Raw genomic sequence first — 65367 nt, 5'->3', positions numbered from 1 at the left:
AAATGAAGACATTGAAGGACATTTCATTTTTTCTGAAAAAAAAAATACAAATTAGACTTATTGGAGAGATTTATTTATTTTATTTAGAAATAAACAAATTCATTTAAACGAAACAAGCATATTCGGTGTGAGACATTGAAGAAGATATCATTTTTTTGAATAAAAAAATAAAATACAAATTAGACTTATTGGAGAGATTTATTTATTTTTTTTAGAAATAAATAAATTTAGTTAAACGAAACAAACATCTTCTGTGTGGGATTTCTGAAAACAGCTCCACCGTAGCGGCGGAGGGTGGAAGCATGCCATGAACCTTAAACGTCAATTCTCCATCTTTCAGTGGAGTTGTTTTTCAGAATTCTCACACCAAAGGAGCTTGTTACATTTAAATCTATTTGTTTAATTCTAAACAAATAAGAAAATCTATTGGAAATGTTAAGGAGAGGAGGGTTCTCATGGTATCAGATTGACATTCAGAGGTGGAACTAGACAATAGAGATTGAGGGAGTTTAAAAGTCAATATTGTAATTTTATTTTATAAAGAGAGCTAAAAAGTATTAATGTATAAGAAGATTACAAAATCTAATGGACCAAATTACAAATTTTTAATTTACAGTAGGGCTTAGCACCCTTTTTTTTCATCACTATGTTCCGTCTCTGTTGATATTTGTGCAGTATTCGATCTAAGCCGTTTGGTTCGTGTTGAAATTCATACAAATAATTTAGATATACACGGCAGTTACTCGCACAAATCTCAATACAAATCAGACGACTTAGATCGAACATCGGAATGAAAAATCCACTCCTGTAGATATTATTGCTTCTCATTATTTTTTGAGAAATTTAATAAGGATTTAGCACTTTTTTTCATTAACCATGCTCGGTTACAAAGGTTGAGTTTATAAAAAGAACCCGGGTAATTGTTTCTCATAATTAAAAAATGAATAACATTTTTTCATCTCCACTTTTTTTTTTTTTAAAACAGCCCTCGACAGAGCTTGCAGGAGAGAAGAAACTTAATTATTTTATTTTAAGAATACAGATATGCTGTTTTTAACTTTTGGGATACAATGAGATTTCTTGTTTCTAGTTTTATTTTGCTGCTTGCATCAAGAAAAGTAACTAAGAGACGGAAAAAAATTATACGTCTTTTCTATTTCTGGATATTCGTTTTGTCTATTGACAACAAATTAACTTGTCGATAATAATTCGTAAAAGAATTGTAAATAACTTTTTTTATCTTAATCGAAATTAATGTCAGGTTCACTGACCTTCAAAAAAAAAAATCGTAAAAAATATGATAAATCATGTATATCATACACATAAAAATTGTTAGAGTTTGATGCAAGTTTATTGCTTATTAAATAACTTCAATATTTAACTACACTTGATGAAATATCAAATAATATTTCAATCATGTCAAAATTGATACGCAACCAATTTATAACCAAACAACATATCAACAACTTTCTTTTATGTTTTTTGAAGTAATTTAAGAAAGTATTATTGAAGTTATCAAAATTAATCAGTTGGTTATTGATCCCCATCATTTTAATAATTATAAAAAAAATCACTTAAAATTTTACAATCTACTTTGCATGCATGCAAAAAGAGGTACATCAATCACACACGCACAACAATTGCACTATGCTTTATTTTTCATTTTTCATTTTTACCTTTTTATCATTAATTTTCAAAATAGTAGATTCAGTAGAGAACCGAGGAAATTTCAAAAGGAGATTTTCATACACTCCCTTCTTTTTATGACAACTGAAATTGCATTAATTAAAGAAAACACACACATCATGAATATATTGACACCTGCATTACTGTAATCTATTAAGATTTAATGAAAAAGATGTTTTTAACCTTTTCGTCATTTAAAGAGACAACCCTATAAAAAGGGTAATCGTTGTTGTTAGAGCCTTAGAGGCCTTGTAACGCTACAAATCGTCGAGACGTCGTCCTCCAGTTGGAAGTTAGCAAATCACTGTGTGAACAATATTGAAGGATTTAAAACAAGGATATATCATTTTTTTTTTTTTTACTTCGGGAGCTTGTTCATTAAATAAATTTGAATACGATTCAAATTTACCATAAGAAAAGTTAAATGTTTAATTTTGTACATAGTGGATGTGTGGTGTGTTTCTAATGGTGAATGAGTTGATAGTTTATCTTGTAGCTGGGATATTGTTCACACATAACAAAATTTGAATTGAGATTGGGAACTGAAAAATTCAGTCTATTGTAATTTAATTTTTATAAAGAAAGCTAAAAAAAATGCATACAAAAAACACAAAAATTATTAAACACAATTGTATATTTTCAATTTATAGGGGGGATTTAACCTATTTTTACTATCATCCGCCCCTGATGAGAATAAAAAATATACATATTGACACATCTATAGACCTAATGGAAAAATTAACATATTGGTGCTGAAAGGAGCTGATTGAACCAGTGTTGTAAAAAAGATCCGTTTAGGCTGATTAATCGGCCTATTAGTTATTGGCGGTGACCAAACCGTCATGGATTTTTTCGACTAATTGACCAATTATTTCCGATTATGGACGATTATTTCCAATTAATCGCTTGGCGGTACCCTGTTCGTCCGACGATCACATATCGTTATTTACAACACTGGCAAAATTTCAGAGACTAATTAGAACAACAACAAAAATTTTAGTTCCTAGGATAAATTAGAAATAAAATCCAACTGAAATCACAAAGTCAAAACAGATAATAATATAATAGTAACAACAACAACAATAGTAATAATAGTACCAATAATAATAATAATAGTAATACTAGTATTGACTAGATTATGCCTATACTACATATTATGAGAATTGAAGTTCTAAATCCTACATTATTGAACTCGAATTAAAAAATAATTTAAGGTCAACAAACAATTTTTTTTTCGCAAAAGTGAAAAAAAAAGTGTTCCCGTGCTTATCTTCTTCGGCTTTTCATGAAAAAGAAATAAATTGACCTACAAAAATTCTTGGCTTTAAATTGATTTACGTAACAATGAGTGCCTATCCTATATATATATATATATATTTTTTTTTTTTTCTGTTCTCTACTTGTCATGAATTTACCATAATAATAAATAATACACTACAATTTCCTTATGAAGTAGAACATTATATATTTGGATTTTTCAAGGAGGTTGTAGTCAGGGGCGGATTCAAATCTGCTCCTTTTCTTAAGAAAAGGAGTACCCTCTTATTCTTTTATCTGAACTGTTTAAAATTGATCACGCGGCTTTAATTACATCTGATTCATTTTAATAGATTATATTGATATAAAAGAAAAAAGTAATTGAAGTCGTGTGATCAATTTTGAACGGTCCGAATGGAAGAATAGGAGAAGATTTGGATCCGTCAGGGGCGGATCTAAGGCTTAGTCAAAGGTGGCTAAGCCACCCTATAATTTGAAAATTTTAATTATACGTATAGGAATTTAATTAAATTCTTTTTTTTTCTTTTTATATAGTTCAACCACCCTCAATAATTGATAAATGTTTAGTTGTAGCCTAATGGTTAAAGCTTTATTTTGTGATTGAGATGTCTTGAATTCAAATTTCACTCACTATAATTGTGCATTTTAATTTTGTAGTTGAGAGGTCTTACAATTTTTTTTCTAAAAGCTTCGCATAAGCTGTCAAGTCGTGAGTAGAGCTGTAACTCTAGACCTTTCAGTAATCAGGCATAAGACATTTTCGTCTAGTTAACTATGTTACCGCCCATTTCCAATTTATACAGTTTAAATTGACAAATAAATCTACAATTAACATTTTCTTCTAGTTAACTATGTTACCGTCCATCTCCAATTTATACAGTTTAAATTAACAAATAAACCTACAATTAAAATTGTAGAGTAAAAAAAGAGGATAACAATTAAATTGCACACTGCATTTGTACCGATAACAATCCGGTCTGTCTCAGAGGATGCCGTATATACAAGGAAAGTGTAATAGAGACAACTCACTACAAAATCCACATGATTGACAAATACTCATTCCTTGCTCTCACTCTCTCTCTCTCTCTCTCTCTATCTTGGATCAGGATGTTAGAATCCTTCAATCCTTCAACATATCTAGAGTGTTTTAAAGATCCGTATCCTCCCAGGTACCTGACTTAACACAATTGAAATGGACGGCTCAGATTTACTCTCAGTCGGTTGGGATTCAGGATGACAGAAGGGGCAGGATTATTTGTGCTTTGAGATGCATGCCAATTCATTTTCGGACCGTCCGATTCAATTCTACTCAGGCAGTTAACCTGAGGGATACGAATTCGTGTTTTAAGGCTCTAACAAGCGGAACCGAATTCTCTGCCCCCCTGGGAGCAGGAAATGTCACTGTGTGTGGGTCCGAGATGGACCCCCAGTTCAAAAATTAAAAGTGACATGCTCCTTTAACAGTGACCGGCCCCACACGCAGTGACTGAGGGGACAGAGGATTCAGAGTCCTAACGAGCCTTTGATTAATGTCAGAACGTGTCGAGTCAAGTTTGACTTTAGACGAGCCAATAACGATCCAAGCCTCAGTTTTAATACTTTAATATTCAGTCTACGTACTTTATTATTTAGTTTAAATGTTTTAGTGTTTAGTATACGTCCTTCAATTTAATGCTTTAGTATTTAATTTATGTATAATTTTAATTTTAAAAAGAATTAAAAAAAAAAGTATGATTCTTATTAAAAATATTAAACAAGTATCTTGATATCATAAAATTTATAGTATTATTTTTTTACGATAATGAGTATTAAAATATGTTAAATTATTTTCAGTATAAATATTGAATTTTAAACTTATAATGTTCCATATAAAAGATAATATTCTACTTAAAAGACGTAATTCTCGGAAGTTTATGTTGTTAATCCTTTATTTTAAACGGAATAGTTGGGATTAATAGATTGAGGGCACGCGGCATGATTGGTTCAAGGATATATCCACGAATAAAAATACATGTTACCTAAAATTGTGTAATACTTATCCTTTTATGTACACTTGTACAGATTATCCCACATAACAAACAGATTTATAATAAAGTACCCAGTTGTAGAGTATGGTCGTAAGAGGCCGAAATTTTTATTTATAGAAGAAAAAAGGAAATACTGTGGGAAATTAAAAAATAAAAAAGTAGGAAGGAGCATGACATCCTGCAGGGACGTCATAGCATATCTCAAATTAGAAAAAAAAAATGAAAAAAGAAAAAAAAAATCATGGGATGCCATGGTCCATCCAAATTGAAAAAAAGGGGAAAAAAATGAGCTGCCATGACCCATTTCAACCAAAAAAAATAAATGTTTTTTTCCAGGAAAAGTACTTCTACTGATAATTTTATCTATTAGTAATGCATCTAGGGTCATGACGTCTCACAAATATTATTATTATTTTGTATTTTTTTCTAGTTTGAATGGGTCATGACGCCTCACGAATATTATTATTATTTTTCGCTTTTGTCCTGGTTTGAGATGCCTTGTGGTGTCCGGTAGAGACGCCATAAGTCCTAGTCGCCTTATTTTTAAAATTTTCATACAACATTTCCTATTTATAATTTTAATTTTTTCCATTTTCCTATGAATAAAAATTTAAGGGGTGACAAAGGTTTTGATGGATTGCCATTTGCGATAAACACTTCGCAATACAACTTACAAAAACAGCAAAGCCACTATGGAAACATCAGTGTAATTTTTGCACGGATTGTAGTTGGAACTTGGACACACAGCACAAAGCACACAATCGCCATTAGGTCTAAATTCTAAAATAACTATATAAGCTGTACTCAGAGAAATGTCTCCAACCCTAGTAAAAAACAAAAAAGAAAAGCTAAAATACATCTATGACAATGTTCTTTATTCCTCATCAACCAAACTAATTTATCTGAGCCGCAAATGCAAAAACTGCATTTTTTTTTTTAGTATAGGCCTTAGCAAATAATCTAATAAGTAGTTGACGAACTTAGCGAATCAATATACAGCTACAGCCACATTCCCTTGAGCAACGGAAACCTACAGCAACACATAAGAAAGAGTAAAACCCACCAAATTCAGTAAACCAATGAGAAAAATTCCAATTAAAGTATTAGGAACAAGAGAGAAAAAAAGAATAAGAGTGCTTACTCAATTCAAAGTGAAATTTCACCACCCTCTAGCAAATTATTATTTACAATCTGAGTCGCTAATCTAATGTGCCTTCTCTATTGGTCTAACTAGACACATGAATAACTCTAATCACCAAGCTAATTACTGCAACAAAAGTATGTGAATAGGTTATTTAGAATTAAAGCAAATTATCATATGCCTAATTGAAAAAAAAATAGAGGTAACTAAGAGTAATTACCATAACAAGAATAGAAAAAGAAAGAAAATTACTGTATGTCTCTAATCAAGGTATACCTATTAATTGAAGTCGCCATTCGATCTTATTGCCCGGGTACAGCTGATTTTAACCTTGTATTTCGTGCATTTCTCTTAAGCAAAGGGTTCTCAATGGCATACACCATCAAGCAGCCGTCCTTTGTTCCTGCCAAGAAGCACTCCTCTGGAGTAACACATAATGATGTAATTACCTTTCCACCCCCCTCGTACCGGTAAATCACATCAAGTGAATGCATGGATCGCAAAATAAGTTGCCCGTGGTCCCCAGCACAAACCAAGAACTCCCCACAGCAGCTGAGTTCCATACAAGTGAGTCGCCCATTTGATTCTGATGAAGCTATATGCTTCCCATTTATTGAATACATGTGCAAGGAAAGGTCGTTTTCAGAATAGAAAACTATTCTCCCATGTTGCGATACGACTAGCTTTGATATAGAACTCCCAGTTGGGTGCCGAATGGACCGGACGTAGATCCCTTCCCGTAATGTGTGGAAGATGCAAGTCCCATCCTTAGAGCCACTGATGACAATATCGAGATCTGTGCTGACAAAGAGGCATGTGATGATGTCATCATGACCGCAGAGGATGTGGAAGGGGCTTTGAATGATGATGTGATCTTTTGTGGATGGGTCAGTAGGGCCACGCGATTTTTTGTCCATCAGGCGGCCTTTGTAGGTATGCCACACCATCACTGTTGTGTCATGACTACCCGTTGCCAAAACAGTGGCATCTGATGAAACTGTATTAAAAATTTAAAGGGATGTAAGCAGGTTCTTCCATAACAGAAAACAATTTGCAGCCATTTTGTTCCATGCATGAATGCCTCCAACAGGCAAAAGTTTTTCTATGGGACCCACACCAACATGCAGGAATCAAGACATAGGGGCTGTTATGTCAAAAACGGCACCAGTATAACAGCAGGATACTAGTTGTGGCCAATTCCATCAGATTGATCTACTTGTGATTTTATATAGCATTAGCCTGTAAATATCTTCGTGCAACTATCTCATGAAAACAAATTTTCTAATGAGATGCCCACATTGCACGGTCCTGAGCCCTTTTTTTTGTGAAATTTGATATACCAATAGTTTTGAATTTTAACTCAGCAAACTTTTACAGATAATATTACCTGCTACACAACTGACAACATCTTTATGTTGGCGAATGCTCTGTACAATTCTGCCCCCATCACTTAGAGAAATAACCTGGAAGCTATTCTCCCAGTTGCCACCTGAAATCAAATAATTGTCGTTGTGGATTTGCATCGTGGTGAGGCACTGTCGGCCAAACTCTATATTCTCAGCCAGATGGGTGCCAATCTTTCGTGGGGACAATACATCAGAACCAACACCAAACAAAGGATCCTGCGACAGAAATACAACAATTAGTACATTCTATGAAGGCATATTTCTATTGAAATACTTGACATGCCTATAAATTACAGCGAAGAAATATTAGGTCGCACAGCTAAACAGTTTGGTTGTAAAGATGTACCACTACCAGTTAAATCAGGTATTAAAATATATCAGTCAATAACACACAAACATGGCTTTCATTCCTGACAAGATCCTGAACTATGTTTCTATTGGTGTTGGTTCTCATCTTGCTTGGTAATTTATAGAGTGAGGTAACCGAAAAAACAAGTTCAGCCACATGCAGTTAGTTTCTCTTGCAATGGTCTAAATTGGTGCTAGAAATTGTAAGTCCCAGTTACGTTCGCCTTTTTCCTTCATTTACATGGGTGGAGATGGGGAACTTCCATGATTTGGGAATTATTTGACTTAAAACCTGCAAAAATATTACAGACAGTTGACTCTGTCGATCACAAGGTTGCAATATTTCCTTTAGAATATTACCAGGTTCCCAGAAAATGTGAGGCTCCCATTGGACTGCAGAGAGGACGATAGCCAGATCTTGACCGACAATGTGAGGTCCTGGTTGACCAGAATTATGTCTGAATAGACCAAACCAACAAACAACAATGCGGAGGTAGCATTGACTGCATTGTTGACACACAATGTAAGTGCGATAGAGGCTGGTGCAAAATATAGGGGATGCACAATAGGAATTGGTGGGCCCCGCCTTGGATGCTTCTTTCTGAAGATCTGAATCGGCGTCTGACCAAAGTTCGCAATTTGGTCCTCAATTGCTGATTTCTGTAGCATGTCATCCATGTTTTCTAGATCTACTGCTCCCTCATACGTCAGGTAGTAGAATATGTTTGCAGCCTGTAAGAAAGTAAAGTGAGATGCTGCAATTGAGTGTGTAGTGGCACATCAGTTCATTTTGACATTCTATTTAGCCAATTTTTTTAAAAGCATACTTCTACAGCAGGCTTGCCACGTTGCTTATAACCAAATACGAGGTCGATCCAGTGATGGAGATTTGAGCTCACATACTCACTTTCTAGGGCTTCTCGGTTCAATCGTATGAATTCCTCAGTAGAATCCTACGACAAATATTTTCTTAGTCACAGAATTAGCACCCTTCCCGGGGAAAAGATAAATAACTAAACATCCATGCAGGATAAATAGTTGCTGTCAACCAACCCATACAAAAACTAATCAAATTTTTGCCCAAGGGGGAAGCATTTACACACCTTTGCCCAAGGGGGAAGAATAACATTGCTTAAGGGTTCACCGTCTTGTTTAACACCAAGGTGGTATGAATTCAAGTTCAAGAGAAATTCAGGCATGTAGAAAAATTCTGGTATGAGCTCCTTCACATCACTTGTATTTGTCAAGCAATTTTTGTAAGTGTTCTCTATGCTTTGGAAGAGCCGGTCAGCATGGTCGAACTTACCACCCTGACATCACAAACAGCTTATGAAACAGAGTTCAAATTAACCAAACTCCGTATTCCCAGAAATCTCTTAAAATATTCATTCAATAGAGAGAATGGAAGTCAGATGGTACAGAAATGCATAGAAATTATGGTAAGCTACCTGTAAATTACGATGAAGAGCTGTAAAAGGCTCGAGCCTCAGCAAATAATAAAGGACTATACCCATGCTTGAATAGTGGGATCCATAATAAAAACTGAGGAAAAGGAAAGAATTACCAAAAAGACCATATTTAAAAAATAACCAAAACTTCAATGAAAAAATAGTTAGCGAGATACTGAATTTTTTTGTATAAAAGTGAAAAATGACAACCTTGGAATATCAGGATCGTTGAAGTTATGATAACGGTCCTCAAAAACCTACAGAGCCCAGAATCATCAACAGATGTGATCTTTGCACAAAACATCTTAAAGCATACCAATTGGCAAAATAGAACTTCTCGAAGTGGTAGATTTTTGGTCCAGTATACTTAATTAGTAGAATATATTTTGGTCCAGTATACCTTGTTTATCTAACTTACATCTTAACTTTGCTAGATCTTTTCTTAACTTGTGGTATACCCTCCAGAGGTTATGGTGCATCTTTTGGGGAGCATCAAGCCTATTCATTATAAAATGGGATGGAGCGCCTGTGCACATGTGCATGCAACTAATTCAAGTCAAGACACCTACCTTGAATCGTTTTTCATCTAGAGCACCGACTGGCTTAGAAAGATCCCTAAAAGAGGATGCCTTGTTTATGTCGAGCTTCTCTGACGTGTAATCAGCCAAAACCCATGGAAATATTGGGTACTGGGTTAAATCATTGTATGATCGACCTGCTAAGGTATTTAAGACCATGAGATACTCAAAGTTACTGATCTCTCTCCTCCTCCAGCTCTCTCTTGCAGTCTCAGCCATCTCAGCTGCCACCTGTCGATCAACAAATGAAAGAATTCCGCTTTTATCCCTCGAGCTCCCCCTGGGAAACAAGCACTCATTCCTAAGAGAGACAATCAAAGAGCCAGTTTGTTTTGCTTCCTTTTGAGACGCGAAATTTAGAAATATGGGTGGGGTAGAGTTGTTGAAAAATATCTCTACTGCTGTGTATTGAAGCAGATATCGGGTCAAGTGTACACCTTTTATCTGATGGTACAGAAAAAAAAAAAATTTGTCAAACAAATCAAGAAAAAATAATCTAAAATACTGATCAGATTCTTATTTTCACTGTCGTACCTCTGATACCAGTGAAAATGCATACATATTTATTCTAGAGTTAATTATTTTCAATAATGGTGGCATCATTATTCTACAATGTCTCTCAGTTTTATTCACCAGTTCATCAAAGATAGTTTTTTTTTTTTTAATTAACATAAAAAGTAGTTAAATTGCAGGAGGGTCGTACACTACCAAACAGCAGATTGTAGATCCACTTGTTAGAACCTCTCACCCATTCTATACGTCACACTCCAATACTAATTAACATTCAAACATAAAACTTCCGTAAAAAAGTCTAAGAAAAACATACCGTTACTAAGTTCCATCTCCTGTGGCGTTTGATCTTGTTAGATTGATTGTTATTTGTCAGATAATCAGAATTTTCATTCCCAATCTTGTCCTTTGATTCGTTCTTTAAATCGTTGCTCTTGTGATCTTGGAAGCTGTTGAACACTGATGATCCACCAGTGCCTTCCACCAGAAACTCGCTAGAAAAATGCAAAACATTCCTCCTTGTGGTTAAATGCCCACCAAGCTTCCATTTAGTTGTCACTAGCACACAAGGAAGTGTTGATACCACCTATGGAGAAGGAGAGAGAAAAATTATAAGTATCCCAATCACTAGCTCATTTTTACAATAGCATATAATTACCTGAGATTATAGGCAGTAGCACTAGATCAATTTTACATAAATCCTTTTATTTCTTTAAAGGTATCAAGATGCGACCATAAGGTTCAAGCTTCATAGAAAACAGGTGTATAGTGGTACGAGTACATCTAGCAGAAAATATTAACAGACAGATTTCTTCTTTACCTCACTGGAATCAATCTCCATGGGAGTATAAACAGACTCCTTCTTTTCATGCACATCATTCAGATACTCTGTTGAACTGATTATGTTGTTTGCATCCTCTGGACTATTGCTTAGAACCTCATTTTGTGAATTGTTTACATCACTGCCAGCAGCATCCTCAGTCTGTTCCAAGCTCTCCTCAGTTATTCCTTTAACCCCTTTCAAGAGAAATCGCTTCATCTTATCAGGAAGGCTGGGCCCCAAGCTGGATTCTAACTCACTTAAATTTTCACTAGTTTCATCACTAGACTTAATGGCTGGCGGGTGACACAGACACTCATCAAACTTGTAATTTCTCTTCAGCTTCTGTCTACGGCGCCACTTGTCCTCGGTTCTATCGAGCTTCCAGTGTGTTACCATTTTGTTTGGAAATGGTTTGGTGGACCATGGACCCCGCTCATCAGTTAGCGCGCGGTAGATGTGCACCCATTTATCCTGTATAAAAAGGAAATGCATGTAATGATGTGGTATCAGCAATATTTTCAAGCTGAAAATGAAAAAAAAAAAAACAATTTATATTGGTACAAAAGGGGCATGGTGGTGGTAACACTGGGGTGGCATCTGCTAGGGATTTGACATCATTATCAATATGCTAGCTGGACTTGGTTCTTTACTAAACCAAAGAGATAGTGTCCTTTGATTGGCTGTTTACCTTGACAATCTGCATGTCTTCCTCATAAGCAAGCTGAAAAGCTGCCTTCCTGGCATCATCTGATGAGAGAATTGTGGCCTTGCTTGATTGCATCTCCTCTTCAAACCCGTGTAGTTGGTTTTGAACTTCTAGAAGTTGCTCACTCAGCTTATTACGAAGCTCCTCAATTTGCTTAAGTCGGTCTGATTTAGCAACCTTCATGTACTTCACCTCATCAGATGCCTGAAATTAGTTAGATTGATCAGGTGTAAAGGTTGATGCAGATAAGCTACTCCTAAAGAAAGCTCAAATTGCAATTCAGAGACTGAGAAAGTTTGACTTCTTTGGTGAGTTCTGACTTCTATTTACAAGATTAATCTCAAAATTTGTTATCATTGGATCAGATTCCAACATGAAAGTAGTTTCATCCAAAACTTGAAGGTTGTTAATGACCCAACAAATGATCAAAGCTCCACCCAATTAAAAATTCTTGGTCAAAAGTATACTATGCCATACAAAAATATACTACATCAAAAGACTTAAATAGCCAAGACAAAATATGCAGAATCAAACTGCTAGAGTGAAAAATGGTAGCATGCTGGTGGTTTTGCAGGGGCTCATTTAAGAATCCCAAAATAGCTTTTAGCATACTAACGAATAAAAAAACTAAGAGGAGAGAACATACAGCAGAGAGCACACGTTCCTTTTGAAGTAGGTTAAGGATGAAGCTTTCTTCCTTGTTGTTATTTCCTGTGTCAACTGTTTCATAGCCAAGCATACTAGTTGCGAGCATTGATTTCCCAATTATGACCGTCTCTAGTAACAAGTGAGAGATGATGTGGTAGCGGGCCCCGTCATCTAGCCCCCCGTATTCTGATCTTACCTTCAATAATGACCTGTTTCATAGCACCTCATGTATTAATTTAAATATCTAATATTGCCAAAAGAAACTTAAACTGGCATCAGTGCATAAATAGTCCTAATAACAACTGCACCTACAAAACTGCCAATGGGTGACAACTCGTTCAAAAAATGGAGGGAAAGATCAATGGAGAGATGGAGAGAGATTATTTTTCTCTTTTGGGGGCAGGGGAGGGACAGTACCAGATGAAATGATGGAGTTTGTTCTTGGTCTGGTCATCATCTTGGCCAAGAATGGCAGGGAGAAGGGAGATGAACTGCTGCACTCGCCGAGAGGCACTCTCCAAATCAGCCTTGCAAAGGTACATGATGATGATGTGGAATAATATCCTGGCGCACTTTTCTGCTCGCAACAACATAGCTTTGTCAATGTTCTTGTTTGGCTTTCCTCCCCCCAGTGCTGACCCAATACTTGTTATTGTTGCACCTGTTTAAGAAGCAAATGAAGATAAAATGGAAAATAGTGCTTAATCAAGGCATTCATTTAAATTGAGCACAATTTGATGGTTAATCAAGGTTAATCGCAAGACTGATAGATGAAGTTAATAGTAGAGTAAATAAATATTAGATTATTAGGTAAACTATCAAAGTATAATGAAAGTTATGGTGAGCCTAAGTTCTTTTTTTTTTAAAGGTTAGCAGGTGAATTGGTCCACTAACAATTTGTATTAATGAAGGAGAAATTTACAATTTAGCTAACCCTAAAGTTAATTCATTTTCACTGCTTCATATTGGCACATTTGATCATTAATGACAAATTTTGAAATAAGTTGACAGCTTAGGGAACCAACACAATTAGAGGTGATTTCATGACTGAGCATCAAGTGCTGCTTAGTTGGGCTATAAAAACCAATCAAGGGAAAGGGACAATGCCATGTCAATCACCATTTCAATGTATAACATGCAAAACATTTTTCTTCCTATGAGAGTAAAACATACCTCCAGCAACAACTACAGCTGCCACCTCAGCAGCTGGTATATTCAAGGACTCAACCAGATCTCGCGCTCTCTGACCGAAAGATGGGGCAGGAGCCACATTTGGGATTTTGTTTGGTTGGTGAACCCTGTGAGGCCCCCTCCCATTAATAGCAGATATTAGGATCCATGTCTTGTCATATAAGCTCCACCATATGTGAGAGAAAGAGCCAAGACTCCAAAATAACCTTAAGGTTAACAGAATTTTTAAAAATAATAATGTAGATATGTATTTATAAGGCTACATACAGGCTAGATATAACTTCTGTAGCATTAGATCATCAGAGCAAAATAAAAAATAAAAAGAAAAAGGAAATATACCTTTGAAGTTGGTCACCGCTTTCAGCATTAAAAATTGCCATGACAGCAGAGCTCATGTCATTGTTGCTTGCTTTTGGTGTATTTTCTGATGAATGTTCTGTTAGTACCTCCTCACCAGACAGCTTGAATACAGAAATAATCAAGGAACTATCAGCATAGGTTGTATATGAATTTCGGTGGGAAACAATAAATTATTTCAGTGTAGTTGAAGTTACAACCCCAAAATCACCAATTAAAACCATGAAAGAATTCAATGAAGACAACCACCAGAATCTACTGACAGTGCACAAACTCAAGAGTATGAACTCTGGAACTGACATATTTTAACATAAGACGACATAATGGCAAATTCAACAATGCCGACCTTGATCATGATTTTATACCCAGCAATAACAGCTCACTGCTGACCCTGACAAATATTTACAAAGTACTCGCATTCTGTATAAAAAGATCAGACACAAGATAAATCAAAAGATCATCTTTTACCAATAGTTTGATGCCGCTTTCACTGACGAGCAAATCATCAATGAGTTTAAGAAGATATAGGGTGTTGTCACGACATGGCTGCAGCAAGAAGATGTTCTCATCTGGAGATATTTCAATAAGGCTTCCAGAAAGATCTTCAAAAATGTCTTTCAGCAAGTCTGACAACTTGTCCTGACAACGACAAAAATGTCTTCATTTAAAAGCTAAGTATATCAATTACATATTCATTTTTTATCATGGCATTTCAGGGTATGGCACATTTGACCAGCCCATAGATTCAACAATTGGTTGAGATTTGAAGATAAACTCTCAATAACAGAAAAGCCAATCCATCTTAAAGTCATCAGCATAAATAGATTTAAATATTTACCGGATCAATATTCAAGATTAGGAAATTAATGGTCTCTTCCAGCTGGTTCCATCCACCTTTTACCGAATACATATAGTGTGTCAGGACTATCGTGTACAAGTTTCTGACGAGCAATAATTCAGCCATTTCTGATCTTTCTTCTTCGTCATTTTGTACTGGTTTATATTCCTTAAGTACGTCAAGAGATACTGAGGTCTCTAGCCATGAGCTCCAACCATGCTCCTAATAAGAGAATTAAAATAAAAATTTGCAGTTTATTTGACATACTACAAGGGGGAGAACCATTATATGAAATAGGCAGCATTTTAGGGGTATGTGTATATGCAATCCAAAAATACGAAAGTTATTAAGGCTTTTACCATGAGAGCTTCAATATTTGATGGATTTGAAACTAAGAGGCTCAGAAGATCCTCTAATATCTTTACACGAACTGAAGAATCCTTGCAACATTGCAAAAACTTGAAAATACACCCCAAAATTTGAGGAAGCACAAAATGGGAGGAGAAAGATGGTCCAATATAGTTTTTGTTCTTGGCAGCATCACTTTGCGATTGTTTCTGTAAGACCTGAATATTATTGGGGAAAATAAAAGAACATGCATTAGACCTGAATGCAACAATAATAGAGTTAGCTTAGGGTAATGTTGACCAGTCAAAAAGATCTTTGACTTAGTCAACATTACCCAAAGCTAGCTCTATTAAACAAGGATGATTTGGTTCCAGTACGTCCTTTTGAACCAGGAATGTTTTTCACTGAACCGTAAACTTCGTTACAGCATTGCTGTCAATTCTATCACAATATATGCTATTTTTTTTTATTTGATTCTGTTTCAGACATCTCAGGTCCAATACCATTGTACTGGCAGGTTCTGTTCATACAACGAAGGTAAACTACATATATCAAATCACAGTCATTTCATTTCAGTTATTATTTATCCTGTTTCATTATTATCATCTTCTGGCTTTTAAGTACCACCAAAGTCTTAGCAGTAATTAATTACTATAACTCCTATAGCCTTGCTATTATAACTACAATTGCCACGTCAGGTCACAACAAACCCTTGGTTGTAATATACATCAACATAACAACATCATAACACCTGTTTAGGGCTAGCTCCCCCAAGAAGAACATCAAACAGTGTTGCTCGAAGATTGTCTGACAAAGGAAACTTGAAAATTCGCTCAGAAATTGCCGAGAAAATAAGATTTGGCACTGGACTGGTCCCTTTTCTTGAAATTTCAGAGAGGTATTTAGATCTTCCTGAAGCAAGTGCAAAAAACTTGGCACCTTTCTTCTCAGATGAAAGCCCAACCAAAAGCTTTCCTAACAGTTGTAGCCCGATAAGCCTGATTGGTTCAACTTCCCTATTACATTAAAATAGAAGAAATACCATTAATCTGGTATGGTCGCTGTACAAATTGAGAAGAAAATACACTGCAACGGTAACCTGGTGAATTTTCTGAGCCATGATGTAAATAAATACTCATTTTCAAATGCCACCGAAAGGATGAAAAAACACTCTTGTATAATCATATATGTAGTATGCCCTTTCTGTACCGTAAATCCTTTTTGTTATAAGCAGTTCCCCTTTTATATGAAGTAAATTTTCTTTAGTGGATAGGCAGAATATCATGGCAATCATTTTCAAGCCTCGAATAAAGAACCAACACATTCTTTTTTTGAAGTAATCATTTTTATTTTGCTGAGTAATCCTGAAAGAACCCGGATCTCTTTTCCATCAAATTTCACTCCGATAACGATGGTATGCTAACACAGCCTGGAATATCATTACAGTCTATAACTTGGCAGAAAGGCTACTGACCTCTGAAGAAGGTTGACAAAAAGATGACAACCACCGAGGGAATTGACTTGCTCAAGAAATGAGTTCAGCAAGGAGTTTTGAGAAAGGGCTCGGTTAATCATGTGCAATGCATCCTCTATGAATGCCATATCCTGACTTCTCTCGAAAATTGATATAAGAGCCTTTACATCAGGTGCTGTTATCTTTTGCCTAAAAAAAAAAAAAAATGTAATAGTACCAAAGTTTAGATTTAGATTTAGAGAAAAATACAACCAAAGTGAGTCCTGAGCTCTTATACAAAGATTAATAAACCTAAATTCCATGAAACTAAAGATTTTCAGCAAAATATGAATTGTGTCATTCCTTTGTTCTTTTGGGCCTATATAGGCGTCACAATTACATCCGTAACCCTACGGTTCTCTATAATTGATTTCTTACCAATATAACCCTATAGTTACTATTAATGCAATAAACATACATAAATCTCAACACTCCCCCTCAAGATGGGCAAAAGATATCAATCAAGCCCATCTTGTCACAAAACCTCTCTAAATCTATTGAGCTAAGTCCTTTGGTGAGACAGTCAGCTACTTGATCTCCAGTAGCTATATGACTTAGCTCCAATAGTCCACTTTCTAGCTTTTCCTTTATGAAGAACCTATCGATCTCCACATGCTTGGTTCTGTCATGCTGCACAGGATTGTTAGCAATGCTGATCGCTGACTTGCTATCGCACCACAATTTCATTTGAGCTCCGTGATTTACCTTGAGCTCTTCCAACAACCTCTTCAGCCACACCATCTCAGCAACTCCCAATGCCATAGCCCTGTACTCGGCTTCTGCTGTTGATCTCGCAACAACTGGCTGCTTCTTGCTCTTCCAAGAGACCAAGTTGCCCCCTACGAACATGCAATAGCCAGCTGTGGACCTCCTGTCATCTTGGCAACTAGCCCAGTCAGAGTCACAGTAGCCCTCAATGTTCATATGTCCATTCTGCTTGAAAATCAAGCCCTTCCCTGGTGCACTCTTCAGGTACCTCAGAATGTGATACACTGCGTCCATATGACCCTTCCTAGGGTCATGCATGTAGCGGCTCACCACGCTCACTGCAAATGAGATATCAGGACGTGTATGTGTCAAATAGATCAATCTGCCTACCAATCTCTGGTACCTCTCACGATCAACTTGTTCTTCTGCCTCTGCACTAATCTTGGCCTTCACATCAATTGGAGAAACTGCAGGCTTGCACCCCAACATGCCTGTCTCAGTGAGCAAGTCTAGGACATACTTCCTTTGAGATAGAACAATCCCCTCTGCTCCACGAGCCACCTCAATCCCAAGAAAGTACCTAAGCTGTCCCAGATCCTTCACCTCGAATTCTTTCCCCAATCTTGCCTTCAACTGTGCAATCTCCCCCTCATCATCCCCGGTAATGATCATATCATCGACATACACAGCCAGCATAGTAATGTGACCACCATGTTGTCTAGTAAACACCGTGTGATCAGCATTGATCTGCTGATAGCCCATGCCTACCATAGCCTTCCTGAACCTATCAAACCAGGCCCGGGGAGATTGCTTCAACCCATAAAGCGACTTCTTGAACCTGCACACCTTACCCACTGTCTGGTTCATGCCAAACCCTGATGGAATCTCCATATACACCTCCTCTAACAGGTCACCATGAAGAAACACATTCTTCACGTCGAGTTGGTGTAACTTCCATCCTCCATTCGCTGCCATGGAAACCAGTGTCCTCACTGTGCTCATCTTTGCCACGGGTGCAAAGGTCTCATCATAATCGATGTCATAGGTCTGACTGTACCCCTTCGCTACCAACCTAGCCTTGTAGCGCTCAACCAGACCCTCTGGATTCTGTTTCACTGTAAAGACCCACTTGCACCCAACAGCCTTCTTACCTGGTGGTAGTGACACAAGCTCCCAGGTTCTGTTCTTCTCGAGGGCCTCGAGTTCTTCTTGCATGGCTGCTTTCCATTTCGGATCTCCTTTAGCAACCTGCCAACACTTAGGAATAGAGACAGTGTCTAATGATGCAATGAACGCTCTATGTACCGGTGATATGTGTGAGTAAGAGACAAACTGGGCAATCTCATGCGGAAAACCATATCGGTCAGGAGGAATGCCCGCATTCTCGCGAGGAGTCATTCTTACTGATAGGGGAGTGGGAGGAGTAGACAGAGGAATCATAGCACCTGTGTATTTTGAGTCTGAGGTGGATGGTGTAAGTGTCTCAGGAATCGAATTAGGCAGGGACAAGGGACTTGGCACAGGTGGCACTGTAGGCACGGCTCCCTCACTTTGCTTATTTCTTCTCACATACACCTCACGGTATCTCGACTCCCCCTGAGGTTGAGTCCTACCACCTTCGGGCCCATTTCTCTCAACTTCTGGCTCACCCACCGAATCCTCCCTTTGCGGCTCAACTCTGGCCGAATCCTTACTTTGCGGCTCAACCCTAGCCGAATCCTCATTTTCCGGCTCAATCCTAGTCGAATCCACCAGTGGACAAGGAATACCACCCACACTCACCATCCTCCTCTCACCATCACTACTACTCTCCCCCTCTTGCCTCATACCTCCTGTATCGAGCGAGTCTCCAAAGGGTGATGTAGTCTCTAAGGAGTAGTAAGGTTCGAGCTCGCGGAATGTAACATCCATACTCACAAACAATCTCCTCTCTACCGGACTCCAGCACACATAACCCTTTTGAGTAGTTGAGTACCCCACAAAGATACACCTCACAGCCCTCGGATCCAATTTTCCAACATTTGGTCTGTTGTCTTTCACAAAGCACACACAACCAAATACCTTTGGACGAAGAATACCCTCATTATCTCCTTTGAACATCACACATGGAGTATGCCAGTCCAACACTCTAGATGGCATTCTGTTGATTAATTGTGCGGCTGTCAGAACTGCTTGTCCCCACAAATATTTCGGAACATTCATCGAAATCATCATACTCCGAGTTACCTCAAGGAGATGCCTATTCTTCCGTTCTGCTACCCCATTCTGCTCTGGTGTGTATGGACACGTGGTTTGATGATGTATTCCATGAGATGACAAGTACTCCCCAAACGCCTTATTGGTGTACTCTGTTCCATTATCAGACCTCAATACCTTCACAACTGCACCGTATTTAGTTTGAACCCCTTTGTGAAAGTCCTTGAAGCAAGCAAACACATCACTCTTGTTCTTCATCAGATAAATCCAAGTCACACGAGAAAAACAATCGATGAAGGAGACAAAATATCTGAACCCATTCACAGTAGTCGTAGGACAAGGCCCCCATACGTCTGAATGAACCAGATCAAAGGCATAAGAACTTCTACTTCCTGAGCTTACATACGAACTCCTTGTATGCTTTCCAAACTCACATCCATCACACACAAGTTTTTGTTTGTCAGCTTTCTCATACTCTGATGGATACAAACGTTCCAGTAGGCTAAAGGAAGAGTGCCCCATCCGCCGATGAATTAGAAGCAACTCATCCTCTACACTCATCCCAGATCCTCCTGCACCCATTCTATCGACCACAGATGCCAGCGCTGTGTCCATCCCTTTTCGATCCATGTACCACAACCCGTCACGCCATGTCCCAGTCCCTAGTATCCAACCTGTCCCCTTCTCCTGAAAGACCATCCTCGGAATATCAAAGGTCACAATGCATTTTTGCTCACGAATAATAGCACTAATGGATACCAGGTTTACCGGAAAGGAAGGAGCATGCAACACATTGGTCAGAGTCACTGAATTGGTACATCTCACAGTACCCTTACCAACTACGGGCTGAGTCGTACCATCTGCGATCTGAACGTTCTCTGGGACTGCTAGGCGAGTATAGGAAGAAAACTCCCCAACAGTACCAGTCACATGGCGAGACGCACCAGAGTCAACTATCCAATCTGGTGATCTCGTGGTGGGTATAGAGGCTAGAGCAAGGGTATCATGAATACCTGTAGCTATGTGGGCAATTGAAGCAAAGTTACACCTGAATGAAGTAGAGGTTGATGCATAATCTCTCACGCTCTTCACATCACCCATCAGCTTCTGCCTATCCCTGAGTCCCTGAGAATAGGCCTCCACGAGTGCCTGATCCTTCTCTGTAAGGTCCCCACCAGCTTCTTCTTCCTCTACAACCATCAGATGTGTCCGATTGCCTTCTCTTCCACCTCTCCGACCTCCACGGCCGCGACCATGACTCCCAGACTGCCCCCTCCCACCTGTATCTCTCCTTTGGTGGCTTAGGGCAAGCCTGCTTCAGGTGACCTACCTCACCGCATCTGTAACACCGTCGAGGCTCGCCTCTGAACCTTGTGTTACCTGTGTGACCTGAGTTGGAGACCTCTAGTGCTGACTTTACCCCTGAAAGTCCTGTTGCTCCAGCATGTATCCTAGTCCGACTCTCCTCCTCAGTCAAGTACGTAGCTTGTCCTTCGAGTCTCATGTCGATAGGTGGCAGCTTCTCAATAGCTTCCTCAAACAGATCCTTCTCCTTTTTCTTTCCCGACATCGATCGGACTTAGATGTACGCCTCACGTATCAACCCTAGTCCGAATCGCTCGTAAAAAACCCAATCTTGATCTCTCAAGATGAGATCTACATTATCTCCCCCTTTCTTTCTCTTCCTCTTTACCCGATCTTGATTTAATGCATCAAGATTCGAGTTCAAACCCAATCGAAACCCCCCTACTCGGGTATCGTGGGGTAAAGGCCCCCCACGCCGGCCAAAACAAGCACAAGTCGCCTACTTTGTTGGCTGACCGGTTTAGAGAAAAAGAAAAAACGGGATTGGGAAGAAAAAGAAGGTTCTGTCTTAGCTGGAGAGGAGGGCGGAGCTACAGTGCTCGGAGGTGGCGCTGGTCCAGTCAGGCGGAGGCGGCGCTGCTCAAGTCAGGCTGAGGCGAAATGGAGCTAGGGCTGGGCGGATCTAGCTCAAAACAGTCATCTGAGCTCAGAGGCGGCTGAGATCTGATCCGATCTGACCTGATCAGAGTCGATGGTTGCAAACCCTAGGCGGAGGCGACCCCAGCAGAGGCGGCGACGGCGGCCAGAGTCGCTGGGGCGGCAACGGAGCTGGTGGTAGCTGCTCTCTGCTACAGTGCGATCGGCTACTGTAGCGCTACAGTGCGCGAAAAAATGGAAAAAAACTGGAAATTTTTTTTTATTTTTTTTTTATTTTTTTTTTATTTTTTTTTTAGGATTTCAGCTCTGATACCATAAAGATTTTCAGCAAAATATGAATTGTGTCATTCCTTTGTTCTTTTGGGCCTATATAGGCGTCACAATTACATCCGTAACCCTACGGTTCTCTATAATTGATTTCTTACCAATATAACCCTATAGTTACTATTAATGCAATAAACATACATAAATCTCAACAGAAACCAATCATATAAACCAGCCTGTTATATTCACACTAGCAACATCTTATTATTCATTAACCTACAATAAGCTCTCATTGCACCCAGAACCCAGAAAAAAATAACCAGGCAACTCGGGAGGCATACAACCACAAAAAACTATAAATATCAGTAATTATAATAAGTATAAATTCAAAGAGATGGCATATGTACCTTATAGCCATTTCAGCAAGACTCAAAAGGAGAAGTCGAATCTTACAAATCTCCTCCCTAGACGGCCTCTCTCCCATTACTTGTTTCGTCACTGGGTGTAGAAGTGGTTTGGTACCAAACGCCGACCTGGTGTCGGCTTTATCCCAGTAGAACTGACGGATCACATCCAAAATCCTAGGTAAGCCACATAATTCTGGCAACCAACTCGAGTAACTCTCAAAATACTCGATAAGAAACATATGGAGTTCTCTTTGCACTTCATAATTTACGTACATCCATATATATGGATTCAGGTAGATTCGTAGCAGAGCTTCTTTTGTTAGTTCTTCTGACATGCCTAACAAAAAAGGATTGGGAGTGTTAAATGTTGCTTCTACATTACCAAAGGTTCGTGAGTAGTTATTTCTATTTATGATATGTTTCCACTTTCCTGATGTTTTCCCTCCAGCACTCTTAGCATCAGATTTCATATACAGGTGCACTTTTTTATATATAAACATTATCAGGATTATCTTAACCAATAAGTTTTGTCTTGATTGTTTAAACCTCTGTTTGTTGGGTTTGGCTTACTAACACAGGCATAGTATCAGTAAAAATACAACTCAGCAACTCAAGTTATTTTGCGCAAGAAAGCAACAAATAATAAGAAAGAAAAATTCAGAGTCAAATGTATATCTGGCGACCAGTTCTCTGCGGTTTCACAACAGTTTGTGCAAAGAACAACAATGCAACAAAAGCAAACTGAATATAAAAGAGATCTTTTGCATTAATTGGTCTAGTATACATACCACAGCCCTTTAGCACACTGAACATATACTTCAAAGACTTGAGAGTCTCCATGTTTAACTGACAAGGTGTGACTGACTGAAACAGAAATCCCAAAATTGCGAACCCAGACAGGAGATGCATTTGTTGTTGGTTGGAAGCATTTCCATCCAAAACTGATGCAACAAGGTCTATAACATCGGCTGCTAGTCTATCATCACTTGGTACAGAAGCATTTGTTGATAGTTTATCAAACCGTGTCAGAAGAGGGAAAAAGACCGAAACACCACCCACACAGTATATGATCTCCTTTAAAAGGCGCCGTGAGCATAGCTTGGTACCATCCATCACTTTTGCTTCAATTTTTGTCTTGTCAGAACCTTCTGGTGCAAATGAGACGCTGAACAGCGTTCTCTTATGACTTGCCTGAAAAACAAACAGAAACAGATTGAAATTAAATTGTATGTAGATGAGAGAGAAAAATCAGTGTAAAGTTTACAAAATATCTGCCAAAAATAGTGAAATACTAATAATGAATTCAGAAGAGACATTGCAGCATCAGTTTACTAATGAACCATTTCTTTCTAATCCTAATTCAACCATGCCTAAAAGATTATGAGAAAAAGAGCTGATGCTGGTGCAAAAACATTAGAGATCTCTTACTAATACCAGAGCTCTCTTACTAAATGCAGTTTCTCCCACTTTTTTGGACATGTGAAGGCATCCCCATCAGAGATGTCAGATGCTATGATACACATTGGAGATAGTGATGAGGAGTCTACGAATGAAGATCAACTTGGTGGTTGATGATGGATGGTCTTGATCTAGGGGGTTGTTTTGTTGACTGTTTTGTTATTTGCCCACAGTTTCGGCCTTTTGCTCTATGTTTTTACAGACTTGTTTAGTTCTGCTCACTTTAGGGAAGTGATTTCTTTTCTTTTAAAAGAAGGGGAGGAGGTTGTAAATATTGGTCATCCTTTTTTCCTTTTCTTTTTGCTTGTACCAGACCTTTATTTGCTAGAGTTTCCGAAATGAAATGGAACAGGTTACAATTATCACTACTACTCCAAGAACTATGAACACATCTTTCTTAGCTTCAAACAGCCATATCCGATTTTGGATTCTTGTGACTAATTTCACCTGGATAAAAAGAACCAAAAATACAAATCCATCAAAGCATCTAACCTGCGCATTTAAACCAAAAATAATCTTTGAAGAGAGCCCCTCTCGTGTGCTTAGTATCCCATTAAGCAACAAATCATCGGTAGAGAGGAGGCTCTGGTCACCGACAAAAGAGTACATGTAACTCGGCCCAAGGCTATATATACCCTTTATTTGCTCAGGAGTGAGGGTGTCAGAAAAGGCATAAACAGGCCCCATCTGGCCAGTGAACGGATAAGTACTTTGAAAACCAAGCATTCCTGGCTCGTCACTAATTGGCATCAGTTCAGCCCCCACTGTACACCGGGTCATTATGTCAGTGACCTTTGTGTACCTGGAAATAGCAGAAATATTAATAACAAAAGTGCTGGTGCTTAAGTTGATTTGGGCCTTTGATGTATAGACCAGGAACACAATTTATTTTACTCTGTTCTATGTTATGAGAACATAAATGATACTCTGTGTTAGCAGTGCTTCAGAGTTAGATGGATCAGTAAAATACTCTCCTAAACTAAATTCAAACTCTTCAAGGTTGTCATCCATTATTGGTAATAAAGCGCTGCATCGTCTTTGCCATGATTTCATACCAGCACTTAGCCTGACTTGCTGGGTACTAGATTGGCTCAAATGAAAAACCAGGTTTTGATGTCAACATGAAGGGGCCAGGTACTTGATGCCAAAAGGTATGGCACCATTCATTGAAAATGAAAGTCATATTGTACCGGCATTTCTCAGAAGAAATGAGGTTGCCATCCAGATAGCAACGGAGCTGGCTGCCAGCAGAGAAGGCCCTTCCTATGCTGTGTGTAACAGACACAAAATGCCATTGTTTTGCCATCATGTTCAAAGGTAACATCACGCACTGCCTTTTTTGACTGATTGACTGAAATTGTCAGGAAAGAAAAGAAATTAAGCAAGCAAAAAATTGTGCATTAGCTTGTATGCCATGCAAAAGTAGCAATAACCTCTCAGTAAGAACTTTTCACCAAAATGGTTCATTGATACTTGGTACCACACCACCCAGCGGTATCTACTAACAGCAATCCTCAGTGGTTCCACAAGAAACCAGTTAAAATCTGAAGGTTTCGGTCTCAGTGGAATTTTTTCTGGGAGTAGAAAGCTAACAAGATATTATCATATCAGCAGGATTGTACCTGCACCTCCCTCGTAGGTTTGGTAACAACCAGTGCGGTGCCAAAGAAGTCTTCCAGTCAGATTATGTCATTCTTTTTTTTTTACTCAATTCGCCCAACTACACGTATTAAAGCCTCATCTCAGAAGGCCACCCACATAAGCACTGACCAAACCATACTGGGTTGTCTTTAGTACTAACTTGACAGAGGCCAGAGGAGTTACCTCAAAAATGAGAGTCCCTTTAGCAAGCATCGCTAGACAACCCTTTCCATTTTCGGTGAAGAAAGAAAAAAGACCCATTATTCCCCTGTCTGGAAAGTTCTCTACCCTTAGCCAACATGAGAAGGAGAAACCTCTGTTATATGGCCACTGGATTGGTGTTCTTATCTGAATCCCCTGAAAACAAACATAACAGATGTAGATAAAATCATAAAAGTGATGGATAAATAGTTAACTAAAATTTCATTAAGAGGAAATACTTGAGCAGGATGAACCATCAACTAATAGTACATATATTGTGCCTATTAAAAAGTTCAAATTTGAAATCAAATATTATAAGCATGATCTCTATAGTGCATATATTATGACAAGATTTGGAGCATGTTTTCAAATTTGAAATCATAAAAGGCTAGGAGTTTGTTATTGGTTGAAAATATCTCAAGAATGTGGGGTTGGATCTTAGTTGCAGCTTTCAAATATTAAAAATGTGGGATGCTATTTTGTAATTCAGAAAAAAAAAATTATGTGTGAATATTTGTGAGAGAATATTTAGAGAGAGAGCCTTACAGAATCATGGCCACTAAACTCAAAGAATGCCTCAGGCCCCTTTTCCTTGAGCATATAGCCAACACTTGACAACAGCAGTGAACTGTGCCTCTGCTTTGAGCCAACTTTGTCTCCTCTTAGAAGGGCAAATATCTTTCTGATATCCTTCCCGGATATGCTGTGGCCACCTATAATCTGAATGAGCTGTGCAATTTTCACAGTCACATCATCTCTTTCTTCAACAGAGAACCAGTCGAGGAGAAAGCTGAGGGCACCAGCTTTGAAACAAGAAGTTCGATTCGTGATTGAATCTTTTATTAACGATTGGAGGATGTCTAGCCCATGATGTTGTGTCCCAGTGCTGCTCTGCCAACAGAAACATTTTTGGTTTTATAAAATGGATCGTTTTGCCTCTGCCCCTAAAAACTTTAAAATATGATTCCCTGCAGAACCAGAATATCTCCCATGCTCCACTTGTGTCTTTTCATTCCTAAATTCATAGAATGGACTATATTCTTTTGAAGTAGGGGTAGTCTGGGACACCTTTCGATTTAATTGGACATGATAGGCAGTAGTTCTAATTTTCACAAATGAGCATGTCTTATTTTCATTATTCCTATGTTCTGTAAAGACATGCTCATATTTTTGCAAGAGATAGACAAGTGGAGAGAGAGAGGGAGAAGGCAGCCACTGCCAAGTTTTTCAAGAGAGAGAGAGAACCTATCCTAGGCAGCCACTGCCAAGTATTTAAAAAGAGAGAGAGAAGGAGAGAGAGAGAGAGAGAGAGCTAACCTTGTGCAGGACATTTAGGAAAAGCACAATCACATCTTCATTCTATAAGAAACAAAATGATAATTAGTTATAAGCATGGTGTACTGCAGCTGAACTGCTTTGGTCCAGGAAGATAGCATGGAGGCGGATAATATATATTTTTGAAAGTTAAAACAAAGATCCGAGGGTTATATTTCTTTCTGAACAAGTAAGATTCCCGCGCCATTCAAAACCTCAGTAGCTGAATTATCAGCATCTGACTTCTGAAAGTTAGAACCAATGTTTGTGTGTTGTTATGTTTTATCTGTGAATCCAAAAATTTAAGTAGATGAATTATCAGCACCGCACAAAAAAATCTGCGTGAAATCAAGGGTCCATAATTGATACCTTTATCACAGTTTTATCATTCAATTCAAATTTGCCATCAACAAGCATGTCAAGTAGAGGACCGAGGAGTCGCTCACTTGGTAGCCATTTACAGAAGTCCATCAGTAGGCTTTGCAGTGTCTGATACCCCGGGCCTACAAGTGATCTAAAGGCAACCTACAATCACCAAACTAGAGTAAAAACCACCATTTTAAGAGAATGAAATGCACAAGCTTGATAAAAATGAGTCGGTTGCTTACCAGGCTGATACTTTTAGCACCATATAAAGCACATAGACAGTATGTACCGAGTGCTATTCAAGCGAAAACTACATTAATGAACTGCATTTTTCAGAGCTATATTTCTTAATTGCAAAATGAATAATTGCTCCCAAGATTCTGGAACCCAACTAATCTGAAGTGACATGTATTATAAGCTTGAGTTAAAATATCAATACTAGTCTCATAACAGCACATACCACACTGGAGAAATATGTTGAAGGGTCATATTTCTGTTTAATTATACAACTCCATTTCTCATATTCTTCATTATTTCCCTTTGCCTTGCAATATTGTTTTTGTTCTGTTATACAAGGGACTTCATATATGATAAAATGCTTAGCAGGAAACAACAGGTATTTCTATAAGAGAAAAGAAAATGCCTTGGAATCATCATTTCCAGTCAGGAGAAGAGTTAAGGTTTGAAGAATGTTAAACACCAGTTGTTCTCCAATCGTTTCATCCACCGACCCATTCAACAACGACACAACGTGAAGAAAGCACTCCCCCTTACAGAACAGATCTTGATAGTACTGCACAAAGACCACAACAAAAGTACATAAGAACTCAAGTCAGCAACAGGTTATACAATAGGCCTGAAAGAAAGTCCCCCAAAAACTGCATCCGCTAATTGTACGAGGATGCAAGATGGTATATTCTGTACAGAAACAAAACCATCATGCAGATGTATGAAGCAAATAGGAAATAAAACATGATTGGTATATATGATTTGTAGACAAAATGGTAGGGTTAGGCAATTGCTTGTCTATAACCAAAATTGAGTGCCCCACCTTGGGAAGTCCGTGCACAGACATTTCAGTGACTAATAAAAGGCTTTGTCAAACGTAGGTTATATAAATTCAATGGTCAAACTTGTGTGGGCTAGCCACTAAAAGGTTCTAAAAAAGACCTAATAGAAAAGGCATGCTAGAGCAAGGGGCATGTACCGGTTGATCCAGCATGATGATCTCTCTCATGTAAGCCAAGAGAATAATTGAAAGATCAGCAAAAGACGTGTCCTTCTCCCTAGCACGAGTGAAAGTTTCCAAGTACTTTGAGCACAAGTGCATTTTTCCTGTATGGTCCCGAGTTGTTGCCTTTGGCAGCTGGAGACAATCAGTGAGATAAATCTTAACATCCATTTTCTAAGCATTAGTTCATGAGCTGGCCATTCTAATTCTTTTAGCTAGCACAATATAAGTTGCTCTAGTCAAGTCAGTTTTGGTCACTAAGATAGTCCAGAATATCAATATTAATATAAAATTTGATTAGAGAGCACCAAGTAAACACCGAATGCTTCTGGGTTTATTCAACTCATTCTTGGCTCTGGTACGAAGAACTCTTGTCAAAGTACAAAAAATTAATGGGGATTTGAGTATTACCCTGAATAACTCAAATATCTGATCAAGGACATGTCTTCTGAGACTCTCAACCCAAAATAACTCGAACAAGGAATCAATACAACTAGCACTGTGCAAGACCAAGATCCTCCCATTCTCAGCCATCGTCAGGTAGGCCTCAAAGAGGTCAAAAGCCGACTCAATGCATGCCACTAAATTGGTAGCTACTCCTTCCCGTGGCTCTTCTTCACAGATACTCAACTTCTTCAACTGCTGAGCCTCAGTGCACGCAACTTGAAGCACACGCGAGATGCAATTGAGGGCCTTGAAGGATGAGATAGTTTGCTCGGTTGCCAACTGGAGAACTCTTTGGAGGCTTTTTAAAAGGAAAGAGGATACCCTGGGATTTAGAATGGATTGTTCCAGCGTGGATAGTAGAAAAGAGCACTCGGGCTGCAAGAATTAAAGAAGTGCATCAGTTGCTATTGATTTTCATTGAGTGTAAGTGGGTTTTAGTGTCAGTATTGATGTTTAGTGTCCAGAACTTTTCACCTGTACGATGCTGTTTTGCATATTTTATGCCATTCTCAGTACAGACCTAACATCAGTACAATACATATCAAACCTTTATGAATCACCATTTGCATTTGTTGAATGACCAACCGGAGTACTTAAATTTTATTTTAAGCCCAGGGAATAGTGCAATTAAATTTTCATACAATCTGCAACTGAAAGTAGAGAGAATATTAAGAGAAACGACGCTAATCATATATCAGGACGTCAGTTTTAACCAATAACATACTAATACCTAATATGATGCTATCAGCAATTGTTTCATTCGCCTCTTAAGAATACAAATTTTAAACCAAACATAACTACTCAGATCCTTCATTATCAAATGAGGGGGCTGATAGACATCTCCACAATTTGCACTCTATGGCACTGAAGGAGACTGAACACTAAAAATTAAAATTGTGCATAAATTTATCTATGCTGCTCTCTGTAATTAAAGATTCTTAGAAACCAGCTATTTGCTGCCTTAAAAGAAGAAAATGGGAAAAAATATTACCAAGTTATTCGTATTTCCATTGTGAGTCGCTGCAAATTCCAAGAAGGAAATAGCCTCCACTTGGAATTCATCCATGTCTGTTTGAGATAGCATGGTGGGGCTGATTCTATCTTTCTCTTTGTTGTAATCCACAATATTTGTTCTTTCAAGAGACAACCCAAAATAGAAAAACTTTTCTGAGAACACGAGTTCCCACACACCCTCCTCTCGAAAGACTTTGAGAAGAGCTGGTGAAGAAACCAGGACTTTACGGAATGCACAAAGGATGTAGTGCTGCAATGTATTGCCCAAAATCCTGTAAAAGAAGTACAATCTTCAATAAACCATATTGTTTGCATAGTTCACCTCGGGAGAGTGGGAAAGAAGATGAGTGATACAGCTTTGATTTACAGAAATTTTTTACCTTGTACCATGAACAAAGAAGTTCTGCAATTATATAGATTCTTTCCACAAAAACCAAACAAAAGCTGTACAAAGGGAACATATACCTTGTACCTATAATACTAATCCATAAACATATTGGTGTAATCTTCAACATAAGTTTCACTCTAAACCATGTTATGCATGTATCTTGTAATCTTGAATATTTTGTGATGAACCAAGTTTACAATACATTTTGGGATGAACTAAGCTAACATGTCTGATCTTGTATACAGTTTACATGAACTAAGTGTCTTAGGGTTTATATATTTTGGGATCAAGTTTATGTGTGTCTATATTGAAAAAAAATATTTCTGCTTTCCGCAGCAATTATTTTCAACTGTATTAATATCTGGAGACGAAAAAAGAGAAGTTCAAACCTTATGTGGTTAGGTAACCCGCTGTCATTTACACAAGCCTTGATCAATGGAAACACTGTAAGCAACACTTTTATTATCCACCTAACAGCAAGCTCCCAATATGCCAATGACACTGTCTGAGAACTTTGACCTTGACTTCTAACAGGGCTGACATCACCATCGTGAAATCTGATATCTTCGTGGGGAAGTAGGAAGGAGCAGAGAGCTATGCACAGCTCTACTGAGTACTCATTCCACTCAGTTAAGCTGGGAATGTTGGCTTGAGTTTCACCAGAAACTGAGTCGAAATCAGAATCAGAAACGGGAATCATAACAGGGACGCTTGTTCTTTGTCTTTGAAATTCCTGAAGAACAAATACCGGCCAGCAAATGCTATTTGCAAACTTCTGTACGCGCCCGTTTTCACAAAGAAATTGGAGGTTGCTTGTATTACCGAATCTGAAAAACCCTAGTTAAGGCAGCACTATTGATATCATGGCTGTTGTGATATCATATTCTGGTATAATTAGGCAGTTATTAAGCTTTAGATATCATTTAGAAGTACATAATCAACACCCCTAATTTCCTCTCAGGATGCATGTGGCTACATGTGTGCATTACAGCGGGCCTATGTAAATTTTATGTAAACTACGGAAATAAATGCGTAAACAGATAGGATACATGGACTCCCTCAGAACTTCCAAACACAGAGTCTGGAGCTGAAATATTTCACTTCTGAAAAAGAAACTTGCATTAGTACAACAAGAACAATGAAATTGGTCTACAATTTTAGTACCATTTCTGCTTATCCAGCAGCAGCATGTCAGCCAAACTTTAATTAGGGTCAGTTGCATGCTGCTTAAAAACTTCAATGATTGATGTTACTATTCGCTTTTGATGTCTAAATATCAAGGCATGGCAAATTATTTCCACAAAAAATATCTATGGTACACTTCCATAACTATATGTCAAGGACAATAAATGAAAATGGACAGGAACTAAAAAAAAAAGTAAAAAACCTATACCTATCATCCCCTGAGTTAATTTGACTTTTAGAGAATGAAAATCTACTGGTGGGTAGACCGAGGCCATCCAGAAGAACTTCGAGACCACCAATGCTTCTAAAATGGTTCTGGGCTCTGACATTCTGATATAAGGTTGATCTGAGAGTACGTAAGGTTACAAAATGGAGAGACAAATCTGTCCATTGCTCCTTCATATTCAGCCTCCTAATCACACGCAACAATTCTGCAAGAAAATCGTCGTTCATAAGACCAGCTGAAGAATATGGGAAGCAGAATATTTGGACAACCAGATTTGCATAAAAAGGCTTATTGAGCAGTTGTAAGTACTCTCTAGTCTCCACAGCAAACTTGCACAGTGCGGTACCTGTATGCATTGAGCGGTATACCACCTAGTTGGTATCTCTTTATGATTGCACATAAATACTGAGTTGTAACATTGCAATGATTGACAGAAGACACACACACTCACAGAGGGAGGGAGAACCTTGGCAGCCACTGTCAAGTTTTCGAAAAAAAATAGAGAAAGAGATAGAGAGGAAGGCTATACCAACAAGCCAATTAACACCACCAGCTTCCATCACTAAAACAATGGCTTTCTGTTGCCACCGCAGCATCAAATCAGGTACAGTTCCTTTTGTACCAGTCGGGCTTGTGGTATCGCCGGCACAAGCACTACTAGAAGATTGTTCCTTGGTGTTATTATTTACAGTGTGTGTGGCATTGATAGGAGAAGAGTCGAAATCCATAAATAATGAAATAATGTTTATGACATATACAAGTATAGATTGCAAGGTACGAGTTTTCTCTGCACCAGCACTGGACAGCTGTTCATCTGCAGCAAGGGTACTAGCCAACCCTTTCAGCTGTATAACCGCCGCTGGAATGCAATTTAAGGTGTTAAATAGTATTACAAAAGAATGAATATTGATAACTGAACAATGTTTAGCCAGTCTTCCCATTTAGAAACCTTTAGATAGGCTTGTTTTTACATGTACCCATAACAAGTGTCTAAAATAGTTGTTGCCTGTTGGCTAACATTCTCAGTATAAAACCTGACAGGTGTCATATCAAGATCCAGCATAAATAATGCACCTTTCAGAACGGCAGTTGCTTTCTGTACGCCTCCATAGTATGTAAATACACGGCAGTTATGCATAGAGCGTGCCATGATCATTAGGCACTTCAAAACATACAGCCCCTCTGTGTTTAATCCTAAGCTTGTTGATTGCTCAGATAGGTCATCTGATCCACTGTTCCCAACTATAGAGAAATAGTTAAACAGATACATTAGATTTAAGAATAAAGACATAACACATTTGCATATGCAGCGGTATTCTTACGCCTCTATTTTTGTAATTTTTCAGAAAATGACTTTGATCATCAATCAAACTGCTTCTTCCTTGTGTTGTTCTTATATGTAACATATCACTTATTGAATGATGCCATTTTATGTATTAAAAAAAAAATTCTATAGTTTGCTATATTTGTATAAAACATAACATTTTAGTGTTGTATACCACTTTTATATACAAATATTCTTGAAGATGTTAGGAAACTAGCATTTTTATAATCAAAACCTTTTTACTTCCTTTCCATGAAAATATGCTCATGCCTAGGCTTACTAAAAAAATTACTCAAAAGTAAAGAAATTTTTGACTTACTGTCACTAACAAGCGAAGTTATACGAGTGAGCTCCTGTACAAGAATAAGCATCACCTCTGAAGGGTGACCGAAGGAGCAACCAGCAATAGAATCTTCAGTTCCTATTTCTCGTTCGGTTAATATCCCATGATTCCTTGGCTCCCAGTTATTGTATGTTTGTATGAAGTGCAAAAGAAATATTTGTAAGCATTTCTTCTTCTCTATCTATAGAAAACAAAAAGGAAAAGTGAGAACTGACAGAATTGCATAAAAGTTCTTATGAGATGGACAAATGCATAAAGGAGAATATTCAAAATACCCAACAGAAGAGCACTAATAGAAACAATTTCCTGATAAACGCAATAAAAATCTTGGTATTTCTGGAAATCATTAGAAGAGAAACTTCCCCCATTTCCTCTCTTCAAAATGTACCCAAACTGCCAATACATTATCTTTATATCTTAGAATGTTCTTTTCACTACTTATTTCGGAAAATAAGTGTGTAAAAGGGCACAACTGGAATTTTTGAAAAAAAGTCTATGCGAAGGGGCAGTGATAATCTATCATGTTTTCAGAAAGATACTTGAGAGGACAGTCAATTACTTGTATTGAGCATAGTAATACATACCTAACTGTGCCCAGTACATGTACCTTGGTAATGCAGATTAATAGTGGAATATTTCAATGTTAAAACCCAACTGGTATCAATTTAACCTAGGTTATTTGTAAGTACTAAGTACCTTGTCCATAGTATGATCATATCTCTGCCATAGAGTACTCAGAACACCCTCCTCACCAGTGTCCCTGGCAGATGAACAAAAATGACAATCAAAGCTTAATAATGAGTTACATACCTATATTTTAAACACAGATTTATTAAGTAAGGTAGAGATTACTATTTCAACCCATAAGCCCAAAGTCAGCTGGTACTTTAACAGCATCCCCATGTTTGCAGTTTGCAGCATTAGGCATCACTTATCATTTTTGTATCAACCAAGACTTGAATCGCTCAACTAGGCCAGTAAACAGTATACTATTAATCAAACTGGCACTAGTAAAAGCCTGCCACTGGAAAATACTGGAACCATACCAGAGTGCAGTATATAGTATCATGATAAGAGGACTTACTCGAACTGAATCCTAGGAGAAGGAGCTGATAGCCTATCAGGTGGGCCCGACTGAGTGCCCTCGCCTGGTTGACCGGTTGATGACCTCCTGATGAGGTCAGCAACCCCCTTCACTATATTCATAATTTTACCTCAGTGTATTTACACTGTAAAAAAATTACATCAGGTCATTGCCATTTCTCGTTTTAACTTTTTGCCCCATTTCCTCTAGCACATTTTCACACCGATATAACTCGAGTTCTACCTGACCAAAAATAAGAGAAGCAAAATCAGCTGTGAGCATAAATGCCATACACTGATTTATTTAAAGAAACAAAAAAGGTTACGTTCGATCTGTAGTTACCACTTACCAGATTCGCTTCCCTAGAGACGCTTGAATCGAGGCGGGGGTGGACCACCGGCTGGTTGGCTGATTCCTCCGACTCACCGTCTGAGTTTCGCCGATTCCTCAATTTGTTACCGATTGATTCTCCGGATTTTCTCTTCTTTTTTTTAATTGAAGGCAAAGGTGGATGGGATTGATGATCGGAATCGGAAGAGAGATTTGGGTTGCGTCAACTATGTTTCGTTAATTAATTAAAAAGGAGGAGATGGGTCTGTCGGTGGGGCCCGATCGTTAAGAGTTTTTGGTCGGACAAGTTTTTTTCTCTATGTGCTATATGAATTAAGATATGTATTTTTAGGGTGTTTGTAATACTCCTACTTTTTATATTTTATATTTTTATTTTTAAAGTTCAAATTATCGATCCGAAGTGCTTAATATGATATTCGTACTAAAATATAAAATTTCATTGTCAAACATAATATTTATACTAAAATATATTTGAAGATGAAATTTTATAATTTTTGGAATTTATTTAATACTATCTTAATAGGTACAAAATCATTATTTATAAACATTTAAAAAGGAGTGATTTTGTACCAATCTTAAAAAATATAAACATTTCTAAAAAATATAAAATTTCTAAAGGAGTGATTTTAGTATGGATAATTTGAACTTTGAAAATATAAAATATAAAGTATGATGAGATAAGGTATGAAAACATAGGATTCAAATCTGTACTATTCTTCCATTCAAACCGTTCAAAATCGATCAAACGGCTTCAATTACTCTTTTTTTATATCAATATAATATATTAAAACGAATCAGGTGTAATTGAAACCGTGTGATCGATTTTAAACGATTCGAATGAAAGAATAGAAGGGTGCTCATTTTCTTAAGAAAAAGAGCAGATTTGAATCCAAAAACATGAGACATTTGAACCTTCCTTGTGTATTTTTATGATTTGAAATAGAAGTATTAGTTTGGAAAATAATTATGTGTGTGTGTTTTTAGAAGTAAATGAAGGAAAAGCATAACTAAAACGTCATGATTTTATCAAAGCATGTCACAGTACGTGATTAATTTTTTTTGTAATTGTGATTAAGATAATAAATGACAATTATATCAAATGAATAGTCAAATAACATGAGGTTGATCAAATATAACCTAACTTGTAACTTGTCATGCTTAATTAATCTTTCAGATTTTAAATTAGTTAATAGAACACAACAAAAAAGGTGCCAAAAATTATAAAATTTTGCAAAATAAATTAAAATAAAAACCATGTCAGAAAAAATTAATCACATAACGTGGTATGACATGACCGAGTAAGTTTGTGCGACACATCATTTTGATTGAATAAGGAAATTAATTTATATTATAAAATTTCGCCTATCAAAAGCTATTGGTAATTGTTAACTTTTTTATATTATCAATACTGACCTATCCTAAAATACGTGCTCGACATTACTTTATTTGTGTTTTCAACAATATTATTTAATCTATCCCTTTTTTAGCACAAAAGCAAAAGTATTCTGAAAGAAAATTCTTGAGTTTCTAATATGACTCGGTCAATTCTCACCAAGTTGTCCGATTCTAATATTATAGGAAACATTTTGCTATTTTAAATTTGATCCCAAGTTTTATAATCATACTATTGACTCGAGAATGCTTTTTCTATAGTAAATAATAAAATGGAAAAGAGATATAAAAAGAGCCGATTTTTTTATTTTTATCCAAAATTTAAATTAAATTTCAAAAATTAACCGGTTTGGCTGTGAAATTTTAAATCTACCCAAACCGGTTAACCGTTAACCGGACCAAATTTCCGGTTAATAGTTAACCGGACCCTGGGTTCGGTTAACGGTTTAGCGGACCAATGGGTTCGGTTAACGGTTTAGCGGACCAATGGGTTCGGTTAACCGTTTAGGGGACCAAGGGTTCGGTTAACCGTTTAGCGGACCAACACAATGGGTTCGGTTAACGGTTTAGCGGACCAACACAATGGGTTCGGTTAACGGTTTAGCGGACCAAGGGTTCGGTTAACGGTTTTAAAGATTGATGGACGGTTCGGTTAATTTTTGAAATTAAATTTAATTTTTGGATATAAATAAAAAAATCAGTATAATTCTTCAAACCCACATTTCAGTAAAATATTTTTTATTTTCTGGCGGCTACAGGCTACTTAATCATTTCAGTAAATACTACAGGCTACTTAATCACAAAACAAACATAGAGTATATGAAAAATTGTTGTTCTTGTTTTTTTTTTACAAATTAGTGAATTACAATTAAACTATAATGATAATTTTTATATTTTATGTTAGATATTGAAGAAGTCTTCATCATTTTCTCCCATGGATGAGCTTTCTAAAAAGACTTACAAGCAGTGGTGAAACCACATTGAATCAAAAGTCGACAACTGTTTATTTTTTAATTGTAAAAACTGAATATAGATATATCATATATGTATAATCGGACTGTTGCTTACTTCTAAATAAAATTTTATATATTTTTGGACAACCCATAGTCTGAATTGATTAATTTACGACAATCAGCAACCCGCTTATCTTATTAGTAATTTTTTTGACCTATCCCTGATAAAAATCCTGACTATAAATAATTTTATATGCAACGCATCGTAAGTAAAATACATTAATTTTATCTCTCATGACAAAAGTTAACTCGCCTTGATGAACTAATTTTATATTATATTTCTTTAATTACAAATTTTTTAATTATACAGTTTTCACTTATTTAATATAAAGAAATTAATCACGCACTCCCTTATCTCCGATTTTTTTATTTATATCCAAAAATTAACCGAACCGTCCATCAATCTTTAAAACCGTTAACCGTTAACCGAACCCATTGTGTTGGTCCGCTAAACGGTTAACCGAACCCTTGGTCCGCTAAACGGTTAACCGAACCCATTGGTCCGCTAAACCGTTAACCGAACCCATTGGTCCGCTAAACCGTTAACCGAACCCAGGGTTCGGTTAACGGTTAACCGGTTTGGGTAGATTTAAAATTTCACAGCCAAACCGGTTAATTTTTTAAATTTAATTTAAATTTTGGATAAAAATAAAAAAATCGGCAAAAAGAGCATGTGTCTTTTAGATTAATAGTAAGATCGGTATAAATTCTATCGATCTGAATAATTTAAAATTAGAATTGGTAGAGATCCTAAGGTTTTTTTTTTCTTTTTAACCTGATACATAAATGCAAAAAATTCTTCTATTACATCTTTATTAAAATATTAAAAATAAATAAAAATAGATGGAATTCTTCCGTCGGAATATTACATCTTTGTAAATGTTAAAAAAGTAGATTATATTTTCGGAGCAAAGTTAAGGTGTGATGTATTTATCAAGAAAATTTAATGAGCACAACTCCAAAAATTTATTGAACTGACTTCAAACGATGAATTCAAACTTTAAACAAATTTATAGGCATTGTACATTCCGAATTGGAGAAAACACAAAACACAAAAATTATAGATCTCGTTGTCAGCTTTCTATTGAATTTTATCTCACCTCAATCAGACTTCGCATGACAAAGTTATGATAAGTTACGTACAGCGGTCAGGCCGAGAGGAAGCTATAGAGATCAAGAAGTTAAAAATTCACCGATTTTTTTATTAATAGAAAATAAATAAATAAAATATCAAAAAAAGGGATGGTATATCCCGTCCAGCTGCAGTGTTCTAGACGGGATAAACCATCCCATCCAGATTAGTGCTCCACTAAATGCACTTAGCAGAAAAAAAAAATTCTTGGACAGGATAGATTATCTTGTTCAGTCATGTAGGGTTTTTTTTTTTTTTTTTGGTTTTTGGTTTCATCTTAGAGAATGAAAAAAAAAAATTTAATGCTACAGTACCGGACAGGATAATCTATCCCGTCCAAGAATTTTTTTTTCTACTAAGCAAAATTAGTGAAGCACTAATTTTGACATAATTGTTTATCCTGTCCATAACACTGTAGTTGGACGGGATAAACCGTCCTGATCTACCTATATATCGATAAAACTCAAAAGCCATCATCTTTTTCGATATTTTATTTATTTATTTTCTATTAATAAAAAAATTCGGTAAAAATCCAACTTTATGATATGTCTAAAAATTAAATTTAGACCGAAAAAAGGAATATTTCAGCATATAACATGTGCTAAGACTAGCCAAGGCCCAAAACTAATAATTACGAGCCGAAAATTCTGAAAATTGCAATTATGATTTTATGTCTATAAATAGCTTATTGAGCAACTTCTCCACGAATCCGTTTTCTCTCAGGTATTGCTGAGGATCATCCTTACTTTACGGTTTGAGATTAAATCTCAACCGGTTTGAAATTCGGATCACTATAGGAGGCAGTATTTTTGGGATTTGAGATTCATGCCAAGTTAAAAAGAACGGTCCAGATCTAGCAATTATAAAAGATTCCCTTATCAAGTATTGGAGAGAACGTGTCCGGTGCCTATTCGGGGGTAGCGCAGGGTGCCAATATTATTTGAGCTTCGAAATTCGTGCAAAACGTATTTAAACGGTTCAGATTTTTCAAAAAGTCATGCAAAATATGAGATATCTCAGAGGATTCGAATTCTATTGGAGAGGATGTGAATTCCTTCTCCACTCCATCTCCAAACTTCTCGAAAACTTCCTGACACGTCCAAAAATAATTTGTTTGATAGCAATACTCAGATCATCCAACTGACCATACTAAATGATACTTACTAGTGTTTATGTTCGCTTAGGTAGAATAGAGAAATTGAGCAGAATTAAGGTTCTATTCCAGTCTAACAAAACTTAAAACAACTGGAAAAGGAAGAGCCAAAATATATCACTTTTTCATTTTTCTCAATTTTAGTAGGAAGTTGGAATTGAGAATTAAGCTGGGGCAGGAATAGAAATAACTACTTTTATCTATATCTTGGCAGTCTCATTGTAATTTAATACTCTCGTAATATTTTCCCACGAATTTATTTATTTATAAATAAAATAATATTTAATACTAGCAAGAAAGGATTGGAGTGAATTTTTGAGAAAAAAGAGAGAACTAGAGCAAATATTCGGTGTAGGAGTCTACACTGTAACAAAATTTTATTGTAATATTTTTTCACATCCAATTTCAAAAAAGCTACACCGAACTTTTACTACGGTATAAGCTCCTTGTACCAGATATTTGCTCCGGTTCTCTTTTTCGAAAATTCACCTCAATCCTTTCCATTCCAACATTAAATATTATTTTCTCTAAATAAAATTCTTTTCCGTGCATACTTCAAAAGTTTTTGTTATATTTACTCTGATCAGAATTTCCTATTCTTATACTATTGTACCTATTGCCGAAGATGATCAATAAGATCTAAAGTCCCGAAATTTTTATTGATAGGAAAATTGAAAAATAAAATATTAAAAACGAGAATGGATTCGTAAAATTTTGAAAAACAAGAAGGCGTATGTGGTCCATAGTGTCTTTGAGAGACGCCATGCCAAACTCCTGTCCGACGAAAAAAAAAACAAATTATTATGCCATGGTTGTAGTCCATGGGATGCCATGTCCCAACTTAGGTCCGTTTAATAAAAACAGATTTCGATTTTCTGCCAGTTAGATTTAATAATATTTTGGCCCATGGGACGCCATGACCGGTAACACACAAATCTTCCACTTTCAGTATGACTTAATTTGTTATATATTACAAGAACATCCAACCACCTGCCCGAGTAATATCAACAAAGTTCATTGAAATCGACACTGCCAAGTCAACATAGTGAAATTATTCAAGGAAGCACTTCAAAAATATAAAATAGTATTAAGTTTGATAAATGTAACTTTCGTGTTATCTATAAAATATCAGAATTAACTTCTTGGTCTGGTTCTCCTGTGGAATATCTCCAATTTTATATTTGAACTAATTTAATGGTGCTAATTGTTGGATTTATTGCCAACCTTGTTGGATTTAATGCCAACATTGAGCATATATGTAATCTAATTATGCATTGTTTACTGTCATATATAATTGTCAATTAAAGTGATCAAATAAGGAAATAGACAATCAATATATTCATTAGGATGTGGTCCACAAATGTGTAGAACAATTTAGGCAAAAATCAAATCATTGATGGACTGATTCTGAAATTTGCAATTAAGGAAACCAAATTTTCAGCTGCTGTGGGAAAAAGAAAAAAAGAAAATGGCGGCGGAAACCCTAGGCGATCCAAAAGGCGATTTCAAAGAAGACAAAGGAGACAAAGGAGAAGAAGGAAAAACGACAACAAGAAACACATCAATCATTGAGACGAAGATCAACCAGGCGATCTGGGGAGAGCCAGAGGCAGGACATGAACTACAAGATTTTCTCATGATAGGACAATACCCGATTCTTCGTATAGTCCAGACGGGCCATCAAGTGGAATCTAAGACAACGGAGGTACATCGGTCTAAATCAAAAGATTTTCAGGAAATGAATCAAGATGGACAGCGTCAAGAAAGAGATGATGAAGGTTGGACTCTAGTCACAAGAAGGAAAAATAGAACAATTAACAAGCCATCAAGAGCATGGAAAAACCAACAGGCGCCACTTCAAATTCATGCATCTAAATTAAGACGTCAACAAAAATGCTTCAGATGCCTATTGAAAGGTCACATTCAATCGACTTGTAGAAATCCAAGGAGATGCCTTTATTGCACAAATGAAGGCCACATTATTCGAGACTGCCCAGCAAGGATTCAAAGAATGCCAAAGGTCATCAGGAGAGATCAGGATGCCTATAAATCCAACACTCATCTTCAAGCCAAACTCACGCCTCCTAAGGAAACAAACACTTCTTCTCAACCTCAAAATCCTGTTAAACATACTCCCAAAACAGGAAATAGCATGGCTGTTCCAAGAGACTGGACCACTATGCCTATGAATGATCCAGGATTGATATGGCATCACAGGCCTTCCTCTCTTGATGTTTATCTGGCGCCAAGAGGAGAACTTAGTCCAGCCAACAAATTCTTGGAAAGATCAGCCTTTGTTTTTGCAGGTCCTGGACGAAATGATCCCTACTTGAAGAGAAGAATTGCAGAAAGCATGGGAAGACAATTTCACTGTGATTCGACTGAGTTTGTGGTGTTCACCATTCATGAAGATTTTGGGGATCTCCTAATCATCTTCCCCAATGAGGACATGGCTCGTGCTAACTTCTACATCGGTAATAACATTGAAATAGCACTTCATCCTTATTCTCCTCAATTGCAGATGGCCTTTGACCCACTTGGGGGAAGGGCTAGAATTCATTTGTATGGATCACCTCTTCAACATTGGAATAGGATTGACATGCATGCACTAGTCTCTGGTTTTGGGTATCCATTGAGAGTGGCACCTTATTTTAACAATGGAAATTATGAATACCTAACAATGTTGGTGGCATGTAAGAAACCGGAAAAGGTGCCTTTTCATCTGAAGCTAAGAGTTAATCCCTACAAGAAGAAAATCAGAGTCCATATGGATGGATGGCTAGACAACCAACAAGCACCATCTCCACCACCACCAAGAGGAGGTCATGATGATGATAGGTCTGGGGGAGAACAAGGTGGCAAGCAACAAAGAAGGGCACATGGACATCCTGAAGGATCACCGGAGGTAAGAAGAGTCAGAAGAGGAGAGTGCAGCAGGGGACCCAGGCATCAAAGGACCCCTTCCAGCTCTGATTCTAATTGGAACATGACAGCATCTCCATGGGTTCAAAACTTACGAATGAAGCTCCTGGAGGCAGGAGTGTTGAAGGAAGATGGTACTACAGTCCATCAAGAACCAGAACTAGGTGAAGGGCTGAACAATGCTGGTACTCTCAATGGCAATGAGGAAACGATTGAAGATAAATGGAAGCTGATTCAACATACAGGTTATAATAGTCTGTTTATGATTTCTGAAATGATTAGTACTATAATGGGAAGGAAACAAGCTCTGGAAGAGGATAGTCTGAAAAGGCTATTACAATTTAGAAAGGAGAATTATGAGGAAGCTTTTAATCCATCCGCTGGAAAGGGAGGGGTGATAATTGAGGAACTGGAAGAAGAGATAGGACTGAAAAATGTGCTGGTAGCTGTGCAGGGAGGAAATGAACAATCTCAGGAAACAGAGAAAGAGAATCAGGCAGTGATTACTATTGAAGAAGAGGAATTACTGGAGGGTCCACCTCCAGGATTTGAACATGTGATACCAGCAAATGAGGCATCGGAAGCAAGGGCACAGGATAATCTGGGACTGGAACTGGTGGGACCTGACAGGATTAAAAGGAGTGCGAGGCTCAGAGCAAAGAAGGATAAAGTGAAGTACAGTGCTGGTAAGAGATCCTACAAAAAGAAGGCCAATAAACCGAAGGGGGCTAAGCTATCATATCTGCAATCTTTTAATCCTCTAAGCATAGAGCAAGCAAATCTGGTGGTGCAGTTGGCAGGAGTGGAAATTGAAAAGTCAGTTGAAGAAGTGGTGGCCGAGATGGTCAATACTTGATAAATCAAGTGCAGAAGCTTCATGAAAGAGTTTCTTTTAGGGAAAGTTTATATTTTGTTTAGTAAGAAGAGTTATTTATTATGTTTAAGTATATGTTAATTGCAATAGAGCCTATGGGTTGTTCTGGTAGGCAACTGGTTTTTTGTGGTAATAGTAAGGGTCTTTTAAGAAGGAAAGGTATGTTTAGAGTTCTGGTCATAACCGTCATGTCTATAAGACGGTTTTTTGAGTTATCATTCTGGAGGGAAGAAGTAAGAAAAGGAGGTGCAAGTATTTTGAAGAAAGAAGTTTGGTCAAGTTTTTGTATCAAAGGGATTATACTTATAAGTCCCTATGCCTTGAATATTAAGATGATTTTGTTTAGCTATGGATTGTGTCTCTAAGCTTAAAATAATTTCCTGGAATGTGAGAGGTCTAAACGATAAAGAAAAGAGAATTGCAATAAGGCAGACGATTTTGCTTGAAAAACCAGACATAATATGCTTTCAAGAGACTAAAATAGATGGCATGAACAGCACATTAGTCACACAAACATGTGGAAGAAGGCTAAGAGACTTTGTAAGCCTTGATGCAATAGGAACTAAGGGAGGTATTCTGGTAGCCTGGAATGGTAGAAAATTTGACCTGCTACAAAGTTCACAAGGAACATTCCATGTCACAGTGACATTACAGTATAACGGAGATAAATTTCAGGTAACATCAGTATATGGACCTTCATGTGTGCAGCTTAGAAGAGAGTTCTTTCAGGAACTATCCCAAATTAGACCAACAGACAATACACCATGGATTATTGGAGGAGATTTTAATGTGACATTATTGCAACATGATCGAAACAATCTCAATACTGCAAACTGGAGAGAGTCTGTAAAATTTGCAGATTTCATAATGGAATTGGGGTTAATAGATTTACCTATGAGAGGTAAAAGATTCACTTGGTCTAACACAAGAGAACAACCCACTCTGGCAAGATTGGATAGATTTTTAATATCCAACTCATGGAGCACCATTTTCCCTAATTCAAAACAGGAAGCATTACCAAACACATCCTCAGATCATACCCCACTTATCTACACTGCCTCAACCAAATTTAAAAAATCCTTATTTTTTAGATTTGAGAACTTCTGGTTACAGTCGCATTCTTTCAAGGAGTTTGTCAGGGCAATTTGGCAAGAAACAGAGACAGCAGCAACAGTGCCAGATTTACAAATAAAGCTCTCCAGGGTACAAAAAGCAATCAAAGACTGGACAAATGGAAAAATAGGGAGCATCAAAAACCAAATAATGATTTGCAGAGAATTCTTGGGTTGGATTGAAAAAGTAGAGGAGGTCAGGCAGATCACTCTTCTGGAAAAATGGGTGAAGGTCAAGGTAAAAAGAAGATATGTGGAGCTTAGTGTCCTTGAAGAATTGATTTGGAAACAAAGGGCTAAATTAAAATGGGAAGCTCAAGGAGATAAGAATACTGCCTATTTTCATTCTGTGGCAACTTCCAAAAAAAGGTCAAATAACATTCAGATAATTGAATATGAAGGACAGGAACATAGAAGTCAAGGTGCAAAGCTAAGGGTGTTCTGGAATTTCTATGCAAGATTAATGGGGCATAATTCAGCAGAAATGCCAGCAATAAATTGGGCAAATTTGTACTCAGACAATTTGGACCTTCAGGATATAACAAAGGAAATAACAGAAGAAGAAATTCAAGTGGTTATTAATAGCTTGCCAAACAACAAAAGCCCAGGACCAGATGGATTTACTGGCGAATTCTACAAGGAATTTCAAGATGTCATGATAAAGGACTTGTTAGCAGTACTGACAGAAGTAATGAACAATGATCTTGATTTGGAGGGCCTTAATACTTCTTTCATAATCCTCATCCCAAAGAAGGATGAAGCAAGGGAACCCAAAGACTTTAGACCAATAAGTCTAGTGCATTCGGTTCAAAAATTGTTCTCTAAAATCATGGCAAACAGGCTGCAACCTTTCATTCATCAGATGATCAAACACAATCAAACATGATTTGTAAAGGGACGACAAATCACAGAGGGCTTCTTATACGCGCAACAAGTAGTACAAATGGCGAAGGAAAGAGAAATTCCAATAGCACTGTTTAAAGCAGATATTCATAAAGCATTCGACACACTAAGTTGGGAATTCTTGATCAAGGTATTGACAGGGATAGGCTTTCCTGGTAAATGGATTGGATGGATACAAAACTGTGTTTTAAAAGGTTCTTCAAAAATCATTATCAATGGTCTGTTGAGTAAAAGAATCCAATTGAGAAGAGGGGTTCGGCAAGGAGATCCAATGTCACCTCTATTGTTCATATTGGCAATGGACTTTCTACCTAGATGGCTTGACAAACTGGTACAAAATGGAACTTGGCAGGTGCCTTTCGATGGAATGAAGCCATGTCTGCACTATGCTGATGACTCACTATTTTTTATCAAACCAGATCTAAGGCAAACACAGACTCTGAAGATCATTTTGACTGTGTTCCATGCAATTTCAGGATTATCAGTTAATATGGACAAATCAGAGTTACTGGTGTCAACGGAAAATCAGCATCTTTCTCATCAGATAGCAGAAGTTCTAGGATGTAAAAGAGGAGAATTCCCTTTTATTTACTTGGGCCTTCCACTCTCTGATAAAAGACTACCAAAAACAGCATATGTGACTCTAATACAAAAAATAAGTAACAGATTGCAAGGTTGGGCAGCAAGTAAATTGTCATTAGCAGGTCGGGTAGTTCTAATCAATTCAGTCCTTTCTTCAATTCCAACTTATTTCATGTCGGTGTTTAAGCTGCCATGCTGGACAATAAATGAGATTGACAAAATCAGAAGGAACTTCTTATGGAAAAGAAATTCAGAGGAAGGAAGAGGGATCCATTTGGCAAATTGGGAACTGGTTTGTAAACCGAAGAAACTTGGAGGGATGGGCATCATAGATCTAAAAACATTCAATGATGCACTTCTGGCAAAATGGTACTGGTATTGGATAAAACCAACGCAAAATTTATGGAAGTCAATTATTATAGCTGCACATGACATGGATAGACCTTCCTCTTTGCCAGAATGCAAATTCTTTCAACAAATTCTGAGCAAAATACAAAACTTCTGCGACTGCTTTATAACAAGAACACTGGGAGATGGCACAAAGATCAAATTCTGGACCCAAAATTGGGGATTTGGTCTTTTATACACAGTATATCCGATCCTTTTTAATGAGGCAAAAGACAAAGAAATATCTGTGCATCAGGTGTTTCACACTCAAAATATACCCCAATTGTTTCATTACGCAGATTCTGATGAATTCTCCAATCAGATGGAAGAGTTTCAAACATTTTTACAAACACCAATTCAGTTCAGCACAATTGAAGATGATGCTACATGGAATTTATCTGTTTCAGGATCCTTCACTGTCAGATCAGCATATCATGGGCTCAAAGACCTACCAAGAATTGCATTTGATGTACACAGAATATGGAAACTCAAAGTGCAGCCTAGATTAAAGATATTTGGTTGGTTAGTGTTTTACAAAAAAATACTAACAGCTGAAAATCTTGAGAAGAGAGGATGGCAACTACCAAGTATGTGTGTAATGTGTAGATGCCAATGTGAAACTGTACAGCATCTTTTTTCCACTTGTCAGTTTGCATTAAACCTATACAGTAGGTTAAATCAGGTTTTTGATCTGCCACTACGAGATTGGAAGACACTATTTGCAGCGCAGGAAGCACAGAATTGGATTGTAGGACAAGGAAATGATAAAAAGTCTACAGAGGTTATACTTATTGCAATGTTCATCTTATGGAGGGAGAGATGTACAAGAATCTTCAGAGAGACTTGCAAAGGGCTGACAAATTTAGTTGCAGAAGTAGAAGAACAGTGGAAATATTCACACTGAATTGAAAGAAGAAGATTTAAATTTTCAACCTTATTTTATTTTCTTTCATTTTTGTTTTCAAATTATTCAATGAAAATTGAATACACTCTGTAACTTTGCCTGACAGGTTTCACTTTGAAACCTTGATATCAATAAAGCAAATAAGGACTTAGATCCTTATTTTTTTCTCAAAAAAAAATTTTCAGCTGCTGCACGGATTTTGATGCAGGTGCACGTTTTTTGATGCACGTTTTTTTAAGTTGGCATGTGGCTGAAAATTGGTTTAGGGTTTGGCAATATGCCGACTCTACATCTCTATAAATAGGTTGGTCCCCAAAGCACAAGAATATACAAAAAGTTGCAGAATTTTCTAGCCGTCATCTAGTCAATTATGTAGCCTTCTCTACTTCTCCCTATTAAAGAATAGAGAGGTGAGATCATTAAGAAATTGTGAACACGATCTCACAAGGGCAGTCTTGTAGCTTTGGAAGGCTTTATCCTACCACTAAGGAGACCGCCGACGCTTCAACCTCTACATCGGAACGAAGTTTTTTCTTGCCGCCGTCTTACAAGTTCACCAACCGCTTTTGAGAGAAGCTTTGCATAAATACGCTAATGGAATCAGGTATTGTGTCTGCTCCCTAAGAATTGATGAATTTTGCATTATGGTTATTTTGGCATAGGTAGATCAATAGTGGCATATAGAATTGAATTGTTTATGTGTAACAATAAGGTTCCAACACTAATTTGATACTGTCATTGCTCTTCTGGTATACTCGTTATTTTTGGTAACATCACATGAACAAAAGGGACGCCATGCCCCAAATAAGAAATTGAGATGGGCTACAACCATGGCATGGTAAATTTTTTTTTTGTTGGTCTGGAGTTTGGCATGGCGTCTCTCAAGAACGCCATGGGCCACATACACCTTCTTGTTTTTCAAATTTCTACGGATCCATTCTCATTTTTAATATTTTGTTTTTTAATTTTTCTATCAATAAAAATTTTGGTCTAAAGTCAGTTCAAAAAAAGTCGACTTGAAATTAAAAGTCTGGTTTACCAATGGAATCTGCGAATCCAATCCCTCCCTCCAATTAGATGACATCTCTCGCGTGGATCTGGAAAAGTTTTCGTGACTGTATGTACTTTCTGAGTTCTCACGACAACAATCCTCTCTAACACAAGCACATGACTAAAAATGTGTAAAAATGTGCAAGTGAACATTTTTTATGGCACCAACTTCAAAATTTATCAAATCGAGTTCAAATGGTGAATTCAAACCGTTCAAATTAATTTGCTTTATGAGTGATGCGATTACATGCAAATTTTTTATATTTTTGAGTTATTTTAGTATTAAATTAAGCGGCAAAAAAAATTGAAAAATGAATGTATTAAAATTAACTTGAAAACTCACACATTTGACCGCTTGACTTGATATCAAATAAACTCAAAAACTTATAAATTTTACATGTAAATGCACAACTAATGAAGTAGATCAGTTTGAACGGTTTGGATTCACTATTTGAACTCAATTTGATAGATTTTGGAGTTGGTGTTATATAGACCGAAATGACACTGATGTTATATTAGTCGTATTCTTTTTTATGTGATCATGTTTTAATATAGAGCCAACAATGAACCAGTGGCGGGCAAAATTTTTTATTTTTTAAAATATAATAAATATATTTTCAGAAAATAGATGGTAACTTTTTTCGATTCCATAAAAAAAAAAATTTGGTTTCTTGATAAAGGTTTTCAAATTCGGTCTCAAAAAATTTCAAAATTTAAAGGAACCTACTTCAATTTATTTGTAAAAGAACTACAGCATTGTTTCAATCTTTTATGCATTGATGCATTTTTTTTTACATTGATGTTAAAGGAACGGAAGCAGTATTTTAATTTCGTTTAAATTTAAATTTTCTGTAACCGAATTAGAATACCTACAATCTTTTACAAATACATAATTTTCTTTAAAATTATCTAAAAGAATTAATGATCATTATATAAGATCGAAAAGCTTTTCCATCTCCCGCCAAATATTTTGAATATATTTAAAAAAAAAAAAGAAATCGTGTGCCAAGCTACTGACAAGTGATAACACAGGTTGAATATCAAGCGGTATTCATAGTATTGATCTGCATCCAGCACACAAAATAATTTATTGACTTATTGGTTATTGCATTACTCTTCATTTTTATTTATGGGAAAATTTACAAAATAATTTTTGTTTCAAAGAGTTCAAAAAAAATATTCTCTTTGTATTTTATTTTTTGCCAAAATTATCTTGTGGAACCCACCAATATAAAACTTTTTTCTCCCCTCATTTTACTCCCATCTTTTAAAAAAAGAATGTTAATTTGTAAAAAAAGAAAAAAAAATATGATCTTAAAAAATTGAAGGTATATATTTGGAAACTAATTATTTTTGAAACACTTGGCTGTCAGGCTGTGGCAACCTACATTTATGGAAGCATGTACAGGAAGATTTTTTTCTCGTGGAAGAATATATTAGTCTGTGTTGATATAGGGAACAAAAAAATTATCTTAATTTGCAATTATTTTTCATGATAGGGTACTTTGTGTGATTTTTTAAAAAGAAGGCCATTTTGTTTGAATTTTTTGAAAATCAAGTTATTTTGTGGGGGCAAGTCACAAATAGCGAAAAAAGAGTGAATTGCATTATCTCTCATAATTGCGATCGCATCACGTAGTTATAACTCCCGTAACAACAAAAGTAGGTATTTTTTGCGAGAGAAAAAACACATTTATGACAGGATTATGTCGCAAAAAGTACCGTCGCGAATAGAAAAAACACGTTTATGACAGTATTCCGTCACGAAAAGTCACTTTTTACCCTCACGAAAAGTGCCTGTCTCCCGATCTAAACTGGTCATATTAGATTTGAAACAAGTTTTACAAATCCTATGTAATATTTACATTACATTGTGCGCATTGAGAGAAACAATAAGGGTAAAGTTCTTACTTTATATTGATCTTAATTGATTATATTAGGAGCAAAGTTAGAATTTTGAATTATGAGAGTCAAATACATATTGGAGGTCAATCGTATTATTTTTTCCTACAAAGAATAATGATCAATTTTATAGTACTATAATATTTTACTCTAAATCATATAGAAAATTATCTATAAAAAATGGAGGTCTTTCTACTTAAATTCGCCTTGGGTACATGCTAATATGCTATTACAATTTCAAGGTGACAGAGATGGAACTGAAAAATTTAGATTGGGAATATTGAAATGTAAAATGAAAAAATGCTTAGGGTATATTTGGATGAAGTGAGAGCTAGAATAGGGAGCTATTCGAGAATTAATAGAGACTATTTGGAAGAGCAATGTGCATCAAAATAATATTTTTGTTATTAAGAACAGTTAGAATAGTTGTTATTCTTTATTTATTGTAAATATTGGAATAACTACTATTTGAAAGTGTGAAAATAGATTAAAAAAAATGTTTCTTTCTCGGATTTTCACTAACACAGTATTGAAATGACAAAATTGACACTACTTCTATTATCTCCACATCATGACAACTCGTTTGAGACCCCACTTATCTATCTTTCCTCTTAAATAGCACCCTCTTAACACTATTTTTGATCGGTTATAGCTATTCACTATTCCAAATGTACAATCCAACCAACATTTTTACTAATCTAAATAGCACAATTTTTATACCAATATGAAAATCACTACTTTTTTTTTTTCCTATTTTCATTTACTATTCTCAAATTTCACTATTCTAGCTCCTATCCAAACGTATTATGGAATTGTAATTATAAAAGAGTTTTTGACATCGAAATATCTCTCACGTAGATTTTATCTGAAATTTTTATAAAAAAAGCGAATTGGTAAGTGTCAATTCATGTTCAACAATGTGTATATGCTAATTAAAATAAACGTTCGTTGTGACCCTTATTGTTTCTAAAAAAAAAAAAAAAAAAAAAAACGTTCGTTAAGCACATTAGATAGGTGTACATAATGTACAGTACATTGGACGCAAAACACCATAGCTTCACTCGGTCACTCCCTTAATTAATTTTGTTATTGTTAGCTATAATATGTTCTATTTTTGGAATTGGGTTTTGTCCAAAGGGCTTTGGACAAAGTCTCGTCCAAAGCTGAACTTTAATCGTTCATTATGCTTTAAGATCCATGCAAATGATTTAAATTTAATAAATTTAAGTGAGTCTTTGAATTCACCTTTTTAATAAATTTAATAAATCTAATGGTCTGCATGAATTTTAAGAAAGATTATACGGTTTGGAATAGCTTTGGATATGCTTTTGTCCAAAGGACTGTGGACAAAAACCCCACCCTCTATTTTTATTCCTAATTTTTTTTACGATTACTTACTATTTAATATATCACCTTTCTACTACGTTAACTTATATATATATATATATATATATATATATATAGAGAGAGAGAGAGAGAGAGAGAGATGGGCTATGGTGCATTGCAATGCATGAAGGGGTTTATGCATTGGACCATAAATCTAAAATTCAAATGGCTGATCCAAACCGTTCATCTTGTTCTCCATATTAATATGTGCTTGGAGACCAAATTTTACATTTTTCTGAATTTTTTTACTATTTATTAAGTATTTTACAAAATTGTTGATCCAACGGTGGCTTAACAAAACAGTAAAATCAGCAGCCACTATTGGATCAACAATTTTGTAAAATACTTAATAAATAGTAAAAAAATTCAGAAAAATGTAAAATTTGGTCTCCAAGCACATATTAATATGGAGAACAAGATGAACGGTTTGGATCAGCCATTTGAATTTTAGATTTATGGTCCAATGCATAAACCCCTTCATGCATTGCAATGCACCATAGCACACATATATATATATATATATGGAATATACACAAAATCCAGCCGTCTAAATAAAAAACATGAATAGGATAGTTTCAACTTTGTTTGATAAAATCGCATATTAATTAAAAATGTCATAATCCAAAATTATGAATTGAGTTCACGATCAATTTTCATACCTACTTGGCGAAAAGAAAATCAGAAATTTTGTAAAGTTGCACCTCGTGTCACGTATAGAACTGTCATTTGATTTATAATTATTTTGATTTTTTTTTTCTAAACTCCACACTTCTTTGTTTAATCACAATTCTAACTTTGCCCCATTTTGGGAGCAAAATAATCTAATTGATAATCGTAAAAATGGAAACATTTTGATAATTCCAGAGGGTATGTGGTCTATTTGATGGGTGGGTTATTTTTTATCAAAAAGCTAAAGACAAAGTTTTATTCAAAATCAGATCTAAATCGTCTGATTCGAGTCGAAATTCACACAAATGGTTTAGATTCATGAGATGGTTTAATTTTATTAAATTATAAACCATTCGCACGAATCTAATCGCAGATCCAACGGATTAGATCCATTTGAATAAAATTTATTCAAAACCCAATTCCCTATTTGCAAATTGCAACCACGTTCTAAAAAGCCAGCTGCCAGAGTACCTACGTTTAGTTTCATAATAACTGATTTAATTATATCTCTCTCTTCTATCAATGTGCTCTTATAGTCATCAGTTTAGATCTTCCCACCTACCCAGCTCTGCGCCGTACCAGTTTATTTATGTCCATCTCTCTCTAGTTTACACACTACAAGACAGTATTCTAACCACTCACTAAATCTAGGTGCTTGCAGGGTAAGACAAACAGTCTCCGACAAGAGAGAGGAAGTGATCAGTGAAGGAGAGTTATAATGAAGGCTTCTCTATCTCTCTCCTTTGTCTCTCTCCTGTGCATCTCCATTGCCTGTTTTTTTCTCTCCTCCAATTTCATATTGCAAGTGAGAGGAGATGACCCATATAGGTTCTTCACTTGGGTCATCACCTATGGTGACATCTATCCACTTGGTGTCAAGCAACAGGTATAGCAGCACACTTTCTTTGTACTTACTCTGGTACCAGTAATCAGTATGGCTGTGCTTTGTCGGTACCAATGTTAAGGATGATTTGTTTGTATGATGTGTTAGTCATGCAAATTGTAAATTTTGTACCGGGGATTGAAAACCTGTATAGAAGCCATGTAATGTGGTGCTTGTACAGTACCAGTAAACTGGTACAAGGAGGGTCAACTCAACTGTAATATTCCTGTTTCACACTGTATCAGTCAACAGTCGCAGAATATTCCTTTGTAATTGCACAATGTTTTGCAATAGAATATTCTTTTTTATGAGAATATAAAGTAGCCTTCTCAAAAAAATACAGAGACTTAAGTTGATTTTAACAATCACAATAACTATTATTAATTTATTTTATTTCACGTTGACCGAGTGCAGGGGATACTAATCAATGGGCAATTTCCAGGGCCTCAGATAGAGGCAGTGACAAATGATAATCTGATAATCAATGTATTTAACAATTTGACCGATCCTTTTCTAATTACCTGGTAATTTTATCACTCTTCTTTTATTATTCATGCTCTTTCTTTTCCCCAGGATTAAGTTTCAGATTTTTCACACTGATATGGGTGCAAATATATTTTTCATTTGAGTGTACTTTTTATTGCTTTATCATATTAATACTCCTTTCTGCTACTTTTTTTTGGAAAAGAAAAGGCAATAAAAAGGTTCCTATAAAGACTAAAGTACTCTGCTTTCAATTTGCTTCTCTTGCACACAAGGATCAGATGCTGATTTGGATTAGATCTGAAATATTCTACACAAAGCACATGTTATCCTTTTCCTCCAAGTGTATATTTTTATTAAAAAAAAAGGAACTAGGGGCCACAGTGACACCACATTGATGAACACAACATGTGCAGAGAATAAAGAAGGATAAAGATCTCTAGATGTATTAGATCCTTACAAAATTTAGTGATTATTACATTCTATTTATGTGGTGTTAGGAATTCAATAGTATGTACCAGTAATGTACAATGGTTGGTATCACCAATATTGTCTAATTAATGCACTTAACAATTAATAAATCTCACAAAGGTTGCCATACTGCTTAATATACATGACTCAATTAACACAACCAGTACCTATCCAGAGCAGTAGCTAAATATGCAGAGAAAAAATTGAAGTGACCAACATTTTTTCATTTATGTAATTCTATCTGCATTACCATAGTAAATCAAATATGGTAAAACTTCATATCATAAACAACTTGCATTTTCCTTATGGATTATGGATATCCATCCAGTAAGTGTTAAGACATTGTAGAAAATCCAAATGCATCCAGTAAGTGATAAGACATTGTAGAAAAACCAAATGCATCCAGTAACAATCTTTTTTTGGATAATGGATATACTAATCTTAATGTGTTAATTTTTCTAGGGATGGGTTGCAACAGAGAAAGAGCTCATGGCAAGACGGGGTTTATGGAACAACCTGCCCGATTCCACCTGGTGGCAACTTCACTTATGTGATGCAGGCCAAAGACCAGATCGGAAGCTACTTCTACTTCCCTTCTCTCGCATTTCACAAGGCTGCCGGAGGTTTCGGTGGAATCAGAGTTCTCAGCCGCCCCATGATTCCTGTGCCATTCCCCCCTCCATCTGGAGATTTCACAATACTTGCTGGGGATTGGTTCAAGGCTAACCATACGGTAATTTCCGCCTAAAGTTTATCTTTGTGTTAGGGCTGTTTTTTTGGTTATATCATAATTCTTTCTAGTCCAACTTTTATGCCAAACATTTAGTGAAATATCAAGATGTAATTTTAGTAACATTAATTGGTTAGAATATATTTGCTCCCATACTGCTTGCTGGTTGATTTGGTAATTTGGAAGGCAATAGTAACCGTGACAGTGTTTTCTCTTTCGTCTTGATTTGCCAATATTGTACATTTTTGGATCTAAATCATGAGTGTAAATAATTGCAGGATTTACAAGCAATGTTGGACAATGGAGCGGATCTTCCTTTTCCTGACGGACTGCTCATCAATGGCCAAGGTCAAAACGGAAACACTTTTACTGTTGATCAAGGTAAATAAAAATCATCCCTTCATGATTTTTTTGCTTCTTATATTTAAAACTTCATATTATATTAATGGAAGTTTCGTTGTTTATATCTTAAATTACAGCTTTAATTTGTTTGGAGTCAAATAATAAATCAAGACATGATATTGATATTATAATTATTTACCCCTTTTTCAGGGAAAACATACAGGTTCCGGATTTCAAATGTTGGTATCTCCACCTCAGTAAACATACGATTTCAAGGCCACTCAATGTTGCTAGTAGAGGTAGAGGGGTCCCACACAGTACAGAACATATACGCTTCCTTAGACGTACATTTGGGTCAATCGTACTCGGTTCTAGTTACAGCTGATCAGCCGGCGCAAGATTATCAAATAGTTATCTCGACACGGTTCACCACTCCAGTGCTCATAACCAGTGCAATTCTCCATTACAGCAATTCTGCAGGACCTGCTACAATTCCTGCACCAGATGGGCCCACTATTGAGGTTGACTGGTCGCTTAACCAGGCTAGATCAATCAGGCAAGGCTTACTGCATTGTACTGTCAAAAAATTACTTACAGGATCTGTATTGTGTTCAGAAAACTTTAAACTTTACTAATTCATGTCAACAAATAACAGATGGAACTTGACTGCTAGCGGGCCAAGACCAAATCCGCAAGGCTCGTACCACTATGGCCTGGTCAATACGACTCGTACCATCCGACTTGCAAACTCTCAGGCCACAATTAATGGCAAACTTAGATACGCTGTCAATAGCATTTCCTTCATACCAGCTGACACTCCTTTGAAATTAGCTGATTTCTACAACATACCGGGCGTATTCACAGTTGGTAGCATGCCTGATAACCCGACTTTCGGTGATGCCTACCTCCAGACCTCTGTCATGGCAGCAAACATGAGGGAATATGTCGAGATTATTTTCGAGAACCGTGAGAATGCTGTGCAGTCATGGCATATTGATGGATATTCCTTTTTTGTCGTCGGGTAAGATTTTCATATATATATATATATATATTGGTAAAATGCAACTTATTTAGAAAATGTATAACAATAAATTATACTCATGGACAGAATGGATGGTGGACAATGGACGCCAGCGAGTCGGCAAGGGTATAATCTAAGAGATACAGTGGCCCGTTCTACTGTGCAGGTACAGATTTACTGTCTGAAATGTGCTTATTCAATCATTGATAAACTGTGATGAACACTAATCATTCAACCTTTTGCATTAGAATTCTCTGATCTGCTGTAGCAAAACTATAAAATTAAAGAAGACATCTAACTATAGTCACCAATTTGCTAGCATATAATTAATGTATATATACTCTACATTCTTTCTCTTAATATCAGGTGTACCCGCAATCATGGACTGCGATATACATGGCATTAGACAATGTAGGCATGTGGAATATAAGATCTGAGAACTGGGCCCGGCAGTACTTGGGTCAACAATTCTATCTCAGAGTGTATTCCCCGGCTAATTCATGGCGAGATGAGAACCCGATCCCGCGGAATGCACTACTCTGTGGCCGTGCATCGGGGCGCCGGACCAGGCCTCTTTGAATTTTGACCTTTACCAGTTTGAGGTTTTAGTTTCACCAAAGGGTGACAATATAATTGTTTTTGTTACATTTCTATAGTTTGATTAAATTTTTATACCATTTACATGTGCCAATTGTCTCATTGGCACCAATTGTACCTTCAAACGAAACTTAGTTGAAATATTAATCAAGAAGGAAACAATTCAGCTCATGTCATTTCTATTTGGTCATTTAAATTTAACCGTCTGATATTGTTTTGATATATAGTTTGATTAGATGATAGTTAAATACCTGGAATAACTCTTTCACAAAAATACTGATTTTTTTTTTTTTTTGCCTATCCCAGTTGTTAATTTTTTTGATAATAATATTATTAATCTAAATATTTAATAATTCTATGTTTATTTTCTGAATGTATTTTTTCAGTAAGTTTTATTGAATTTATTTTCTGCTCGTGGATTGTGTTTCCTCAATTTTTAATCAATTCGAAGCATGTATCAAGTTAAACAATCATTAAAACAGAATATAATCTTCGGTCTGTCTATACCTATAAATAAATTTATTTTTGTTGATGCTAAAAGTAACATCAAATATTGTGCAATATTTTGCTAAGAGTGAGTCTAAGGTACTATGCATATCACATGTTGGTCTGTAATACGAATTAGTATTTTTATTTTCAAAATTCTAATTGTCGATCCGAACCGTTCAGCATGATCCTCGTATGAATATGTATTTGCATACCGAATTTTATATTGTTTAGGAATTTTTTACTATTTTTTAAGATAGATAAAAAAATCACTTAATCTGAAAATTTTGAATCATCCAAAATGATTTTCTACCTATCTTAAAAAATTATAAAAAAATATAAAATTCAATTTACATGTATATATTTATATGAAAATTATGTTGAACAGTTCAGATCAACTGTTATGGACTAAATGGTTAAAGATCAACCGTTAGAATTTTGAAAATAAAAATATTGATCCGTGTTATAGACCAAATGGTAATGCATAGTACGACTCATTCTTTTGTTAAAATACATTCGCGTCAGGGTTTAGAGTTGGATCAATATCATTTTTAACAATAAATTGCAAGTAGGTACTATACGACATTATTTTATTTCTTTATAAATAGGTTGAGTAGGCTTACACTGTGATCAGAATCCTTATCTTGGTGGAGTTCAATTGATTTTAATTCAATGGTATTCAAAAAAGAAACGAAAAAAGAAAGAACAACAAACTACCTAGAATTGGAGAGGGGCTCTTGCAGGTTCTGTCGGTTTGTAGCTTAATATTTTAAATTGTAATAGTAATTAGGGATTGTGGTTGTAAGCACATTTATTAATTCCATCTTGGTAGCCGCTATCAAGTTTTCAAAAAAAAAAAAAACTACCTAGAATTAAAGTTATATTGTCATAAAATACAAAATAAAAAATAAAGAAACTGCAAGCAAATTATCTCAAATTAAAGTCACCCAATTTAAAAAAAATGAAGACTTCTACCCACCTGCCATGTTCCATTTGCAAAAGAAAAAGTTTGGAAAACTCATCTGTAACTTATCTTTTTCTTTTGACATCTCTTTCTCATGTTACCAGTAGATGCGAAGTTCCCTTTTTCATCATTTTGAGCTGAATTTTGTACCAGTAAAAGCGAAGACAGATCTATATGATAGGCTGTAAGAGATGTTGTGATGAATTTGGAGGGAATGACCATTTAGTCTTTCTGCTTCTTAAAATCAGGCATACATCAAAATGTACCAGAAATTACAGGAGCTACATTAAATCTAAGAAACAAATAAAGATAAATTACAACAAAAGCTCTATTACAGTACTGCTAGAAAAATTGATTAATAGGGCATCTAAAAACTAAAGAAGTTCTGATCCAAGGTAACAACCATTCCAATTGATGTCATTTGTTCCTGTGAAAATAAGTAATGAGCAACATATCTCAACCACATAAATGTTGTCAGTATAGATAATAAGAAAGCTAACCCCTGAATAAAAATAATTGCCAAACTAAAATAAATAAAAATAATGCCATCAAAAATACATAAGGAGCATGCATTATTAAATAAATTCATACATAATACCAGTAACTAGCATTCATATTGCATTAACAAAATATAATATTCAAAAGTACTTACGGACTTCACTACTATTTAATTGAGTATATGCCATCTATATATTAACAGAAAAGATGATATCACTATCTAAAAAGGTACTATCCTTCTACTGTAAAAGTATCACTTAACCTTTTGTCAAACCAAAAACCCAAAACCATTGCCACTTCTCACTGCTTCCTTGGTTTTCCTCGAACAAACCATGAATATCCATTACACTCTGCAAGTAGAAACAAAAGAGAATATAATTCATACCTCAAAGTATGGGAAATTTTTTCCTTCTTTGATCAAAATCTCGTTCGGAATTGGACAATCATCTGTCGGTTGAACTAAAAATCTATCTTCAAGTGATATTAATGCCCTGAGTACATTGTGGAAATGACAACTAATGGTTTCAAGCAATTGTCGAAAGAAAAACCTAATTGTGCGGTTCCTTACATTCTGAGACAAAACATGCAAAAATTTGGCCACTTGTTCCTTGACACAACTGTATTGATTATCTCTAAAACGACCAGTGCCTAGAAGAATAAAACACAACCTCTGAAAAGCATGTGGCCTCATGCTTATGATATCACGTGAGTGTTGAAGGCTATTTAAGTCATTCATCAACTGATCACATACTTTTTTTTTCGTTCAAAATTAGTCTCAACTTGGGCTTCTAAAATCTTATTCTTGTAATACTCAACAAGAATCAAAATATTCATATATGCGACATATGTTGTGAAAGCCGTTATAAGAATAGTCATATCTTCAAAATCATTCATCTTTTTTCCCTAAAATCACAACAGATGATTCACAGTAACATTGACTAAGTGGTGTTTTTTTTAAATAAAACTAATTTAACTTCTGGATTAGTCAGATACATTAGTTATTGCAGCAAATACAACAAATACAAAAAAGAGTTAATAACAAATTAATTTCTTTCATATACATTTCCCATCGCTCACAGCGTTCCGATCTGAAAATTTTGAAATACGTCAATTCTATTTCTCATTTCATAAGAAAGTGTCGGTTCCGATCAAAGGGTTAGAGTAGGCCTCTTCGTAATATTACTCTATATTTGTTCAAAATTAAAAAATATATTTTGAAGTGCAATCTTGAAAGATGAAAACGATATGGATAATATCCAATCTCTATTAAAAAAATTAGATGTAGATATCCGACATCTGAATATCCGTGTGGATATGAATACAGACATAGTTTTACGTTTCGATTATCCGTATTTAAATAGTATATATATACACCATATATTTTAATATATATTATGAAAAAATTATATTATTCACCATTATAATTCGATAAATATTATGCACTTTAATATATTTTAATAAATATTCGATCCAATCCGATCTATATTCATATTTGAATCCGTCTAATATCCGCACCGTATTCATATCCAGAACTTTTTTTTTTATAGTTTTACCACTATTCGCTTCGTATCCGCTCCGTTTTCAGCCCTAGCAACCTTACCTAAAACTTTCATTTATACTTTTGTCAATTTAATTTGTCCATTTAATTTTAAAAATGCTAAATAAAAAATTAAATAAAGAAAATGGAATATTGAATAAGAAAATAACTATCTTAAACTTTCATATTGAAATTAATTTGTACGGACACGCCAGAAATTCTCCCGGAAATGAATTCCTTAGGTCAAACATTAAATATTAATAAACGGATAACACTTAACAGTTAACACCCTACACTATACAGACCGCCGAAATTAGACTTCTTTGAAAATTTTCTATTCTTTGTTCACAAATTTCGAAAAATATCAGGGTGTATTTCGAAATTTCTCAAAAAAGGTTATATATAGCTGTCATTCTCATCTAGGGTTATTACCTCAAGCCGCCAACAAGCTGGATTCAAGAAATACCCTCTCCTTTTTCTCTCTCACAGATCGTGAGTTCGATCTAATGGATTAGAATCGTAAGCATGATTTCCCTTTGAACTGACTTCTCAATCGATAGAGAAATCTATTGAGTCCGCGAACGCTCTTCCTCATTTTTCATGAGATTTTACAATTCTTCGTGACGAATTTTGATTTTGAAAAACAATCCTCTTTTAGAATAAGCGGGCACTCCTTTACTAGGTTTGTCTGAAAAAGTAAGAGGGAGATCAATTTCTCAAGATATCGTTTCGGTTACCATTTTTATTCAATTTAGTTGGTACTCGATTGTTGCTTGAGAACAATTTTTAAATCAAAGTTTCTCTAAATTGTGGATTTGTTGAATCCTTTCGTTTCTTGAAAGTTTTGATCTGACATTGAGAGATGAGCTATGATGATTAATATTTTATGGACTAGAGTTTCTGATAATTGGGTAATACCCAATAGTTGAAGACTAACCCTTGGCTGTCTGAGCTCCTCTCTTCTCTTCCATTTCCCTGTTCTTTTCATTTGTTTGATTGGTTGAATCATGCTTTTTTGTACTTTTTATCTGATATTTAGAGATGAGTGATGAGGATGAAATTTTTTTGGACTAGAGTTTCTGATAATTGGGTAATACCCAATTGTTGAAGACTAACCCTTGGCTGTCTGAGCTCCTCTCTCCTCTTTCATTTATGTTATTTTCATAAATAAACTACGATGTAAACATATACAATAAAAAGATAGAAGCAATTTATAACAGTTATTCATCGACTAAATTTATTTAAGTTTAGTACGTAGCAATATGCCGCTGAAATGCATGGTACATCGGAAGCGTATCCTCTGCGGATTTTTTCGTACCCCGTGCGAAGCTTTTAGTTTGGTCCGTTTGTTTCGGATCGGATACAAACGGATCGGATGGATCTGATTAAAAGTTTCGTAAATTTTGAGAATTTTTTTTTTAAATTCAGACAAGATTTGATCCGACCGATTCGAAACGAACGGATACGGTTTCTGTTACATCAAGGTAAATAACCGAAATTTTAGAACAGACAGCAAGGTAGCAAAATTTTGCTGTGAGATTCCGATCGAGTTATAACCATTCTATTAAATTTTAAACGTCATCAGATACTATGTTTTTTTATTTTGAGAAATTTAGATATGTACCCGTCATAAACGCTCATAAAAGTAGATTTAGGTATTTCTCCATCTAAATTGAAAAATTAGTTATTTTGCCAATCTTAACACCATTTTAGAAGTATGTCCATTTCGAAATTCTGGATCGCTAACTCTTGGCGATCCAGAAACTGGTAAGCCCCTTGGTCCATCTCTGCGACTTTTTTTCTGAACTCCCCAATAGAAATTGAACCTTTTCTCACCCTCTTGAAAAAAAAGGAAACAAACTATTTACAGATCTTCAATATATTGTAACGGTGAACAAGGGAACCGATTAAATATTAGGCTTAAATCTTGACACTGAAATTATGGGCCGGCCCGGCCCGGTCCGGGCTGAGATATTGTATTTTTTTGGGTCACACATGTAAGGAACTGTGAAACTGTAACTATAGATTTAAGTTAAGGCTGCAACACACTCGTTGGTCAGCACACAAGAATGACGCCTACTAAAACCTCTATCCAAAACATACTATTTTTTTTTTTAATAATCAATACTTATTTTAGAAACGATATAATGAAAAGGGGGATAAAACACATCAGTATTATACCCAACAAGGTGAGCTCCAGATCTCCAAGATAAATTAGAACGGCTATATAAAAGGTGCAGATTTTAACAGCAATTAGGCGAGAGAAACTTTTTATTTACACCATTCTATCCACGTTTGAGAAAGGGAATTAATAAATCACCATAGTCCAGTGGACCATCTGCATTAATGGAGCATCACAACTATAATGAAAATTTATTCCTTCAAATAAATTTAATGGTATACATGATAAAATACTGAATGTTGTATTACCTTTTATTCTTAAAAATATATTTGCAGGATCCGGTCCGCCTTATTTTTTTTTTGAAAATTTTGTTATCACGTACTTTTATAGGATTTATAAAATATGCACTACAAATAAGAAATTCTGAATTTTTTTTTAGCATCTGAATTAACATCAAATAACTATCAGCAAATTTTTTATTTAGAATCTGCAAACTTAAATAGCACTAATACCTATCTTCCCTTTTTTCTTCTTCTGCATTATACAATTATAATCCAAATAGAAAATAATGTATAAACATTTTATTTTTTCGAATCAATGTTGCTTTGATCTAATTTATAATAAGATAATTCTGTGACTAACGTATTCAAACCCAAAAAATATAATGAATTAAATAGCAAAAAAAAACATAGCAAAATAAAAATTAAATATAATCTTATCATGTCACGAATTACCGTCATTGCAGTATATAATGTAGTAGTTTAAAAATAACAATTATTATTCCTAAAAACTTAATTTTAACAAAAAAAAAATTCGAATAGAGTTTTTTGATGAAAACTTTATTATTATCCAAATTCCTTCTTTTGTATTTTTACCCTTTTTTAAGGACAATTCATTCGACATGTCTCCGTTGCCTTTTTATATCTTTCTTCTAAAGGCACTCTCCGTGTATCACGATATTTACCACCACTATTACATTGTAAAACAACATATTTCTCTGGATTTGAACCATAAATAGATAATGCAATATCTTTTAACCGAGTAAAATGGCATAACAACATATTTTTGTGTTCCTTATCAGGTCATACTATAAATTTATTATCAAAATGCTAAACTTTATTTTTGAGAAAGTTAATCTAATACTAATTACTGTCAAGTATCTGAGGTGAAAAAAACTTAACTAAATCTGCTAGATTGTCAAGCATCAAAATGCTAAACGTTAACGGGCTTTACTTTTCTTATTGTACGTGCTAGATTGTCAAGCATCAAAAGTTAACTAAATTTGCTTACAAAATAACTTTCGTACATATATATCTGCGGTGAGAAAATGACCTATGTTACCTTTTAAAAATACAATTGACTAAATATTTTAAATTATCTTTGTTTAGAGACTTGAGAATTGAGAATACTCTTCGTGGAAGAAATAGAAATGGCGCACCAAATTCAAAGCAATTTGTTTTTTTTATCATCCAGCAACATTTTTTTTTTACCATGTCGAAAAAACCAATTAGGATTGACTATGAGACTATCAATTAAAGAGGAATCATCAATTAATTGATTATATCTAATTAATGAGGTGTTTATTAAAGAAGTAAACATGACCACTTTATTAGTTTCCTTTTTTAACATGAACAAAATGGTCCAAATAATTTTTTTTTTATCTCACTTCTTTGCTGCTTTGAGCCGAAAATTTACTGTTAAAATCTACGCCCCTATATAACTACTCTTCAGGTCCAATTGTCTATTCAAGTATATATAATTATTGAGTTAAACTTGGGAGCATCTCTTTATTGTGTTGATGTGGTGTATTATTAGGTTTATTGAGGAGGTATATATGTGCACTAATTAAGTACTTATAATATGCCATTTATTTATATATGTACTTAAAAGTCATTTTCGTAAGCAGCTTGTTTGAATTGAATGCGATAAGAGTTTGTTTGCTTGATTTATGTTGTGCACTTTCACACAAGAGGAATGCATATCTATTTATAGCCTTGGCTCTATTTACCGTTGCTTACTTTAATAGTTACATGATTTACATAATCTTCTAATTATGGTATTTACAATGGCTAATTGCTGACATGTTGATTATCTTGATGAGGTTGTGATTGGCTTGATTTATGTTTTGATTTGATATGATTTCTTCTATTTTGTAACACTCCCTTTCAAGTTGAATTTGAACAAATTGATTGAACCCAACTTGCTTAGAATGTCTAAATTATATACTTTATCCAATGTTTTAGTGAAGATGTCCGAACATGCTTTGAACCTAAAGCAACTGCTGAACCGGCCGCATGATCCGCATGATGATGTTGACAAGTACACAACAACATTTATTTTCATGCAACACTAGCTAGCACCACCGTTACATTTGTTTCTGCATCATATTTTTTTTATGTCATAAATTATCATAAAACTTAGTAGCTGCTATCAAGTCTTTAAAAAAAAAAATTATCATAAAAAGGAGCAGAGCAAGATTCTCAAACTATGAGAGTCAAATGTGAATGAGGATTAACCATATAAATTTTTCATGTTATGTATGAGAGTCAATTTTATAATTCTCGTAGCATTTTACTCTAAACTATGTTCAAAATCATGCATAAGTAATTTTTTTTTGAAAATAGATGAGAGTCAATTACATGAATCCATCCCAGGTAATAACCACATATTCTTATTAATATATTCAAATTTGAAGGAGGCTTAACGTTTAATCTCATTACATTGCATAAATAATATATTCATATAAAGCTTTCTCATTTTCAAGGTAAATTTTAAATTATGAGCTGAATTTATATACCATAGCTAGGTTAATACCTCCCTCATCTTAAAATGTTGTTAACAATACTCTCACTTGCCACCTTGAACTTTGGTTGAAGCAAGCCAACATTATCAAATG

General features: G+C 35.8%; 2 protein-coding genes and 3 non-coding genes across 7 annotated transcripts; 4 read left to right on the top strand and 1 right to left on the bottom strand.

Annotated features, from left to right (window-relative positions):
* Positions 1–5682: 5682 nt before the first annotated feature.
* On the bottom strand, positions 5683–35189 carry LOC144561724 (binding protein). Of its 3 annotated transcripts, XR_013513916.1 has the most exons (43): positions 34955–35185; positions 34606–34848; positions 34218–34281; positions 33498–33702; positions 32929–33096; positions 32384–32713; positions 31837–32059; positions 31493–31546; positions 30833–31270; positions 30033–30327; positions 29006–29416; positions 28571–28729; positions 28007–28156; positions 27367–27522; positions 27001–27042; positions 26230–26574; positions 25666–25839; positions 25032–25192; positions 24334–24643; positions 23172–23574; positions 22384–22720; positions 16808–16996; positions 16085–16349; positions 15345–15551; positions 14986–15207; positions 14616–14786; positions 14130–14251; positions 13773–13996; positions 13017–13260; positions 12598–12808; positions 11934–12155; positions 11243–11716; positions 10739–11008; positions 9904–10356; positions 9545–9591; positions 9335–9428; positions 8990–9196; positions 8714–8839; positions 8247–8618; positions 7520–7754; positions 6409–7129; positions 6133–6258; positions 5683–6021 (listed from the first exon to the last, which is right to left on the bottom strand). XR_013513916.1 is itself a non-coding variant. In XM_078310792.1 (42 exons), exons 2-41 carry the CDS (start codon positions 34725–34727, stop codon positions 6435–6437), a joined length of 9597 nt encoding a protein of 3198 aa, XP_078166918.1. In that variant the 5' UTR covers positions 34728–34848; positions 34955–35185; the 3' UTR covers positions 5683–6021; positions 6409–6434. The 3 variants fall into 3 exon arrangements, 2 of the variants coding, with proteins under 2 accessions (XP_078166918.1, XP_078166919.1); XM_078310792.1 differs by lacking the exon at positions 6133–6258; XM_078310793.1 differs by lacking the exons at positions 5683–6021; positions 6133–6258; positions 6409–7129; ... (1 more) ...; positions 8247–8618; positions 8714–8839 and having other exon boundaries at positions 9054–9212; positions 34955–35189.
* Positions 35190–52877: 17688 nt separating this feature from the next.
* On the top strand, positions 52878–57017 carry LOC144562129 (L-ascorbate oxidase homolog). The gene is made up of 8 exons (XM_078311287.1): positions 52878–53223; positions 53635–53744; positions 54637–54907; positions 55183–55285; positions 55457–55802; positions 55902–56267; positions 56355–56433; positions 56634–57017. The coding sequence occupies exons 1-8, from the start codon at positions 53056–53058 to the stop codon at positions 56844–56846; spliced, it is 1656 nt and encodes a 551-aa protein (XP_078167413.1). The 5' UTR covers positions 52878–53055; the 3' UTR covers positions 56847–57017.
* A 3991-nt stretch (positions 57018–61008) lies between these two features.
* Positions 61009–61132, top strand: LOC144562506 (small nucleolar RNA snoR111). The gene has a single exon (XR_013514122.1). It is a non-coding gene; the product is annotated as a small nucleolar RNA snoR111 (small nucleolar RNA).
* A 77-nt stretch (positions 61133–61209) lies between these two features.
* LOC144562499 (small nucleolar RNA Z157/R69/R10) lies at positions 61210–61308 on the top strand. The gene has a single exon (XR_013514116.1). It is a non-coding gene; the product is annotated as a small nucleolar RNA Z157/R69/R10 (small nucleolar RNA).
* Positions 61309–61388: 80 nt separating this feature from the next.
* Positions 61389–61487, top strand: LOC144562500 (small nucleolar RNA Z157/R69/R10). The gene has a single exon (XR_013514117.1). It is a non-coding gene; the product is annotated as a small nucleolar RNA Z157/R69/R10 (small nucleolar RNA).
* Positions 61488–65367: the final 3880 nt, after the last annotated feature.

The sequence above is a fragment of the Carex rostrata genome, chromosome 11 (genome assembly GCF_964058835.1).
Source record: "Carex rostrata chromosome 11, lpCarRost1.2, whole genome shotgun sequence".
NCBI classification, from domain to species: domain Eukaryota; kingdom Viridiplantae; phylum Streptophyta; class Magnoliopsida; order Poales; family Cyperaceae; genus Carex; species Carex rostrata.
The sequence above is the reverse complement of the archived record's forward strand: the minus strand, read 5'-3'. Positions and strand labels throughout refer to the sequence as shown.

What these genes read in the sequence shown, in the direction of transcription:
- LOC144561724 (XM_078310792.1), bottom strand. Translation starts at nt 34,727, where the DNA reads ATGAATATAGTGAAGGGGGTTGCTGACCTCATCAGGAGGTCATCAACC. An exon ending in AACTTCGCTTGTTAGTGACA is followed by an intron (nt 33,097 to 33,497) that starts GTAAGTCAAAAA and finishes ATTTCTCTATAG; the next exon opens with TTGGGAACAGTGGATCAGAT. An exon ending in CTGGAAATGATGATTCCAAG is followed by an intron (nt 27,523 to 28,006) that starts GCATTTTCTTTT and finishes TGGTGATTGTAG; the next exon opens with GTTGCCTTTAGATCACTTGT.
- LOC144562129 (XM_078311287.1), top strand. Translation starts at nt 53,056, where the DNA reads ATGAAGGCTTCTCTATCTCTCTCCTTTGTCTCTCTCCTGTGCATCTCC. An exon ending in GATCCTTTTCTAATTACCTG is followed by an intron (nt 53,745 to 54,636) that starts GTAATTTTATCA and finishes TAATTTTTCTAG; the next exon opens with GGATGGGTTGCAACAGAGAA. An exon ending in AACCAGGCTAGATCAATCAG is followed by an intron (nt 55,803 to 55,901) that starts GCAAGGCTTACT and finishes AACAAATAACAG; the next exon opens with ATGGAACTTGACTGCTAGCG.